The following is a 72089-nucleotide window of genomic DNA, read 5'->3' as shown; positions in this document are numbered from 1 at the left end:
ATTCAATGTGTTTCTGGTCATCTTAATATTTGTAAGAAGCGCAAACTGGATTTTGCCTTCAAATAATTCCGTACGTACGAAAACTAAATATTTTAGGAAATAAAATGAAATTTAAACTAGTACAAATATTAGAACGATCAGAAACGCGTTTAATATACAGCCACTAATATTTTATGCAGAAAAATATATTTGATAAGTAATTACAATCGTTAAAGTCTTTGTTATTCGATAATATCTTAAAAATTGCAGCAAACTCAGGAATGTCTCTTTAAAATTGTGAATGCCTGCAAGAAGAAACCTTAACAATCGTTTCGGGCGTAGAAGTTCAATTAATGTGCGCCTTGCCCTATTCACCATCAGACATTTAACAAATTCAAAAAATGCGACGCCAGTCGAAATTTTATATATATATATTTCTTTATAGCACGGCAATATTCACGGATAATGAATTAAAGGGCAAAATAAGAAAGAAACGAGAAGAAACGAGAAAACTGATTTCCTCGGGAGAAAAAAAACAAAAACAAAAACCCAGCAGACTACATGTACGAGCAAAACTAGGGACACCATGGCCACATTTTTTATGGCGTCATATTTTTTTATACGCCCATCTATAACGGGTCATATTATGGTATGGCGTTTTCCGTCCGTCCGTCTGTTAACGTTTTCTTGTCCGGACCATATCTTGCATACAGATGCACACAGGACAATCAAATCTCACATGTAGGAACAACTGGGGATGGCAGTGTGTCACGTACTATTACTAGGTCAATGTGACCTTCTGTTCAGGGTATACTGCACATAACAGTAAATCCTTGTCCGGACCATATCTTGCATACATGACCATCAAACCTCTAATCGTTCTAATATTTGTACTAAGTTAAATTTCATTTTATTTCCTAAAGTATTTTTTTACGAAATTATTTGAACACAAAATCCAGTTTGGGATTCTTACAAATATTAAGACGATCAGAAACACATTGCATATACAGACACTGATATTCTAAACAAGAAAATATATTTATCATGTAAGTTTAATCGTAGAAATATTTTATTAGTCAGAAACATCTTACAATGCAGCAAATTCAGGAATGTCCCTTTAATATAATTTGTTAATTATAAACTTTATAACAACCTAAATATAATTCCAAATATAATATGAAGTTTGAGTGTCATTAGTAAGTATGTATCAAAATTAATTATAATGATCTGGGTATGGGAAAAAGCAAATCATCTCCAAACCTGTGTGTAAATGATGTCCACAGTAGGAGATGTGAAAATTTGTTGGACTTTTTTTTTATCATGTACTGTTACAGATCAAGTTTGACTTTCACGGCGATTTACCCATTTGTGACGAAGTTATGGCGCCTGAACTTAGTAGATTTGAAAATTCTCATGGGCACGGTATGGGACGTGTATTGCTTTAGCAGTACTCTCAAAATGCTTGTATATCTATCTATCTATCTATATTTATATATACAGAGAGAGAGAGAAAGAGAGAGAGAGAGAGAGAGAGAGAGATATTATTACACAAGTTTGTGTCATGAATCACTTTCACTTTGGCAATTTGCAAAACATTACAAATCACAGTACAATTCACACGCGAGTGTAATATATATATTTTTTTATTATCCACAGTATCCACAATTTTAGTTTTATGAATAACAAGCTAGGGCCATGTCAACAAATCTAAGACTGGTGAAGGCGCATTAAGTTATGAATACGAATTACCAAGCTCAGCTTTTTTGCACCTTTCTGCCATTTGATTGAACATACCATCTAATAGCAGAATAAGTGTCGCCACAAATAACAGATATTACAAAGCAGGGAGTTATTTTAGTTTAATCATAGAATATAAGACCTAAAAAAAGTGTTTCAGGTTTCATCCTTAAAAACATGTATGGACATCCAGATTATTCTGTATAAGAGGTTTATTTTATACACAATGAATCATTGATTGTTTACTCTTATTTTGTAACTTAAAGTAAAAATCAGTTTTGTTTAGTCACTTTAACGCACATTGTATGCTTCATTCTTGTACCATTATTTCAGATTTTTCAATGCTTTACCATTATGTTGTAATATTAACTATCCAACGAAGCGTGGCACATGTTTTAACAGTAATAGCAAGTAACTACATGCATGTATGTAAATGCTACTGGTTGTGTAATGAACATTTCTCATCCTATTGGTATCAGCATTGCATTTAAAGGAACATTCTTGAGATTGCTGCATTGTAAGATGTTTCTGACTAATAAAATATTTCTACGATTAAACTTACATATTAAATATAGTTTCTTGTTTAGAATATTAGTGTGTATATCCAGTGTGTTTGTAAGAAGCCCACACTAGATTTTGTCTTCAAATAATTTCATACGTACGAAAAAAACAAATATATTTTAGGAAATAAAATGAAATTTAACCTAATACAAATATTAGAACGATCAGAAACACGTTTAATATACAGCCACTAATATTTTATGTAGTAGAATACATTTGATACATGTAATTACAATCGTTAAAAATTCTCTGTTAGTCGATAAAATCTTTAAAAATGCAGCAAACTCTGGAATGTCCCTTTAACATTCTAAACATGTATTATTGAAATGCCACCTAATCAAGTTGTCCCATCCTATTGGTATCTTTACAATAAAGATGTGCATTACACAACACTGCAAATATATTTTAATGAAAAGTCACTTTTTACCTTATTAGTATTTGTTAGAATGTGATCTGTATCAAAACTGGTGAAACTGGTCATCAGTTCATAACAATAATATTAATATACATTCAACTAAATTTTGTTGTGACCTGTTGAAACGCTCTTCTCTCTGAAAGTGCATTCATATTATGCTGTCAGCAATATATTGAATTGATAAAACCAGAATTAAAAAATGCTTATTCACAAATGTCTTCTTTTTTTCGTTTTTTTAAAAACAAATTGTCAAGAGAAATGTAGTCATCAATGATGATTTCTTTGATGATACTGTGGCAGATGCGGAAAGTGGAATAAAATTATTTTTGAGAAAAAAGGTACACATTTCTTCAGTGCCTTGTGTCTTGGCTCCGAATGAAATGTAAAAAGAAGAGAAACCTAAATCAATCTGCACATAGGAGTATTTGCAAAAGTTTATTATCACATTTTACCAAGTAAAATATTAAAGGGACATACCCTAGCTTTTAAACACTAAGGCATATTTTGGACTATTATAGCCGTTTTTGATGACTGAAATCATACTTTACTTAGATTTTATGGCTTAGATTATTAGTATCCGTACATTAGGAGTGTTTTTGGTCATCCTGGTGTTTTTAATATCACAAAATGCATTTCTCATATTTTTAAAAACACGCGTGCGTCTGAGAAGTTACAGTTATGGAGTCGAGTTTTAGTCTATTTTTAGAGGGTATTTCAACATTTCAAAGTCACAGACTCATGTTTCACTCATGTGTAACTTTATCCACATGTGATACAGGTTTGTAGATTAAATAAACTTAATGTTAATTTTTACGGGTTGAAACTAGGGTCTGTCCCTTTAACTTGTTACAGCATTGCGATGGGGATCGTATCTAGGCCTAATTGTACTCATGACAATCAGCAATCACCATGACCAGGTTTTTTCTGGGTTTTTTGTCTTTTACAACTGATGTCTGGTATGATTTGTTTTACAAGTAAAAATAGGATTTGGTTCTGTCTTTAGTTAGTCGTGATATGATTAGACCTAAACAAAAGTATGTATTTCTAAGGAGTGTCAAATTGTTTTATTTTTCTTTACATATTTTTAAAACTTATTTTTAAATTAACAAATTTTTTTTCTTTAATATTATAGTTAGAAAAGCATGGGAAAAAATAACTGAATTAATAACAATTTAAATTTTATGTATTAAATTTAAAAAAATAAAAATTTAAAATAAATTTTTTATGTAACTGAAATGGACCTTACATTATGTAGTGTTCATATAACAATAATTAAATTTTCTTTGCGTCTATAAACTTTACGGCAATCTGATTGGTCCAGAGGTGCTTTTTCCCCCCCGTTCATATCTCGATGAACCCAAAACAATTACGCCACGCCTCCCCCCCCCCCCCCCCCCGACTCGCACTACTTTAGTGCAACAAGCCGGATTATTCTGGCAATCATATTTAGATATTTTGAAGAAAACACACGTGAAAGCTACAAAACATGTATACGATAAATTGATGGAAAATGCTATAGCAGAGTAAACATGGATCTATACGCATTTATTAAAAAAAAAGCAGCAACAAAAAAAAACCTCTTCGCTAATGACATGAGACTGTCGTTGGCCAAAGAAATCATGTAGGAAACTTCACGTTCTGTAACTTACTTCTAAGCGATGTTCAACAGCTGTTGGCGAAAATTAAACGGATCCACCGACAGCATAAATGTTAGACACGTTCCCTTCATTCACTTTCATAAAATATAAACTAAACACGAATAGGACAATTCCTTCCAATATAGGCCTAACTAAATGATCCGTAAAAATGCACAGCAGCTAGAGGAAATGACGTCATTTACAAAAAATCACCTGATTCAAATAATAGTGAATGAACGTTCGCATTCTTACGCGACATAAGTATCAATGAAGTTTACACGAACAATACTACAGACATATTTAAAGCTAAACAAAATAAATTCAGTTATATATTGTTAAAGTATGCATATAAATTTAATTTAAGATTTTACTGCAATTATATTTTGGTTCATGCAAGTATGAACCGAAAAAACGATGTGCACACTTTCGTATGACCCTCTACGCGGGATCATACAGTGTGCAAATAATTTGTTCGGTTCATACTTGCATGAACCAAAAAATAATTGCGGTCAATTCTTAATTAAGTATTAAAAAAAACAATTATAGCTAAAAAATGAATTTAAACGGTCATAATATAATATAATATAGTAGGATACATGTGTATTTATTCAAATATATTCAATTATTGTATTTTTTTTACAAATACATTCCTAAAAGAGGTAGAGAAATTGTCAGTTGTATAAATGTTCCAGAAGAAGATCAAAAGGCTGCTGAGGATGTGTCGGTATGATTAATTAAACATTGCTAGACATTGAAAACATTTCTCATTATTATTTCCATACACTGCTTTCCTGACATTTTACTATATAAAGCTCTCATTGGTTTTAAAAGTAAATGTGTTTAAATAATTGAAAACTTTAAAAGTAAAATTTTACACCAGATTTAATTGACAATTCATTAAAGGGACATTCCCGAGTTTGCTGCAATATTTAAGATGTTATCGACTAACAGACTTTTTAACGATTGTAATTACATATCAAATATATTTTTCTACATAAAATATTAGTGGCTGTAAATTAAACATGTTTCTAATCGTTCTAATATTTGTACTAGGTTAAATTTCATTTTATTTCCTAAAATTATTTGAAGATAAAATCCAGTTTGGGCTTCTTACAAATATTAAGACGACCAGAAACACATTGAATATCAAGACACTAATATTCCAAACAAGAAAATATAGTTAATATATAAGTTTAATCGTAGAAATACTTTATTAGTCGGAAACATTTTACAATGGAGCAAACTCAGGAATGTCTCTTTAAGTAACATGAGATTTTCAGTATGTAATGAAATTAGTCACTCAAGTAATTTTTAAATAAAATACAGTAGTTCAAAACTGCTATATTTAATTTCATGATTTGTCATTAAATATTTTTTGGCATCGCACTTGTGACCACTGGCTATTAAGAAATTGGGGAAAATGTTTCTTTTATTCTATTTAATGTTTGTGTTAATGTTTAACTTTGTGTTTTCAGATGGTTATATTATAGACCTGTCGGTCTCTCTATTTTGACATTAGTGTCTGTTTTCAGATGGTTATATTATAGACCCGTCGGTCTCTCTATTTTGACATTAGTGTCTTTTTTCAGATGGTTATATTATAGACCCGTCGGTCTCTCTATTTTGACATTAGTGTCTGTTTTCAGATGGTTATATTATAGACCCGTCGGTCTCTCTATTTTGACATTAGTGTCTGTTTTCAGATGATTATATTATAGACCCGTCGGTCTCTATTTTGACATTAGTGTCTGTTTTCAGATGGTTATATTATAGACCCGTCGGTCTCTCTATTTTGACATTAGTGTCTGTTTTCAGATGGTTATATTATAGACCTGTCAGTCTCTCTATTTTGACATTAGTGTCAAATTGCATTAATAATAACTAGCAGAAAATTGTTTTTAGTATAATATATTCTTCAAGTGTTCAGTTAAATACATTATCATTAGCCTATTTTTCCTAATTTAAACTTTAAAAAATTAGTCAAAATTAACATGTTGACTGCTGCTTATTTAATGAACTGTACTGCAAAACAATTTGTATGTTATTTACTTATGCATTTAATTCTAATGTTAGTACTGAAAGAATCCTCTTACGGCAATTTAAAATACTGGTGTTTCAAACGGGGGAAACACTCATGGAGTACAGAAATCAAAACCAAATGGTTTTGTCGATGTATTCAAAAATAATTTAACATTTGTTAGCACAACATTGTCATCATTCTTTAAGCAGTGGCATTGGCAGCATGTTGATAGTGATCTATTGACTTTCAATGAAGACTATCCATACAACAGGTTTTTAAAAAAATCATATTTTATAAATATTTATGCATAATAACTTTATATGTAGGTTTTACAAAAATACTTTATTTCCTTGTGGTAGTGTATGTAATGTTTCTCTTACAACTTTGTGTAGCCAGGGTTGGTAGCGGTCTTTAAATTCCTTGAAGCTACTGAATGTGCACTACCTTGATTGTTTTAGTCGCCTAGTGTGCGGTGAATGTCCTTCAACAGTTGTCATGGATGGTGTTGCTTTGGGCTTAAGAAAAACCTTCATGCCATGGAGGAACCATCTTCAAGCAAAAACTAATACCACTGTACTGACTCAAAGGTAGTCTGCTTTTATGTTTGATTAAAGATACTTTTTGCAGTATCCTGTTATTTCACAACTGAATTTCCATTACATTTATTGTAATATTACGTCATCCCATAGCAACGGGAGTTTGTTCAATTTCTCGATGAGTGTAACAATTACGTTGTCAGGGAACATCATATCTGATGACATTTTAAATTGGTAATATATGTTACTGAGCGTTATTGTTTTAAACAAAGAAATCAAATTAAAAATAAATGTGAACGTTAAATGTTATTAGTAAGTATGTTTCAAATTTAATTATAAGTATTGTCTGTTATTTCCTTTACGTTCATCTGGGTATGAACAACAACAACAACAAAAATACTCCGATTCAGTTTGCGGATGATTTGTTTTTCGTTCATACCCAAATGAACGTAAACTAAATTATGGACAATCCTTGCAACACAAATTTCAGTGTTCGAGCTGATTATCAGTGTATACCCAGGGCTTCTGGAATGTTTATAAAATCCACTAGCCATGGGATCACTGAATTTATAAATTTATTAGCCACCATTAAAGGGACATTCCTGAGTTTGCTGCACTATAAGATGTTTCCGACTATTAAAATATTTCTACGATTAAACTTACACATTAAATATATTTTCTTGTTTAGAATATCTGTGTTTGCATATTCAATGTGTTTCTGGTCGTCTTAATATTTGTAAGAAGCTCAAACTGAATTTGTCTTCAAATAATTTCGTACGTACGAAAAAACATTTTAGGAAATAAAATGAAATTTAACCTAGTACAAATATTAGAATGATCAGAAACACGTTTAATATACAGCCACTAATATTTTATGCAGGAAAATATATTTGATATATAATTACAATCGTTAAAACGTTTCTGTTAGTCGATAGCATCTTAAAAAGTGCAGCAAACTCAGGAATGTCCCTTTAAAAATTCACTAGCCTATATTACTAAGTAATAGTAATAATCAGATATGCCACCTAAAGAGGGCCCCTGCGCGTACTGTAACCTCATCGTGGTGCAGGGGTGTAACATTCTCTTTGAGAATGGCCAGTACAGCACAAATCCCCTTGTTTTCTTCGAGATACAATTGTAATTTTGAGTTAAAGTCAGTATCTATCTGTGATATTTGTATTTTTGCACAGTTCTTATTTAAATCTTGATTTTTTTTTTTAATTGATGTTGATCATCACTTTGTTTGTTTGCATTACCATAGATTGACACCCAATAGCCAATGTATTTTTCGTGCTGGGGTGTCGTTAAACATTCATACATTCATTCCTAAAGCCCCCTGCGTGTGCATTAACCTCAACGTGGTGCAGGGGTGAACATTATTTTATAGAATGGCCAATAAATACACAACTCCTCGTATGAGGCGCCTTGTTTGCCGTCAGGTGCGTCCCGTGAAGTGGATGATGGGATCCTGGTGGTTGAGTTATGGTTAATGTCTGCAACCGAGTATATTGCCATTGACTATACACCACTTTGGCCCGGAGTTCATGTAGACGGGAGGTCAAGAATGGCCCGACCTGATCAATCGGCTGGTCACGCCATGCTCTTGAGCAAACAACCTTTGTTTTGTTTATACAGTCGAGAACAAACATCGTTTGCTTTACCGTTTGTATGTGTTGCTCTTGAAGCGGTGGCTAGGGTCAATTGGGTGATTTATTGTTTGTTTATTGCCCAAGTATATCAACCATGTATCCCTGGCATGGCTGTCTGCTGGTTATCCGCAGCACCATGTTCCCTTGTTGGACTCGGTGGTGGGTGGGCGCAATGGTTGATGAACCTTTCATCCTTTAAATATGGAGAAACCAAAAATTCAAATACCAAATTCTGATGGGACCCTGAAAAGGGTCCACACCGAACTTTCGGACGAGGAGTCCATGAAAGCAAAGTATACTGTGAAGAAATCCAAAGTGATTTCTTCACAAAATTGACCAAAGTTCTACTGATGATGGGGCCTTAACAAATTATCCCTGTTTGCCATTCAAAAGGTAATTATTGGCTTGGCTGGTGAGCCAAAATCCGTAAAAAAAAAAAAAAAAAAAAAAAAAAGGGCTGTTGGTTGAATGTTCAACTGACAAGCATTCAACTTGCCTCCTCAAGTCGACAGTTTTTTGTTTAACGACACCCCAGCACAAAAATACAAATCAGCTATTGGATGTCACAAATGGTAAGTATATGAAAATATTATTTATACATATTTATGTAAAACCACAGTGTAAGGAGCTGTGGGGATAAGTATAATGCAATACATAAAATCGAGGTAAATAAACCTTAAAACTGTATAGAAGTCAAAATGTTTCACAAACTTTACAATTAATTCTGGATGGAATTTAAAAGACTCCAAAACATCTCTGTTGCCAAATATACCATTTTTCGTCGGCTTGAGATGATCACACTCCACCAAAATGTGCCGCACAGTCCGTGTACACTGACAGTGTTCACACTGAGGAGGAGGGTCCTTCTTTAAAATAAATGAATGCGTCAAATATGTATGGCCGATGCGGGCACGGCACAAGACCACTTCATCCCAGGACTGCCTTGACAGAATGAAGCTTATTCGCAACCGCACCGTCCCAATCATCTTGCCAAGTCGAAAAGATATATTGGTTAATATGAAATTTAAAATCACTGTAGGGGACACCAACATGGACACGGGACAAGTTCAAAGCAAACTTGGCAGCAACATCTGCGAGGTATAACAGCAGTCAAAAAACGGCCTTCAGCTTCAACACTTCTCGCGAGATCCAGTGTGATTTTAATCAAAGGATCATTCACTGATTGATTGAAGTAGAACTCTTTAGTGTTGAAAAACGCGTTTCCAAAAATTTGAAATCTAGCAGAATTTAAAATTTTCAAAATCCATATTTGTGATATTTTTTTATTAGCCATTATTGTTTTAATTGTGTAGCGATGTCAGAAACTTGCGTAGCCTAGAGATATTGAACAATATAATTTGATATTATTTGTTTTTTAAATCATAAACATGGACGGAAAAGCAAAAACTCGACAAGACTTGGCAGCAACATCTGCCTTTTCGTTACCCTTAATGCCAGCATAACTGGGTACCCAACAAAATATAACATCTTTATTGGCAATTGATAAAAAGATACACTTTCGCATCACCATCCCAACGGATGCTCCAATTTCATGGACTGCAGAGCTTGGAGACACGAAAGTGAGTCTGTAGAAAATAATATACTTGGATGCACATGAATCCTTAATCTGTTCCAGAGCTTTAACGATTGCCCAAATTTCACCAGTAAAGATTGATGCTGAATCGGGCAATCTCATGGAAATTATTGCGTTTGATGGAAAAACTGTAGCACAAGCCACAGAATTCCCATCCCGTGATCCGTCTGTGTAAACAGGAATGTAATCACAGTACTGCTCTTGGATTTCCATGAAATGTTGTTTATAAATAACTGCATCTGTGCGATCTTTTTTTTTAGATCGAATACAATTTTTGGTGGTTTGATACACCAAGGTGTCAAAATAAAATATGAAGGCGTTTCCAAAATGTCTGTTAAATCAATGTTGGAAACTGCTTAATGCGAAGACCAAGTGTTCGAATCGCATTCGGTTTCGCATCAAATAACTGACAGGATGCTACCTTGAGGCACACCCATCTCTTGGGAGTGAGAATCGGATAACGTAGATCCCACTCGTACCTTGAAAGACCTATTCTCTAAGAAATGTGAGATAAAGTCAGGCATACGGCCTTTTAAGCCCATGCCATGCAGGTCTTTCAAAATCCCATACTTCCACGTGGTATCATAAGCTTTCTCGAGGTCAAAAAAGACCGATACCAAATGCTCGTTATGCATAAAAGCATCCCTACAAAACGTTTCAAATCTAACAAGATGATCAACCGTGCTACGTCTAGTCCTGAACCCACATTGCACGTTAGTAAGCAATTTGTGGGACTCAAGATACCAGGCAAGTCTACGGTTGATCATTCTTTCCATGGTTTTACAAATGCAACTTGTCAAAGCAATAGGGCGATAACTGGTAGGATGGGTTGGATCCTTACCAGGCTTAGGAATAGGAATGACAATGGCTTTTCTCCAATCAGAAGGAAAGTCACCCGAAATCCAGATTTTGTTAAAGATATTTAATAGAACCATTAAGGTAAGTGTTTTAAGAGTTGATAATGTATTTCATCTGGTCCTACCTAAGTATCATGGGCTCTACGTAGAGCGTCCTGCAACTCCTCCAAAGAGAAGTGCCTGTTGTATACTTCAGCATTTTCAGATGAAAAGTAGTGAAATAAATACATTTGTTGTAATCTGATTGCTTGTCTGCATTTCCCAGCGTTGATCTGTTGTAGGCTGGTTGTGATCATTGAAAGAACAGTAATATGTTCTTGTATTTCCTACTGTAATCAAAAATGAATGAATGAATGAATGTTTAACGACACCCCAGCACGAAAAATACATCGGCTATTGGGTGTCAAACTATGGCAATGCAAATAAATAAAGTGATGATCAACATCAATATACAAATTCAAGACAAACAAAAACAGTGTAAAGAACTGTTGAAAAACACAAATATCACAGAATGTTACGGATACTGAATTCTACTCAAAACGTCAATTTTGTGCTGTATTGGCCATTCTCAAAGAGAATGTTACACCCCTGCACCACGATGAGGTTACAGCACACGCAGGGGCTACTGTAATCACTTACGTGTCCAGTCATTGATGCAGATATGTTCAACTATTTTTGGTTTCCTAGATCAAATGTTCAATTAAGCTTTTACTTCCATTAGTTATTTATAATTTTTTAAAGACGAGAGTCTTTATGAACAACCGTGCAACAAGATTGCTACTTCAGAAAGATGCTAAAAATGGTCTTGGAAATGAAGAATTTCAGAAATTGAAAGATCAAATAGCTGAATACCAACCTTCTTTAAATAGTTTGATAAACAATTTACTACAAAATTCACAACTAAAGTGTCCTGATGTTTATAAAGATCTCTTGTTGGCTTTATCATCTAATTATCCAGTTTGTGCTCTCATTTACTACAATGAAAAAAATATTTGATACCGTATATTAATTAAGTTAACTAATAGTACTGTAATTTCATCCGTCGACGCTGCATTACTACCGATAGAAGCAGAAGTTCCATTAGAATTATCTTCGTTCTTAGGGATATTCCCGTCTATATTTAACATCATGTGACAAAACAAGCAGATAAACTGTCAAACGTCAACGAGCAGAGCTGCAACATGATGGAAGCAAGCAAACCAAAGCGTGAACCGAACTGGACTGAAGATGAAAGATGGAGTCTTTGTTAGTTTGGTGGACAACAAAAAATGTATTATCAGAGGGAAGTTTGGAGCAGGAATCACACACACAAAGCAAAGGAGGAGGCATGGGTGACCTATTCGTCTGCGTCGCCCTCCAATCCCTATTATGGCAGCCATTTTGTCCGAGATAAGACTTATTAACCCAACTTAAAAGAGTCCTTAATATGATTCGTAATTTTTTCTCAATTCTAAGCGCAATCGGAGACAATTCTTACATTTAAAAGAAATTATTAGGGATTCTAAGAATTATTTTTAAAATCTTATATTTAAGAGTAATTCTTAGGAATTCTGAGAATGTTCTTACTTTTAAGAATTCTTAAGCATTTGAGAATCTTTATAAATACCGGCCCAGATCTCATCTACAGAAAGAGAATTGGCTTTGAGTCGCTCGTTTCCTTTTCACTCACTTTTCAGTTGTTTTCGTTTTGCTTAAATATATCTTAAAATGTTGTGTTTTAAAAACTTTACAATTAACATTGGATGGAATTTAAACGATTCCTACCGGCCTCGGTGGCGTCGTGGTAGGCCATCGGTCTACAGGCTGGTAGGTACTGGGTTCGGATCCCACTCGAGGCATGGGATTTTTAATCCAGATGCCGACTCCAAACCCTGAGTGAGTGCTCCGCAAGGCTCAATGGGTAGGTGTAAACCACTTGCACCGACCAGTGATCCATAACTGGTTCAACAAAGGCCATGGTTTGTGCTATCCTGCCTGTGGGAAGCGCAAATAAAAGATCCCTTGCTGCCTGTCGTAACAAGAGTAGCCTATGTGGCGACAGCGGGTTTCCTCTAAAAAAAAACAGATAAAAAATCAATGTGCTCTAGTGTCGTCGTTAAATAAAACAAACTTTACTACTTTTTTTTAAAACGATTCCAAAACATTTCTGTTGCCAAATATATCATTTCTTGTCGGCTTGAGATTATCTGGCAATCTTGTCTGGTTCATACTCCGAGTCATCTTTTGCATGAATACCTAATAAATGATCAACGATTAAAGGGACATTCCTGAGTTTGCTGCATTGTAAGATCTTTCCGACTAATAAAATATTTCTACGATTAAACTTACATATTAAATATATTTTCTTGTTTAGAATATCAGTGTCTGTATATTCAATATGTTTCCGGTCGTCTTCATTTGTGTAAGAAGCCCAAACTGGATTATGTCTTAAAATATTTTCGTACGTACGAGAAAAACAATATTTTAGGAAATAAAATGAAATTTAACCTAGTACAAGTATTAGAACGATCAGAAACACGTTTAATATACAGCCACTAATATTTTATGCAGACAAATATATTTGATATGTAATTACAATCGTTAAAAAGTCTCTGTTACTCGATAACATCTTACAAATTGCAGCAAACTCAGGAATGTCCCTTTAAATGGGCAAGAAAAAGAATTAATCCATAATAATATATAATTTAGGGTCCCTTTTTTAATGCTCAAATATGTATAGCCGATGCGGGCACGGCATAAAACCCCTTCATCCTTCTTGCACTGCCTTTAGGATGACTGCCACTCTCCCAGGGCTCGCTTAACAGAATGAGACTCGTTCGCAACCGCACCGTCCCAATCATCTTCCAAGTCGAACATCATGTTTTCGAACAACTTATTTATACGCTATTTTCCACGTGCATACTGAAGGTGTGACGTCAACATAGCAGATTGACAAGAAGGTGTCATCGTTCGCTACAAAAATGTCACTATAAAACTTCCTTGTGTAGAATAGAATAGAATGAATGAATGTTTAACGACACCCCAGCACGAAAAATACATCGGCTATTGGGTGTCAAACTATGGTAATGCAAATAAATAAAGTGATGATCAACATCAATATAAAAATTCAAAGTTTAAACAAAAACAGTGTAAAGAACTGTGCAAAAATACAAATACAAATATCACAGAATTTTACGGACACCGAATTTTACTCTAAACTTAAATTTGTGCTGTATTGGCCATTCTCAAAGAGAATGTTACAGCACGCGCAGGGGTCCTTGTGTAAGTATGACAATTAATTTATTGAAAAGTAATGTTAATTAATCACTGTCCAAGTTTTGGGTACATACCATCATGTAAATACAAACGTAGCACTTTTCTGCATCGTCTATATCTGCACTCGATGTGCCGTCTGCTTTGTTTATACCCATATTGAATACGTCATTCACTGTAAAGGGAAATAAATCTGATTCTTTTAGAAAAATATGGAAGCCTGTTTAGACCATTTCTTGTTAATGTCTGCGAGAGTTTACAATATTCCTTTTCTGAAGATAAGTGTTCCTTTTTCTTTTCTTTTTTTCTTCCTCGGCCTCGGTGGCGTCGTGGTTAGGCCATCAGTCTACAGGCTGGTAGGTACTGGGTTCGGATCCCAGTCGAGACATGGGATTTTTAATCCAGATACCGACTCCAAACCCTGAGTGAGTGCTCCGCAAGGCTCAATGGGTAGGTGTAAACCACTTGCACCGACCAGTGATCCATAACTGGTTCAACGGGTTTCCTCTAAAAACAGTCACAATGACCATATGTTTGACGTCCAATAGCCGATGATAAGATAAAAAATCAATGTGCTCTAGCGGCGTCGTTAAATAAAACAAACTTTTTTTTCTTTTTCTTTTTTAGACTACTCTCACACTGAGATATCCGGATACCGTCAATACACCCAAGAACATCTAAGGCATATTCTGCTGTAATAAACGATCGCATATTCATCCGTAAGGCTGAAAAAAGGTTTTCAGTCCCAGTTGCAATACTGTATGACCGCTGTAGAGGGAGGATTGACGTGTCATGTCGCAAATCTGGACCTCAAACCTTTTTATCTAATTGTTTCAAGTTCGGAAAGTTATCTTTTGCCTGTTAAAATCAGCATACCATACATAAACATTCTTGTGCTGCTACCCCATAACTAGGTTTATTTATAGAAACTATCACGTGTTCGAAAACATATGACGTAATTTCCTCACAGTATATCCAGACACAATGTCGGAAAAATGTTTTTGCTGCAAGCTGTATTGTGTTTAAAGGGACATTCCTGAGTTTGCTGCAATTTTTAAGATGTTGTCAACTAACAGATACTTTCTAACGAATGTAATTGCATATCAAATATATTTTTCTGCATAAAATAGTAGTGGCTGTATATTAAACGTGTTTCTGATCGTTATAATATTTATACTAGGTTAAATTTAATTTTATTTCCTAAAATATTGCTTTTTCGTACGTACGAAATTATTTGAAGACAAAATCCAGTTTGGGCTTCTTACAAATATTAAGACGACCAGAAACACATTGAATATACAGACATTGATATTCTAAACAAGAAAATATATTTAATATGTAAGTTTAATCTGACAATGCAGAACTCAGGAATGTCCCTTTAACATCTATAATTCTGTCTGTTTCGTGGATTATATTCTAATCAACAGATAAGAAAGATTATTTAGCTTTTAATTCACAATTAATCACAGAAATTTGCAATATTTGCTTATCTGTTGAAAAACATGTTATGGGAGGATATACTGGTTAATATGATATTTAAAATCACTGTAAGGGACACCAACACGAAGAATGAATGACTGTTTAACGACACATCGGCTATTGGGTGTCGCAAAAGGTAAGTATATTAAAATATTATTGATATAATTATGTACAACCAGTGTACGGAGCTGTGGGGGAAAGTATATTTTTGCCCACTGGACTGATTTAGCCAGCTTTTGCACAGTGCTAGATAAATCTGTCTGACCCGAGGGCTAGACGATGTCTACATACGCGTGACGTCTCATGTTTTACGATTGACGTAACATCTCGTGGTTTACAAAATTCTGTTTGCTATTTCATGTTGTATTATTGTTCCGAAAATATTTAAACAAATTAATCTTTTCAACTTTATATATATTGTTAAAGTGCTGTGCCAGACCATACACTAACATTTCAAATTCCACAATTAAATGCTTTCTTAATTCATTGCAATAATATTTTACACCGATATAAAAATCAATAATTACTCAAATGCCCCATAAAAGTATTAAAACATCACTCCCGTAGAACACTGCCGGAAACGACCGAGTAAAATTCTCGGTAAAAACATTTGCCTGTAAATAGCCGTGAAGTCACGAAGAGAACGCGCTTCACAGAAACCTACCACGAGATGACTTCCAGCGCAAGCGAAAGTGATCATGCGATTCTTCTTTCGATGATGAATAGTGTAGTAATGACGACTGGACTAATAATTGTGCAACACAACACATAATGCCTTATCAGTTTGAACCTGGAACATCTTCCGACGAACCATCGGCCTGACAGATGACGAAAATGGTCGTGGAGACAGCTTACGACTAATTTACAACTTTTATTCTTGTTTTGTTCTTTAGCTTTTCGTGCGAATTATTTTGCTACACTGTATGTTCTAATACTTGTGATGTAGTAGAAAAGACGATAAATAACTCTTGAATTCTACGAGTCAAGTGGACCCGATATCGGTAATTTTAAGAAATAAACAAAAACGACTTTTAGTCCGTCCCATCCCTCTATGAAAATGTTGTTTTTTTGTGTGAATAATTTCAGTTTAGTTTGACGTAAAAAAAAGTAAAAGTGTTTTGGAAATAACAAAACAATACTATTTTTTGTGTGCAGTTGTGAAAACAGTCTGCTCAGAAATAAATAACTTATTTTAATTTTAAGAAATAAACAAAAACGACTTTTAGTCCGTCCCATCCATCCATGAAGATGTTTTTGTGTGTGAATAATTTCAGTTTAGTTTGACATAAAAAAAAGTAAAAGTGTTTTGGAAATAATAAAACAATACTATTTTTTTGTGTGCAGTTGTGAAAACAGTCTGCTCAGAAATAAATAACTTATAGCACATTCCATAGTATGAAAAAAAAGGTTTTCTCTGTGGGAAAGTATAGTCAAATTAATTTAATGTATTTATAGTCTGTTTTACAGGGAACGCCTTTTTTTTATACTATGGAATTTACCAGTCATATATTTCTGAGCCGATTGTTTTCTAAGATGCATACAAAAGTAGCTTTTTTTTTCTTTTTTCTTTTTTACAAAAAACCCCTATATTTTTGTAGGATGGGACGGCCTGGGCTATAGATACTTACTTGTTTGTACTTTATTGTTTTAATGTTCTCGAACGGTAAAGAAAAATCTCACAAATGAACGAGATGCAAACGACAACAAATCGGATCTCAATGATTGCACGAACCGTGCATGAAAAAAAACAACTGACCGGAGTTGAAAGCATAACGCAATTTGGGACATTGACGATATGCACCCCAAGGTCGTTTCGGTGTGGATGGCGTCGGCTTGTTGTCATTTGTTTTGTGTCGCAGAAAAATTCTTGGTACGGCATCTTTTTTTAAAAGCCATAACACATGGTATTCCCATATATCGCCTACGCCGACAAGCCAGTTCGGACGAATCGAAACTAAAGTGTCTGCTGTCGCAACGGTCTCCGGCATTTTCTTCCTGTCCAGTATTGTCACGTTGTTTTAATCAAATTCACACACAGCTTTCTCACAGCAACATTACTAGGAAATGCGTGAAGACTAAATTTATCGGCTTTTGTATTGCTACAGCCGCCAACAACACGCCGTTTAACCATAATAAACACAAAAGAAGCAATGAACAATGGCGCCGACTATCGAAAGGAGTTCCCTTCGTGACGTCACGGATCAAATCTTACGGAAATTCCCGAAACGAATTCAGCTGGTTCTGTTTTTCAGGGGAATATTTTTAAATATACCGGTATATAATTTTGATTGATATAGCTCAATACATCATACATCTGGAACAGCACTTTAAGTTGTTACATTTTTATGTCGTTGCATAAGGTGGACTATTTTTCCGCGTGTAATTAAATGATGTTGTAGGTGAAATGTTTACGAATCGTTCTACAATAAACAAACCGTACGTAGCTTACACAATAAGTAGCCAGCGGTCTGTTGTATTATGTACGTGATGGTTGTGCAATGTGTGTGTGTGTGTGTGTGTGTTTATTTCTCTTGTAATTTTATGTTTTAATGCCAAGTTATTCCAGATTTGGTACAAATATGTTTTACATTATAGTTGCAGATGATGGAATAGATGATCCTGATTACGCTCCTGGTGCCAATGACAGTATTGATAGCACGGATTGACTTCTCAGGGCTGCAGATAGATCGACGTTGGTTGATGAAGAGTCTGCCAGTGGAAATCGACCACGGAAAAGAAAGTCTAACTCTTATAACTGAAAAAGGGTCACTCGTAAGAAAAACAGACTTTCTGGAAAATCATATATAAATTTTCAACTACAGAAATGGAGATGGAGATTTCACAAAAGACGGAAGGGGTTGACTGCAGATGTAAAAAAGAAATGTTTTTAAAATATTGGCAAAGAATCTCGAGAAAGACTGTTTAAGGATTACTGCAAGCTAAAATATGATAGGCACAATATGCTTTTCTCTTTAGCTGCATGCATCGATCTCCAGTTCTGCGACGCTACACAAGTAATCCGGAAACCAAAAGATCATGCTCTTTCTACTACTTTTTGAAAGTGAACGGTATAGATAAGAATGTGTGCAAAGTTGCATTCTGTAGCATTTTAGGTATTACACGCCACCAAGTTGAATATCTCCAAAGTAAAATGAAACACGGAAATACCACACCTGGTCAATCTGGTAGAGGCCGCCATGACTCCAAACCAAACAGGTCTGCTGAAGACGATCTTCAGGAAATAAGAGACCACATCAATTCCATCCCCAAATATGTGAGCAATACTCCCGACAGAAAACCCCAGAAAAAGGTATGTCAGTCCCGAACTAAACTTAAGTCAGCTTTACAATCACTATAAGGCTGCCTTTCCATTGGCCCGGTTTTACCCGCGCGGCTAGCACGTTTCCACTGATGCGTTCTTAGTAAGACACGGTTCCTTCCATGTGACGTCATTAATTAATTAAGCGGCCATTTTTTTCTATTTTGTTTGATACTATAAATTAAAATATGTCATTATTAAATGAGAAAGAAGCATTAGTAATCAAACTTTTAAGGAAAAAACAACATTTGATCAAATCGAGATTTGAATTGTTATTAAGGAGACGAGAACTAACACCCGTGAAAAGAACACACAGATTTTGGGAGCATGAGATATTAAGGAGTTTGGAACAGGGTGCTTTTTTCAATCTAGTGCGGGAGCGTCAGTTTGATAAAGACAAATTTCATCAATATTTTCGTATGTCTCCCGAGAAGCTGGAGTATGTTTTGGGATTTGTGGGTCCACTTATAACTAAAATGACCGTTCTTCGTGAGCCTCTTTCAGCCAAGAAAAGGCTGGCGATCTGCATCAGGTATTATAGTCTTTAGTGATGTCATGCAGGGCTTAATACTAAACAGCCCACACTCTTAATAATATTATATATCGTTTTATCGGAAACGGCAATACAACAATTAATTAATACATTGTATAATAATACAATGCCATACAATGCCACATGGAACCTATCATCTTAGATTGTTGCCTTCACAGGCCCGTAGGCAAGGGTGGGCAAAAGGTATCGAGCAAGCCACCGCGTCGTGAAAATGACTTTAAAAACATCACAGTTTACCTCCTAAAATAACAATAATTTGTTTGCGATTTAAGGTCTTTTTATTCGTTAAAAAAAATTCACGGATACCGCTGCAGAATCCTGGCTACGGGCCTGCATGGTTGTTACCGATAAAACGTATACATACTGTTATTCTAGACACTACTACTAACAAAATGACAAACACTGACAACTATTTACATTTTTATTTTTACCCCTCCCTTACTTTTAGCATGAGATTAATTTAGCAAAAGGCACAATGGCACAATATTCTAATCACTTCACACACAGAAGAAACAATAAATTCCAATGATCGAAATCAAACAAGAGTCGGGGGGCCCTACAAATAGCGGTCCCTCACATATTCAAGATATCAATACAAGGAATCATCAAAGAGAAAGAAGAAAGAAAGAAATGCTTTATTCAACAACGCACTCAACACATTTTATTTACGGTTATATGGCGTCAGACATATGGTTAAGGACCACACAGATTTTGAGAGGAAACCAGCTGTTGCCACTTCATGGGCTACTCTTTCCGATTAGCAGCAAGGGATCTTTTATTTTTTGCGCTTCCCACAGGCAGGATAGCACAAACCATGGCCTTTGTTGAACCAGTTATGGATCACTGGTCGGTGCAAGTGGTTTACACCTACCCAATGAGCCTTGGAGTCGGTATCTGGATTAAAAACCCCATGCCTCGACTGGGATCCGAACCTAGTACCTACCAGCCTGTAGACCGATGGCCTAACCACGACGCCACCGAGGCCGATTCATCAAAGAGAGACCTTGCATACATAAATATATAATGAGTATTTTGATTCATTTATTCATTATATATATTCATTGACCTTGCAATCATGTCAAAAGCACTTCTATCAGTTGTGACGGAACATGCTCTTAATTTGTTTTCGCCTGTGGCGATATTAATTGTTAGAGGGCCGTGTGCAGTTCCAATATGCACTTAAGCCCAGGTGGGCACGATGTTACGTAATACCTCCGCTGCGCGACGGTGGTCGAGCTGTTCCAATACACACCCAGCCCAGCTGTGGAGGCCATGTCGCCAGTAGTTACGTAATAACTCCGGTAGTGCTGTTTATGACCAGGGGATTACTCGCGGAATGGCGACAAGCCAGTCTGGTATTCTAAGAGAAAAATGCGTCTCTGGGAGTTGGGGAAATATCTCATGATACGTGAGGTACCGCGATATTCGGATTTTTATGATAAATAGCTAGGGTTTTAGAGATATCGGGGAGAAACATGTTGGAAGGCTTCCAGGGATCGCTGTCCGTCCGGACTGGTAAATATTTTATTTCTGCTCTGTGTATAACCTTGATGTGATTGATGTACTTTAAATATTTTAGGCGTGTTAAATAAAACAAACTTTACTTTTTTTTAAATATTTTAATACTGTATTATATCAATATTATTTAGACGGTGCTGCCGGTCATCTGACGCAGTAAACTGTAGGCTCACTGTTCTATATATATAAAGCTTAACCAGTCATCCTAGAGGACCTAGGTAAAGTGTAGGTTATTGTCTTTATTGTGATAGGTACCAGTATTAATTCTGTGTTACAAGGTTACTGAATGAGTAGTTAAGGGTTAATTAAAAATTAACCAGTTAGAAATAGAGTTGTAATTCCTTTATTAATTAAGTTCCCCTGGCAGCGTTTCTCAATTATCACACGTGTGGGTGTTGTGTCACGGTGAAGTGATTACAATATTGTGTAAACTAGACACCTAGAGATTAACTAATTAAGTGATCTGTTCTGGGTTGTTATTATTTGTTGTTGTTAAATAACTACTGCGGCAGTACATTTGTCAGCGTAGTATTAATACAGATTCCAAAGTGTATTGTGTTTTGTTGTGTTTTCTAGTGAACTAAACGTGCTATAATAATATATACTTTATACAAGATCTTATCTCTGACGAGCCACGCGGGTTTTTTTAACTGCCCGTTACAGAGAGATCTAATAGATATACAGTTAGGAGAGATATTTGGATAATCGTGTTTCATTCAGTTACGGGTATTGTAGGATCCCCGTGACATCAGTTTTTGTATTTACTGGGTGCTGTTGTTGTGAGTGTTGACTTGGTGTTTGTAGTTGTGTCAGTGTCTGCGTGTTCTGTGTGTTGTCTGTGTGGTTCATGTGAAAATTTTGGGTTTGCGAGTAGTGCCCGGGCATGAGTGCGGGTGTGTATGTTGCGTTGATCATAGCTGTCCCAGTGTTGGCGCCCATGACGGGCATGCCAGCCTGATCCCTCCTCGCTTGCATATACAAGTCCCACACCTGGTTCTCCATCCACAGTTGGGTGTTTGCAGACATCATTCGAACCCGTCGAGAAATCATCACGAAGAAGTCATCTTCAGGTGTTCTGGCCTCGGTGTTTGCCGTCACCGTTCGTATTTCTTCATCAGTGGAGTTCATCTGTTTGGTCATTTCCATAAGCAAAACATCTAACTTATCAATTGTTTCCGATTGACTCTTTTTCTTTCTCCTGGATGTTGAGGAGATGGAGCTCACACATGATAATGTGGATGGGGTAGGTGCTGTGATGCTGGTGGCCTTCATTCTCTTGGGCATTAGACTACTGAAAACAGAAATTTAAACATTAGTGTTGTGGCTATAATATATTTATTAAATGCTAAATTACATGTTGCTGACTTTTCTGATTCCCTTGCTATTTATTTATAAATGTATTTGTATTTCTATGTCAGATTCTTGGCCACCGGGGAAACATATACATCTCTTGCTACTCAGTACCGTGTGGGTTTGACAACCGTATCGAAAGTAGTACCTGAGGTGTGTTCTGCCAGCCATTTGGCAGACCTTGCAGCCAGTTGTTATGAGCATGCCACAGACCTCGACAGACTGGGTGGAGATCGCTGCAAACTTCGAGAAGAGGTGGAACTACCCGCATTGCATTGGAGCTGTCGATGGAAAACATGTAGTCATACGCGCACCATAGAGTGGATCCCTATTTTACAATTACAAGGGTACATTTTCAGTGGTTCTGATGGCCTTGGTCGATGCCTCGTACAAGTTTATATGTGTTGATATTGGTTCATATGGGAAGCAATCAGATGCAGGCATATTCTCCCATTCACAGCTAGGCCAAGCATTTTTGCCTCCTAATGCTCTCAACCTGCCAGATGATGCTCCTATTAAAGGAGCTGAAGAGTTTGGTCCCGTCCCTTATGTTGTGGTGGGAGATGAAGCGTGTCCATTGCAGCGACATATCATGCGACCCTATCCTGGATGAAACTGCACTGAGGAGAAACAAGCCTATAATTATAGGCACTCAAGAGCACGAAGGATGGTAGAGTGTGCCTTTGGAATTTTTGCAGCTAGATGGCGTGTGTATCACACCAAAATGGCAGTGTTACCGGAGACAGTTAATTCTATTATCCAAGCCTCAATAATCTTGCACAATATTCAAAAAGAATCAACCCCTGCACTGGCTACACAATTGATTGATGGTCAACAACCAACTGATTTAGATTGCTTAGAGGGTTTACGTTCCCTTGGCACTCGGGGAACTACTGAAGCAACCAACATCAGGGACACACTGAAAGAATACTTTGCAACATATCCACTGCCATGGCAGGCCGATTATATTAAGAGAGGATTCCGTGATTAAAGATATATGTCTTACCTCAATGCAGACTCTAAGTCAGAATGCTCTTCATCAGACGTGGGCAATATAGGACTAATATCTTCTTCATCACCATCCGCTTCTTCTTCCTCACTGAAGAGAGGCTCTGATTGCCTCTGCGGCAGATTGCTGACTGTGCTGTAAATCAAAGTATTGATATTACACAGTTATTTGACATTGTTATATGTGAATCAGTTGCATCCAGAAGCAAGCAGACTTTTAAATAAACAAATTAAATATACTGATAGAAAGAAATATTGGATCACACCAACAATAACAGCAAAGAGTGACTGCAAGCAAAACCCTCATCTATAGTATTAAGCAAGTTATCACTGTTACTGACATTCAATCTCACATTAATAACATTCAATCTCACATTAATGACATTCAATCTCACATTACTGACATTCAATCTCACATTACTGACATTCAGTCTCACATTACATATTTGTACTTTACAGACATTACGACGCTAAACAGTGAGTGCAGTTTGCTCTACAATACCAAGTGTTCCCTTATTTCTTTCTCTTAGTATATATTTCTAAATGTATTATAAAATTAAATTACATGTTGCTGGTTTTACATGTTTAATTTTTAAAGTTAAAGTATGCATATTGTTCTTATTATTATTACATTATGATTGCGCCAATTAACACAAACTTGCCAGGGATTCAGTGAGCATGCACTTACCTACGATCAGCAATGTATGGGTCAAGGAATGATAACTGATCGTAGAACATAATTTTCGTCACCTTGGACGCACAGGATCCGCTCTTTTTAGTTTCAAGAAGACGTTTGTTTTTCTTGTAAGCATCTCTTTTGTTCCTCCATTTTCTTCGCAGAATGTCACCTGTAACGACAATAAAAATATTAAAAACAATTTTTATTTCAAGCAGTATACATGTATTTTGTTCATGAGCTGATTGGATGAGTATGACAATTGGAAATTATGTTATTGCAACTACAATAGTGACTAATACAACAGCAATAGTTTGTAAATGCATGTTTGTAATGCATGTTTGTATAGCAATATTTACAAATTCCTTTTCATATATATATATATAATTCAATATTGCGGATTTTGTTTTTTTATATAATAAAAATGTTGCTGAAAATTATGCTACGCATGTTCAGGCCCGTAGGAACGAAATCTGAAGTGTGTTTTGACAAAACTGGTACATTTTCCCACCATGGGGGGGGGGGGGGGGGGGGGAACGACTCCACCCGACCCCTCACGGTTCCTACGGCCAGAAATAGTAATTGTGACAGAATCTTTTCAACATCTTCATTATATACAGCCCACTGGAGCCATATTGAGAGTGGTCAGGCCTAAAAAATTAATTTTGTTTAAAGGAAGGTTCGATTTTGCCCAAAACAAATGAGTCGAGCTGCCGAAGGGATCGATATCTCGGGGAGGGACCCGGGGTATGCTCCCTTTAAATATGGTTAATTTAGATACTCGGAGATGAGTTTCTCGAACAATGTAGTGTTTTTGCTGCTATTCTGTTTGAAACAGTTTGTGCGATGAAATTGTTGCAATTTTATCATTTATATATATATATATATATATATATATATATATATATATATACATGTATATATATATTTTTTTAATTATTCATTTATATATGATTTAATGGGAAATTCATTGCAAGCGAAGAAACAACAAAAGTAATGTACGTCTAGATTTTAGATGCATTGAACTAAGTGCGTGAATTTCGTATCCACCCCTTCAATGGATATGAGCCTACCCCTGTCACGTGTACCAGACCGCCCTATATTTAGGCAATCATTTTAAAACAAATTTACATCAGAATAAATACCCAAAGCAGTTGTTCCCCTTTGATTGGGAATTTTGAAAAACTTTATAATGATAAACATTCAGATCGATTTTATTCGGGCCAAATGACTGTAGATGTATGTATAAGGGCTGGAACATTTTACGTATTATTATTATTACTATGATTATTATTATTACCCTTTCCTATTTACTGTATTGTGTTTACTAGAATGGATTCGTTTTACGTCCATGTTTTTGAGGGAGGAGGAGGTTATTTTGAGGCCGAAATTACTTGCTGAATACTCCCCATCTCTCTTTCCACACTAACCCCTCCAAAATTAAATGTTGATCTGGCACGTGTGAGGTCATGTGACTCGCACCGAATGTTTATCCATCTTCCTCCATTTTAAGTTAATTTGTCAAGTTGGACCCGATATCGGTCATTTTAAGGAATAAACAAAAACGATTTTGTAACATGAATGATCTTAAGGGTTGCCTAGATGTACTTTGCAACTTTGTGTGATGGTTGTGTTTATAAACTTTCTATGCGTGTATAACAGGCTCGTAGGAACGACTTTGGGGGGGAGGAGGGGAGGGGGGGAGGGGGGGAGGGGGGGGGGGGGGGAGGGGAGGGGAGGGGGAGGGGGGGGGGAGCACTGACGGATCGAGTACAAACTATATCAGATGTTACAATAACATTAATGTGTGGGGAAAAAAAAGGCTCACAATTGGGAGGGGCACGTGCCCCCGCCTCCCCCTCCACCGTTCCTACGGGCCTGTATAATAGCAGCATAATATTAAATTATTATTATTATTATTATTATTATTGCACCTGTCATGTCTTGGACGTTGAATTTTCTTGCGATCTTCGTCCAGCAATTGTTAGTCCAGGGGCCCGTTTCACAAAAGTTCGTACGAACAGTTTTACTCTTAAGAGATAAGGTACGAACAAAATGCGTTTCACGAAAATAAATTTTCTTAACTTACGAAAAAAATTGTTCGTAAGTCTAAGATAACCCCAGCGTTCTCTTAATAAGTTTATTTTCTTCGTAAAAATGGCCGCCATAATTTATCAAGCGTTGATTGCACGACAAATTCGGAGAGAAAGAATATTCAGAGACAGATCGTATTTGTTAGAGACACTGCAAGACAGTGATTACATTCCAAGATATCGATTTCCTCGGACAACAGTATTACAACTGACCGATTTGATAAGAGAGGACATCGTGAGACCGAGTTGCAGAAGTCACCCCATTCAACCACACATTCAGGTAGGAAACGCTGCCGGTGAAATATGAAACTGTTACCTTTGAAAAATTATATATATTTATCTCCCTTAGATTATACGGTGCTGTTAAAATTGTGCGCTTTGTAATATTTAGTAACCACATTTGTACTTGAATTCAGTGATTTTTTCAAATGTACTTGTAACGAAAGATACTACAAATGTATCACTCCTAACTATTTCTATAATCAGTCATCAAAGTTTATCAGTGAATTATAAGCATTTTTTAACAGCAATTTACAATGAAAATAATAAAATTATATATTTCAAATATTGGTGGCAACATTTACATAACTTAATTGTGTGTGTGTGTGTGTGTGCGTTTGTGTGTTAATTTTTAAATGTGAAGTAATTTGGTTTACTGCAGTATGTTGCGGTAGTAATATATATTATTGAAAACGAGAGAAAACAAATACTGATGTGAAATGCACATAATGAGTAATAAATTATTATTTAAAATCAACACAAGTTCCATTCATACTGAAATTCATAGACACTAAAGAGTCCAACACACAATCAGTATTAAACTGATATAAAGTAAGAAAGTGGCCTGTACAATTTTAATATCTTGCACAACATTTACATTTTCTGTAATAAACTTTTTGTTTCTTACAATACGCACACACACATACACACATACACACATACACACTGACTTCATGCATATTTCTGTACATAATGGAACTATCCTGTATGAAATGCCTTCATATATTGTCTGTATGTTATCATGTTATGAACATGTGTGTATGCACACACGTGATTATATCAAGGTCACAAAATTAATTAGTGTTAATTCTAATTAAAAATTACTTTTCAGGTGATGGTTACTTTAAGATATTTAGCTAAAGGAGATTTCTTGTCTGAAGTTGCAGACGTACATGGCATATCAAAGTCATCAGCATCCAGATGCATAAACAGTGTATGTGATGCTATGTGTCACAGACTTAATAATATACACTTCCCACGTAACAATGCTGAAGTGAGAGAAGTAAAAGAGAAGTTTTACTCGTTGGCATCCTTTCCAAATGTAATTGGTGCCATAGATGGTACATTAATACCAATTCAAGGTATGACAGGAACTGATGAAAATCTGTACGTTTGTCGCAAAGGGTTCCATGCTTTAAACATCATGGCAGTGGCTGATGCAAAAATGAGGTAAATAAAAACATAATGCATTAATTGAAATGCAACACCTATTACTTAAGTGGGTTTATCTAAAATTTTAACAATGAAAACAAAATACTATTTTTATAATATAAACATGAACAAATACTTGAAAGATTTGTAAAAGCCAATAAATCCACAACATAATGTATGATACAATGTTACACTCATTCAACATAATTATATTAAGGTTATGTGATACATGGTTTTAAGCCCAACATTATTTGGTATTATTGAGTATGAAATGAATAATATTGCACAGAACTTCAATATGAATAACTTAAAATGTGACATATATGTAAGGTTAAGTGTAAGGAAATTATAATGTATTGTTCCCACAGATTCATCAATATAAATACAAGATTCCCTGGTGCATCTCATGATGTATATATTTTAATGAGTTCCAACATTCACCGAATGATGGAGAACTTGCCAGGAGGGTGGCTTGTTGGTGATTCTGGATATCCCTTGAAAACATGGCTGATGACACCCCTCATTCATCCAACAAGTCACAAAGAAATATCATACAACAGGGCACATTGCAAAACAAGAGTCGTCATTGAAAGGGCATTTGGTGTCTTAAAATCCAGATTCAGGTGAAATGTTTCCCTTACAACTGCATTGCATTCATCATTTGAATCATTAACTTTTAATATTATTGTAAAAATGAAAACACAGTTTCCCCATGTTTGAAAGTCCATTGGTAATTGTGTATTAATTTTAAGGAATTAGTACCTTCATTTGAATAGTAATAAATTACATTAGTAAATTATTTTAACCACATCATGATTAATTAAAAAACCCCGACTAAAACATGAAAAAAACACAAGAATGTAGTATTTTGATCATCTTTAAATAAAATTCATGTCAATAAATATATATTATGATTATGCTGATGAAATATTTAATACTTTTACTTAGTATTATGGTGTTATTGGAATTATTACATAATATAACATTGCAATTAATGTCATTACACACATAACAAAGACATGTGAAAAAATAAATGCACACATGCACATGTAAACATGCACTCACATACAGAAACACATATAAACATGAAACTCCAAAATGAAATTGAAGTAATTAAACATATGTAATAATGTCTGTTTTCAGATGTATCCATAAAAGTGGTGGAGCATTACCATTTTCGCCGAAAAAATGCTCACGAATAATTGAAACCTTCCGTCTGCATAATAAAGCAATAAATGAAAACATTCCTTTGCTACATGGTGGACATATACTGCAAATAAACAACAACCACATTTGCAGAAATGTTCCTGACAGACAAGCACAAACAATTCGCCAGCAACTAATTGCAAGATTTTAAAAGCATAAAGCCAAATATGAAGATGCATCATAAATTGATTGTATTGCATTACTTTGGTGCAAATTCAAATTCTGTTAACTTTAATGATTCACATTAGTTCATGGTACATATTTCAAATTTGTTTCTGTTTAAATTTTAAATTCACAAACCTACCACCTCATTCTACAAGTATATAAATGACATTTTATGATTTATACATAACATAAACTACTGTTGTATGCTATGGCAATCATTTATATGTGAATATGTATTCAAAATGTTCAATGATATGATTGGTGATACAGAAAATGGGCGAGCGTTTTCTTAAATGTTTTTCAATTGATTTGAGTGAGTTCGAAATTTCACACAATATTGTTCAATTTTTGTTTGTTCTAATTGGTATGATTTTTTTCATTGATACCTCTTCTCATTTTCAATTTCTCCTCTCTTCAATTTCAAATTGTCCTCACAGAATCTTCATTATCTGAAAAAGTAATTTTGCAACCTTGTAATGTATTCTTTAATACTACAGTAATGAATTACAAGTGTTTATGACTTTTGCATGAATATCAAAAGCTTGAATAAGCATAAAATAAGCAACATCAAAAATTGACATTTTATATTGAATATTGAAATATATTAATATATGACATACAGTTAATGTTGCAATGGTAAGTTAGCCATTGATTTCATCTTCTAATACACTATATACTTGGAAATGAAGAATTGTGAAATTCAAGCAACAAATAGAAAGGACTACTTGATTCAAGCTCTATTACAATTTCTGAAGGCATGTAATGATATATAAAATATAATAATAAACTGTATGTCATTCCTTTATCATAATTATACGTTTAATAACATACCCATTGTCCTTTTATTCTTTTTTGAAATATGTGGAACCGCTTGAAATCAAAATGTGGAAATTTATTTCATATATATACTGTTGTTGGGTGTCTCCTGTATCTATATATGTAATAATCAATATCATTAATTGCAATACACAAGTATGCAATGGACATTATAATTATAATCATTACCAATTCATAAAATAAGAAATTAAGTGACTTTTATATATTTGTAATAAAATGTCAAATTGACATGACATATCACATTATTAAATGTATGTTGCATACATCCCGAATTATATATGTATACAAGAATATGTATATAAACATTACACATGATAACATGTGTCATATGAAAAATTGTAGTACCTGTATCTATATATTGTTATAATCAATAATCATTAATTGCAATACACAAGTTTGCAATGGACATTATACTTATAAATCATTACCAACGTTCATAAATAAGAAAATTAAGTGACTTTTCTATATATTTGTAAAACGGTAAAATGTAATTGACATGACATATCACTGTAAAGTATGCAACAAATTCTCATGTATTATATTTGAAAACCAAATAATTTACCTAATGCATTATCTTTCATAGCTGGGCCCGGATTCACAATGTACACTGTTGTTTCTATATATAAAAGTAATGATAAAAATATTAATGTTAATAATGTAACAGTGTACACAATCAATCAAAAACGACAATTATTATCACTGATAAATATTAACTAATGAATTAAGAATAGTCATTATAATATACTTGACAATATACTAATGACTGAAACAAAATGATGATGACAATGATATGCTAATATTGAATGATAATAATACAATAATGACAAAATAATTAACAATGATATCAATATTTATATCATAATGACAGTATATCAATATATATATCAATAATAGTTATATCATAATCATAATAATAAGTATCATAATAATAATAATAATAGTCAGTATTAGTAATATAAAAACATAACAAAAGCAATAACAACATTGTACAACATGGTATCAATTACCTTCCACACTGTCATTGTTGTTGATGTCTGATGGAACAGCTGCAAAGAAATTAATGTAATAAATGAGTACAATATGTTTTTTGGTGTTAATATCATTAGTCAGTCTATGAATTAAGTGATTTTGTTGTTATTATTACTATTAATATGACTGTGTGTTCAAAATACCAATGATGCATCATTTGCAGCTAGTGTTATACAAAAATCCAAAATGACTGCTATGCAATAAATTGATGTAAAAGATTATTATCTTTATTTTTTAATTGTCATGAAAATTGACTGAAGGTAAAGTATAACAAACAATTACACAAATTTGTGACAAGTAATGATACCTTGCACTGATGGAACACTTTCTTCACTTGTATCGACAGCACCAGGAATTCCTGATATTGCGGTTGGTGAAAGTGTCTGTAAAATCTGTAAAATGACATTTTGAAGACACTAATAGTACTAATTTTGTACACAAGTGTGTAAATATCTGTCTTCATTTCTTTCTCCATATGTCTGTCTGTCTTTCTGTCTATCTCTCTCTTTCTTTCTATGTCTTCTTATCTTTATCTTTATATATCTAACATTGATATATAGGTACGTATATATTTATATGTGTGTGTGTATATGTATGTGTATGTATGTGTGTATATGTGAGTTTGTGTATGCACATGTATCTGCATATTTATTTGTAATAACACTCACTGACAACTCCCATTGCTTAAATATGACTTCCAATGGTGGTCCACCACCAGTTTCTCTCATTGATTTCAATCGATTGCTCTCTTTCTTTTTAACAATGCTTAAGCTGTCGTGCCATTTTTTTTTAACTTCTTCTACAGACCTTCCTGCAGTACTGACAGCGTTGATCCTAAGGAAAGAAAAATTCATTAAAATTTCTAAATTTTAAGAACATTAAAAAAGTAAGACATGAAATATTTCAATATGATTTATTGTATTTCACTGTATACCTGAATAACACATCTAATTTGTGTGTATTTGTCACTGAAATCCATATCACACCATATCCATTCATTGCATATGCATACATGCCTGTCTATGTCTGTATGCGTGTGTGTATGAAAGAGAGATACAGAGTGGGTATGTATAGATACAGAGAGTGAGAGAGAAAAGAGAAAGAAATTGAGTTTAATTCAATCTTGTATGTACTTTAAGTTATAAATATAGTTATAATACAAATGTTTGTAATCAGTTTGTAAAAAAAAGTAAAGTTTGTTTTATTTAACGACGCCGCTAGAGCACATTGATTTTTTATCTTATCATCGGCTATTGGACGTCAAACATATGGTCATTCTGACTGTTTTTAGAGGAAACCCGCTGTCGCCACATAGGCTACTCTTTTTACGACAGGCAGCAAGGGATCTTTTATTTGCGCTTCCCACAGGCAGGATAGCACAAACCATGGCCTTTGTTGAACCAGTTATGGATCACTGGTCGGTGCAAGTGGTTTACACCTACCCATTGAGCCTTGCGGAGCACTCACTCAGGGTTTGGAGTCGGTATCTCGATTAAAAATCCCATGCCTCGACTGGGATCCGAACCCAGTACCTACCAGCCTGTAGACCGATGGCCTGCCACGACGCCACCGAGGCCGGTATAATCAGTTTGTAATCAGTTGCTCGAGAATAATAATTAGGAGTAGAAAAAACACATATACAAAAATGTATATATATATATAAATTTAAATGCGGACACTTCTACTAGTTAGGCGCGGATACCATGGGGGGTGCTGGGAATGCACACCCTCCCCCATCAAGATGTCAAGTGCCCTTTTTTCAGAAATAGGTGCCCCTCTATTTCTTAATTTTATATTAAAAAATATACCTGCAACATTTAAAAAAAAAAAATTTAGTATTTAAAAAAACCAAAATATTATTTTTTAATTAATTAATTTATTTATTATTTTAATTTTATTTATTATTATTTTTATTTTATTTTCAATTTTTTTTTTTTTTTTTTTTTTTTTTTGCTCTCTCACATTTTGTCAAGCAGACATATAAGCTACTCCTACTGCCCTTTTTGTCCAACACTCCCTCCTTACAAAAATCCTGCACCCACCCATGGCCCTGCATATGACTGCATTTACTTACTTTTCTGTTATTTTCATCCATACACTCTGTTTCTTTTCATGGGTTAATGAGGAAAAAAATTTCCCTCTGATAATGTTAATGTCGCACACCACAGCGTCTGCTAACACTTCCAATTCATTTTCATTCCAGTTGGCCTTCCTCTTTTTCGTTTCCATTGCCATGTCTGCTGTCATTTAGCTTTACTGACGTAACACAGCGGCATAATTGCAGACGTCAAGTAGAACGTGCAAAAAATATGCGTTCAACATTAACGATCGATACTAACGTTTTTGAATAGTTCTTACACGCTTTATTCAGTAGATAGAGTATGCTACAAAGTGTTAACAAAAAGTTACTGACAAAACACTACTACCGGAAGTTTACGTTGTCATGAATTATTTTATCTCATCTATATAAGAGTCATAAAAATAAAAAATTCGTAAATTAAGAAGTTCTTAAGATAACAATTTTCTTACGAACACTTTCGTGAAACGCACCGTTTTTATTCGTAAGTTTTTTATCTTTTTTTCTAAAGTTTTTTTCTTACGAAGTTTTTGAAACGGGCCCCAGATCTGGTCCTTATATTGACTTAAAGATTGGTCATAAATGCCTGGGTTTTCTCTTACCAAATAGATTAAAGTTTCCATTTGCTCGTGGATGAACTTTGGCTCGCCCATTGCATGAAAAATGCTTTAAAAAAACACAACCTAGGCTACTCTGAAAAGTTGAAAATTATCAAATGACGCTGTAAAACACATAAGGGTGGGGAATGGGTAATCGTGGGTAATACCCCCACAATGACGTCATTTATGGATTCCCCATGCGGTTCGAGCCGCACGGCTAGAACAAAATCGATACATGATCGACCTTTTTGGGCCGCACGGCGAACAACCGGGTCAATGGAAAGACGTCAATGCAAATCAACGCATTTGATTTTTACCGCTTAGCGGCAGAAATAGCCGCGCGGGTAAAACCGGACCAATGGAAAGGCAGCCTAAGAAGGCACGTGAGGCAAAAGGAAAGACAGCCCTGAAAGAATGGAAGTACAGGGATGTCTTTAATCACGAGTTCAATTTAGGATTCGGGGAACCAAGGTCTGACACCTGTAGAACGTGTGACAGTTATAAATTTAAGATATCCGATATGGGCAACACAGATGAAATTTGAAACGGGAGTGGGAAAAGCACCTTAGGCATGCAAAAAAGAAATTTTTTCACGCTTAAAGAGGACCGAGCAGCAGCAAAAGCTAATGACGTCCACACGAGTGATTACCTTTGACCTTTAGCAGGCTTTACCAACACTTTACATTACAACTGGTATTGCATTTTACAAGCGTCGGTTGTGGACATACAATACAGGTATTCACGACTGCTCTACTGCAAATGGCTATATATGTGTTTGGTCCGAAGATGTTGCATCAAGAGGTGCGAGTGAGATTGGTTCATGTCTTCTGAAATATTTTGATTCTGTTGATATCCCTCAAAGGCGCCTGACAACATATCCTTGCTTTATGGTGGCATCTATCAGAGAAGGTCGTTTTGATCAAATTGAAAATAAATTCAAAGTATCTGGCCATTCCTTCTTGCCATCTGATGCCGATTTCAGTCACATTGAGAAAGAAAAACGCCGACGCAACCATGTATACCTGCCAACTGACTGGCACTATGTTATCATAAAAACTAGGAAAAAGAAACCATTTACTGTATTTCCTATGGACAGGAACATGATCTTTGATTTCGAAAAGCTTCCCCACAAACTCGTGTTTAAGAAAAAAACCGCTGATGGTCAAAAGGTCGAGTTCATCAACATCAGATGGCTTTGACTCTCAAGAGAATATCGAAACCAGTACGAATTCAGGTACACCACTATCCGATATGAAGGGGTGGAAGGTCGTACAGCTTACCAAGGTCCGAGAAACGCTTGATGAGTCTCCCTTCACTTTTGTTCCTCGATACCAAGGTCCGAGAAAAATCAAGGCAGCCAAACTGCGTGATTTGGTGGCTCATTGCGATCTCATCCCTATAACAGCAAAAGGATTCTATAAAAGCCTGAAAGCTGATGACGATAATGAAAATGATGAAGTACTTGATTAGGAATGATATAACAAAAATAATTAAGACTATGATAATTTTCATTAAACATTTAATTGGTTATGACTGGATTTATAAAGACTTAATTATTACGCACAAGCATGCATAATATGACTATATCTAGCCACAAGTCCAGAAAATAGTTTATGTTTCATTTTGAATAAAAATAAATGGGTTAATTGTTATAAATATCGTTGTATTTTCAATGTTTGTCATAACCAGGTAACTCCATCACAAAATACTTATTTTGTCAAAATGGCCGCGACGTGGGTTACCGGGTTCTTGCACGCAGGTCTTCAATTAATGTTTTGTTACTGTAATTAAAGGGACATTCCCGAGTTTGCTGCATTGCAAAATGTTTCCGACTAATAAAATATTTCTACGATTAAACTTACACATTAAATATATTTTCTTGTTTAGAATATCAGTGTCTGTATATTCAATGTGTTTATGGTCGTCTTGATATTTGTAAGAAGGCCAAACTGGATTTTGTCTTCAAATAATATCATACGTACGAAAAAAGAATATTTTAGGAAATAAAATGAAATTTAACATAGTACAAATATTAGAATGATCAGAAACACGTTTAATATATGGCCACTAATATTTTATGCTGACAAATATAAAATGTAATTACAATTGTTACAAAGTCTGTTAGTCGATAACATCTTAAAAATTGCAGCAAACTCAGGAATGTCCCTTTAAATGGTCAAGAACCATAATCAATCTCCTTTGTGAAGTATAGATTATAAGACTCTTTCATATTATTTGGGAGTGGATAGGGAAATCCCACCCGAGGGGCATTAAATCAGATGAAAACCCTCGGCAAGTCTCGGGTGTTCACCTGATTTAGTGACCCTCAGGTGGGATTTCCCTATCCACCCTCAAACAATATGAAAGTCTTTTTTTTTTCTCATTCCCTTTAGACGAAACCCAGTAAAAATGCATTTAAAATTGAAGATGGAAGCCATTGTTTAAAATAATATTTTCTTCATGTTTTATATTATATTAACATAAAAACTTTTTTTCTTTTTTTTTAATTCTCTATACATTAAAAAGGCAAACTACGTTTGCGCATAAAATTTAGCCACAACACTTAAAATGCTTCAGTAATTTTGTTTTCAAGAGATAAATAAATAAATAAGCGTCCATAGACTGTAAATCGTCCATCCGTAGTTTCACGACTATGGCTAGCCAGTGTGTATACATTTCACAAAATAGTCCTCTTAACGTAGGCCTACATTAAAAAATTATTTTACGAATAAATTTCGATTTTCTTTTGGATGGGGCGTCACCTGAATAAACAACATTACGAAAAAGAACATAACACCAGTTAACGAAATTAACTGTTATTAGTTTTGTAATTAATAATCAATCCGGTCCATTCAGTGTAGGCCATGCGATGTCAATTTTTCTAGGTCAATCGCTGTCGGAATCATAATGCCGTCGTTTAACAGGTGGTTGATTTGTGTTGATGTTGTTCATGTAAGGACCAGCAAAGATGGATTCATATTTGCTGCTAGAGTTACTTTTGATTGCTGTGGGAAGTGCAGGCCGAAGGTCGACGTGGTCCGGTTGTGCGCGCGATATTTGTAACTGTTGTTCCTGTGGCCACATGGCTTTATTTCCCTGTTCCGTGGTGATAGTCTGACAGAGAGAGAGAGAGAGAGAGAGAGAGAGAGAGAGAGAGAGAGAGAGAGAGAGAGAGAGAGAGAGAGAGAGAGAGAGAGAGAGAGAGAGAGAGAGAGAGAGAGAGAGGGGGGGGGGAATGAAGAAGAGAGAGAGAGAGAGAGAGAGAGAGAGAGAGAGAGAGAGAGAGAGAGAGAGAGAGCGAGAGAGCATCTTTCAGCTGTTGAATTGAATTATGGGTACGGTCCATAATTCTGAGAAAAATAACGGCTATTTAGAGAGCAGAGGTGTGACGTATTATTTTGAGTCACGTGACGGGCATTCCCCGAATAACCGCAGTGCATTTTCTCATTAGTAGCACATACCACGACCTTTGCTATACCAGTCGTGGTGCACATACATAAATGAGAAATATCCCAATGGGCCCACCGACTTGGATCGATCCTAGACCTACCACGCGTCCAACCGATTGTTTTACCACTGGGCTACGGCCCGGCCTAGACATCAAGGGCCATTCAAATATTACGTAACTTTGTCATTTTCATTATTTTCCAGTTTAACTGAAATTATAACTAGGGAGTTTATTCATCTGTTATGTTTATTTCATTTACATTATAAGGTCTTAAAGGGACACACCCTAGTTACGGCTATTTGTTAACCATTACGGCGTTGTTTTTCGCTATTAAACCCCATTTTTTCACAAATAAAATTGCACTTTACTTACATTTTATTATTTAGAATACACATTTCCATTCACCTGAAGTGCTTTTTGGTAATCCTGATGTTTGTAAAACCACGAAATGCATTTTTTTAGCATTTTTTCACAAGACGTTCTGTCGAGAAAAAACCGTTAAGCAAGCGAGGTCCAATCTATTTTTGGAGGGGATATTTCCATTTCGATGTCACAGACCTTGGTATATCACGTGACCGTTATCATTTTGGTTCGATTTGTTTTCTCGTGCACGGTTCGCGCAATCAACATCCGATTTTTTGTTGTTCATTTGTGAGATTTTTCTTCACAGTTCGTGAACATTTTCAGTAACAATAAAGTTCAGACAAGTAAGTGTCTCAATACAAAACGTTACAAACCCTTAAAACCAATACGATATCTGGAGAGGGGATACAACCAGGACAGAACAGTTGGAACATGTCCAGGAGAGGTGAAACGAACGCACCCCAAGTCTGTGAAATTTGTCGTGACGTAGGCATTGTTGTGCTTCGAGCGACATCTACCGGTGACATCAGAATACTAACTTTCAAAATTATTTCAAGCAATTGGGACATGGGCTTTTCACTCCATTTGATAAAAACGTGATCTAAGTGTGTTTTATTTTCGCTGGATGGAACTAGGGTGTGCGGCTTTAAAATACAACAAGGCTCTACAACTATGTTCTATCTATAAGTATTGGCTATTCTCTAAATGAGAGTTTTAGTCCTGCTTAATGCTTACTCAACTTTAGAGGAAATAGAGTGTAAACTGAATCAGTCAAAATCTGTACTGGTAGGTATATCATTGTAGTATGTCATGTGTGTTTGACCCCTACGTTCAAAGGCACATAAATGACATTGTATGTTGCGCAATTATTGTATCACTGAATCGCAGTGATTAGTATGCTGTCAGTACCGCGGTATACCGTGGTACATTACAAAAAACAACAATATACCGCGGTACGGTTTTTTTCGCGGTACCCAACCCTAGATGTAGCCCAGTGGTAAAGCGCTCGAATGGCGCGATCCTCGTCGGTGGGCCCATTGGGTAATTTCTCGTTCCAGCCAGTGCATCACGACTGGTATATCAAAGTATGTGGGATGGTGCATATAAAGGATCCCTTGCAATTATCTGAAAACTATAATGGGTTTCCTCTCTAACGCTATATAGAAACAGCCCAATGGTCTGTGTCGCTGTCTCTCTCTCTCGGTGGGCCCATTGGGCTATGTGCTAACCTGTGTGGGATGGTACATATAAAGATCCCTTGCTAGTAATGGAAAATGTAGCGGGTTTCCTCTCTAAGACTATCAGAATTACCAAATGTTGGACATCCAATAGCCGATGATTAATAAATCAATGTGCTCTAGTGGTGTCGTTAACCTAAATAAACTTGTGTATGAGGTAGGCTTACAGCATTGAAATGTATTCGTTTCGGGGTGGTGGAGCGCTCTCTCTCTCTCTCTGTGTCTATATATCTCTCTCTACATGTCTGTCGCTGTCTCTTTGTCATATTAGAAAACCAAATAGCGTTCTCATATATCGTTAAACAAGCATTTCCTTCTGTTTCCATGGTTTGTTACTTCAGGACTGTGTTTTAATTTAACTATTGAATTTTTATATTGATGTTGATCATAATTTTTTTTAGCATTTTCCATAGTGTGACACCCAATAGCCGATGTATTGTTCATGCTGGAGTGTCGTTAAACATTCATTCATTCATTCATTCGTTACTTCAGGCATCGCGGTAAACGGGGAATGTGAACAGGTTTATTTAGCATATCAACTCTGGAACTGCGATGGGCAAATAGCAACGAACAGTGGGACTACGGACGACTTCAATAAAGAACAGTGCGAGTAAGTTCTTCCAAACGAGCTACACTCGGCTTACTAATCTTCCCAAACTATACGTAGCTCACTTCTTTACTTTTTGGCGGACTGTCCAAAATTGCGCCTAATTTCCTTCTGTAAAATGCGCACCAATTCTCTTTGGCTTAACCCTACGAGACTTCCATAGCACCATACCACCCTCCGTCTGTTACCGGCCCCGGTCGGACTGCTGGTGCTCCCTTGCACCTGTCAGTGCAGGCGGTTCCCCCTCCACCCCACTCCTGTCCTGAACGGAGAAGCCGACCGAGGCCGGTGTCTGTGCACGACAGGCGTGCGCTGCAACAGCTTGTTCTGAATGTGCACGTTAAACACTACCTGACCTGACCAGTTCTTCCAAGGACTAATCACAGGACACCGATGGTAGCCCAACCGCCACAGCCTCCATAGAGGGAAGGTTCCAACAAGGAGCTACCTTTCTATTAATCAAGTCAAATCAACCAATTAGCTCCATTTTCAATTTCGATGAACCGCTCTAAGTTATGCGTCAAAATTACCTTCAAGAAATGTTCTGTTTGACTTTAATCCTACGGGACATTTGCAAATTCAATAGCACTAAAACAAACCCCGTTACCGACCCTGGTCGGGCTGCTTGTGCTCCCTTGCACATGCCAGCGTGGGCGACCCCCTCTAAGAAACCCACCTCCAAACCCTTTCATGTCCTGGACGGAGGAGCCGGCGAAAATCGACACCTGCGCCAATGACAGGCGTCTACTACAACGGCTTGTTCTGAATGTGAACGTTTTATAAACCTCAGACCTGACCTGACCCGACTTACACAAATATGTTTTACACACTGTCTCAACCCTGTCAGTTATCCCATTGGGCTAGTTCTCGTTCCAGCCAGTGCCGTGGTATGTGCTATCCTGTGTGTGGGATGGTTCATATAAAAGATCCCTTGCTACTTAATAAATCAATGTGGTGTCATTAAAAAAAAACTTTAACAGAAGAGGCGGGACGTAGCCCAGCGGTAAAGTGCTCGCCTTATGCGCGGTCGGTCTGGGATCGATTCATGTCGCTGGGCCCATTGGGCTATTTTTCGTTTCAGCCAGTCGACCACGACTGGTATATAAAAGGCCGTGGTATGAGCTATCCTGTCTGTGGGGTGGTGTATATAAAAGGCCGTGGTATGAGCTATCCTGTCTGTGGGGTGGTGTATATAAAAGGCCGTGGTATGAGCTATCCTGTCTGTGGGGTGGTGTATATAAAAGATCCCTCGTTAGTAATGGAAAAATGTAGAGGGCTTCCTCTATGACTATGAATATAAAATTACAAATGTTCGACATCCACTAGCCGATGAATATAAAATTACAAATGTTCGACATCCACTAGCCGATGAATAAAAATTCAATAGGCTTTAGTGGTGTCCTTATACGCAACATACTTTAACTTTTAACTCTTAACATTAGAAGACATAATATTTTTTATAGTCGCAATCATTTAGCCTAAAACGGACTCCCACAAATGAATGAAGACCCCCTCCCTGCACCATTTCACGAACATTTGTAATAATAATACATACATACATACCTACCTACCTACCTACCTACCTACCTACCTACCTACCTACCTACCTACCTACCTATCTATCTATCTATCCTATTCTATCCTATCCTATCCTATCCATCCATCCATCCCCATATCCATATCCTATCCTAATATATCTATATATATATATATATATATATATAATCTATCTAGATTTAATTGTATTTTGATACATATTTTTCCGATTTGTGACAAAATGCAGGTAAAAACTAATTTGCTTGAAACCTATTTTAGGTATTTTCATGGAATAATATATCTTCTTCACACAAAAGAAACTAAATATACAATTTTTTTTTTTTATCACTACGTAACTCCGATAGGTGTCCCTTTAAAATTACAGAAAATGAAACATTGTTACAGGATTTCCCGCCAAAAACTGACATGTGAACTGCATGTAGTTGAGGAAAGAAAGAAAGGTTTTATTTAACAACGCACTCAACACATTTTATTTACGGTTATATGGCGTTAGACATATGGTTAAGGACCACACAGATTTTGAGAGGAAACCCGCTGTCGCCACTACATGGGCTACTCTTTGCGATTAGCAGCAAGGGGTCTTTTATCTGCGCTTCCCACAGGCAGGATAGCACAAACCATGGCCTTTGTTGAACCAGTTATGATTTTTTCATATCCACTGATTTAACCCTTTGTAGTCCGCCACTTTATCTTGATTTCTCCTGGAAAGTTTGTCCAGACCCTTGTGGTAGTGACCACTTTCCAATTATTTTGGAGAATGATGGACCTCCATCACTTGAAAGGGTTCAGAGATGGAAGTTGACACGGGCAAACTAGGATCAATTTCGGCATCTATGCAGCACTCGACTGCAAGAAACTGCCATGATCACATGTCTTTGTTCACCTCCATCTTGAAATATATTGCAGAGGAAACTATTCCTAAGACTTCGGCAGTACCGAAGCGTTTCAATAAACCATGGTTCAATGAGACATGCAAAGATGCAATCAAAGAGCGAACCAGGACTCTCGAGAGGTTCAAACGCGAACCTACCGGGAATAACCTGAATATTTATCGCATTGCTCGGGCAACCCCTGCGCGTGCTGTAACCTCACCGTGGTGCAGGGGTGTAACATTTTCTATGAGAATGGCCAATACAGCACAAAATTGAAGTTTTGAGTAAAATTCAGTATCCGTAAAATTGTGTGATATTTGTGTTTTTGCACAGTTCTTTACACTGTTCTTTACGCTGTTTTTGTTTAAACTTGAATTTTTATATTGATGTTGATCATCACTTTATTTATTTGCATTACCATAGTTTGACACCCAATAGCCGATGTATTTTTCGTGCTGGGGTGTCGTTAAACATTCATTCATTCATGCTCGGGCAAAGGCTCGTAAAGCTATCAGCAAAGGCTCGTAAAGCTATCAGCAAAGGCTCGTAAAGCTATCAGACAGAGTAAGAATTCATCTTGGAGAAATTATGTCTCTAAGTTGAGTTCTCAAACATCTGTGAAATCTGTCTGGAATAGGATACGTAAAATCAAGGGAAAAGAATCCAATAATACAGTTCGCCAAGTGTCTGTCAACGACTCGGATGTGACGTCTAATCGTGACATTGCCAATGCATTAGCAGACACTTTTTCTCACAACTCTTCTTCTTTCAGTACAGATGCTTTTACATCTGTCAGAAATAAAGCTGAAAGGCAACCTCAAGCCGACGAGAAATTATATATTTGGGAACAGAAATGTTTTGGAACCTTTTAAATTCCATCCAGAATTAATTGTAAAGTTTTTAAAACACTTCTATACAAAGTTTTAAAATTTACTTACCTCGATTTCATGTATTGTATTATAATTCCGCCCCCCCCCCCCCCCCCCCCCCCCCCCCAGTTCCTCACTGCGGTTTTACATAAATATCTATAAATAATATTTTTCATATACTTAAAACTTTTGACACCCAATAGCCGATGTGTATTTTTTTGTGCTGGGGTGTCGTTAAACATTCATTCATTCCAAGCAGTTGTTGGAGTGATTGCCAATCTAATTAAAATTAGCTCCACTATTACATGTGGATCTAACACCAGCCAGTTGGAGCTCATGTCCACCAATCAAAACCTTACTTGGAGAATCCTGCCACTGATTAAAAATAATTTGAAAACATTCCGAATTATCCTGAGGGTATACGACATGTTTCGTGTGAATTACGAATGCCTTAAAACATGTTTTATTTTATAAAATAAATAATTTGTAATGTAAAACTGAACACTGATTTAGTTTGTTTTTATTTTTATAAATAAATAAATAATTTTTAATATAAAATTGAAGACTGATAACCCACCCCGTACGTATTGGTATGGTTCGCTGTACTGCGGCCACTAAAATAGACTCGCCCGATATTTTTAGAATTTGTATGCTCCCAAATAACGTTACAAAAGGCGAAGTGCGATTGGTCAATATTTAAATTATTATTTACAGACGAAATGTTACCTGGACATTGGGGACTACGCAGTGTTGTTAGTTTTAAATCACTGGCAGGATTCTGCAAGTAAGGTTTTGATTGGTGGACATGAGCTCCAACTGGCTGGTGTTAGATCCACATGTAATAGTGGAGCTAATTTTAATTAGATTGAGTGATTGCATGCTTTGTGCAAGAAACAAAATACTCGGGAGAAATCCTGTCCAGTGTTAACCATAAAAGGCCAGACATTCACTCGCAAATCATTGCCACTCTGTGCAGCGTCCAGAAGTCAGAAAAACACCATTAGTGAACTGTTTGATGCAATTTCATCATGCCACGCCTCAGTGAAAATGACAGATGGCAAGTCATAGGGATGCTTGAATCTGGGACCTCACACGTCAATTCAACATACAGAAACACAATATGGCACTTACGGCAACGATATCAACAAAACAGCAGGTCAGGGACCGTCCTCGTAGCGGCCGACCACCTGTGACAACCCCTCGTCAAGACGTATGGCTGATCCTTCCTCAGATCTGGAATGACATTCCCAGGAACTTTCTCCAGCGTTTAATGGCCCCAATGAGGTCCTTCTTTAAAATAAATGAATGCGTCGAATATGTATGGTACGGCATAAGACTACTTCATCCTTCCTGCATCGCCTGTAAGATGACTGCCACTCTCCCAGGACTGCCTTGACAGAATGAAGCTTATTCGCAACCGCACCGTCCCAATCGTCTTGCGAAATCGAAAAGATATATTGGTTAAAATGAAATTTAAAATCACTGTAGGGGACACCAACATGGACACGGGGCAAGTTTAAAGCAGACTTGGCAGCAACATCTGCCTTTAGTTACCCATAATGCCAACATGGCTGGGTACCCAACAAAATATAACATCTTTATTGGCAATAGATAAAAAGACACACTTTCGTATCACCATCCCAACTAAGGGATGCTCCAATTTCATGTACTGTAGACCTTGAAGACACGAAAGTGAGTCTGTAAAAATAATATACTTGGATACACATGAATCCTTAATCTGTTCCAGGGCTTTAATGATTGCCCAAATTTCAGCAGTAAAGATTGATGCTGAATCGGGCAATCTCATGGAAATTATTGCGTCTGATGGAAAAAACTAGCACAAGCCACAGACTTCCCATCCCGTGATCCGTCTGTGTAAACAGGAATGTAATCACAATACCTCTCTTGGATTTCCATGAAATGTTGTTTATAAATAACTGCATCTGTGCGATCTTTTTTTAGATGCACAAGATCGAACACAATTTTTGGTGGTTTGATACACCAAGGTGGCAAAATAAAATATGAAGGCGTTTCCAAAATGTCTGCTAAATCAATGTTGCAAACTGATAAAAACGGCTTAATGCGAAGACCAAATGTTCGAATCGTATCAAATAACTTCATATATTTATTATCAAACACCGCATTGTGTGCAGGATGTTTTGGCTTTGATTTAATCTTTGTAGCATACTGCAGAGAAAGCTTTGCACGTCTAGCACCCAAACTAGGTTCGTTTGCATCGACGTACAAGCTCTCCACAGGAGATGTTTTGAAAGCACCAAGACAAAGCCTAAGTCCCTGGTTGTGTATAGGATCTAGCATTTGCAAGTAAGACTTACGTGCTGACCCATACACAATGCACCCATAATCAAATTTAGACCGAACTAAAGATCTATAAAGTCGGAGCATAACCTTTCGATCTGCTCCCCATTCAGTCTTGCCAATAACTTTTAAGATATCGATGGCCTTTAAGCCCTTCTTTTTCACATACTGTAAATGAGGAACAAAACATAGCCTCCTGTCAAAAATAATCCCCAGATATTTGGTCTCCTCCACAACTGGAACCGGATTTTTGTCCAGACACAGCTGAGAATCTAAATGGTGATCTCTTTTCTGGCAGATATGCATACAAAAAAAAAGAAAAGAAGTTTGTTTTATTTAACGACGCCGCTAGAGCACATTGATTTTTTATCTTATCATCGGCTATTGGACGTCAAATATATGGTCATTCTGACACTGTTTTTAGAGGAAACCCGCTGTCGCCACATAGGCTACTCTTTTTACGACAGGCAGCAAGGGATCTTTTATTTGCGCTTCCCACAGGCAGGATAGCACAAACCATGGCCTTTGTTGAACCAGTTATGGATCACTGGTCGGTGCAAGTGGTTTACACCTACCCACTGAGCCTTACGGAGCACTCACTCAGGGTTTGGAGTCGGTATCTCGATTAAAAATCCCATGCCTCGACTGGGATCCGAACCCAGTACCTACCAGCCTGTAGACCGATGGCCTGCCACGACGCCACCGAGGCCGGTTGATATGCATACAGACGGTTTTTGACTTTGAGAATCGAAATCCATTGTCAGTTGCCCATTGCTGAAGTTTATTCAAACAAAGCTGCAACTGACGTTCAATGATACCCATACTGGACGATCTGTAGCAAATCTGAAAATCGTCGACATATAAAGAGCTATCAACGCCAGGTTTTAAACACTGGGTGATGCTGTTAATTTTCACGGAAAATAAAGTTACTGACAGGATGCTACCTTGAGGCACACCCATCTCTTGGGAATGAGAATCGGATAACGTAGATCCCACTCGTACCTTGAAAGACCTATTCTGTAAGAAATTTGAGATAAAGTCAGGCATACGGCCTGTTAGGCCCATGCCATGGAGGTCTTTCAAAATCCCATACTTCCACGTGGTATCATAAGCTTTCTCGAGGTAAAAAAAAGACCGATACCAAATGCTGGTTATGGATAAAAGCATCCCTACAAAACGTTTCAAATCTAACAAGATGATCAACTGTGCTACGTCTAGTCCTGAACCCACATTGCATGCTAGTAAGCAATGTGTGGGACTCCAGATACCAGACAAGTCTACGGTTGATCATTCTTTCCATGGTTTTACAAATGCAACTTGTCAAAGCAATAGGGCGATAACTGGTAGGATTTGTTGGATCCTTGCCAGGCTTAGGAATAGGAATGACAATGGCTTTTCTCCAATCAGAAGGAAAGTCACCCGAAATCCAGATTTTGTTAAAGATATTTAACAGAACCATTAAGGATGATTCAGGTAAGTGTTTTAAGAGATAATGTATTTCATCTGGTCCTACCGAAGTATCATGGGCTCTACGTAGAGCGTCCTGCAACTCCTCCAAAGAGAAGTGCCTGTTGTATACTTCAACATTTTCAGATGAAAAGTTAATAGGTTGCTTTTCAGCTTTATTTCTGACAGACGTAAAAGCATCTGTACTGAAAGAAGAAGAAGAAGAGTTATGGGAGAAACTGTCTGCCAATGCATTGGCAATGTCACGATGAGACGTAACATCCGTGTCATTGACAGACAAATGGCGAACTGTATTATTGGATTCTTTTCCCTTGATTTTACGTATCCTATTCCAGACAGATTTCACAGATGTTTGAGAAGTCAACTTGGAGACATAATTTCTCCAAGATGATTTCTTACTCTGTCTGATAGTTTTACGAGCCTTTGCCCGAGCAATGCGATAACTATTCAAGTTATCCCCGGTAGGTTCGCGTTTGAACCTCTCGAGGGTCCTGTTTCGCTCTTTGATTGCTTCTTTGCACGTCTCATTGAACCGCTTCGGTACTGCCGAAGTCTTAGGAATAGTTTCCTCTGCAATATCTTTCAAGATGGAGATAAACAAAGACATGGGATCATCGGCACCAGTCATGGCAGTTTGTTGCAGTCGAGTGCTGCATAGATGCCGAAATTGATCCCAGTTTGCCCCTGTCAACCTCCATCTCTGAACTCTTTCAAGTGATGGAGGTCCATCATTCTCCAAAATAACTGGAAAGTGGTCACTACCACAAGGGTCTGGACAAACTTTCCATGAGAAATCAAGACAAAGTGATGGACTACAAAGGGTTAAATCAATGGATGTAAAAGAACCACTTGCAGGATGAAAGTATGTATGACTTTTATCATTAAGTAATATTAAGTCATTTTTGAGAATTAAGTCTTCTAATTGTTTACCTCTAGTGTTTATGTCATCGCATCCCCACACAGTGTGGTGTGCATTAAAATCTCCCATGATAATAAAGGGAGTAGGGAGTTGATCAAGAAGACCTTGAAAGTCCCTAGTATTAAAATTGTAATTGTTTCGAGGGGGTAAATAAACTGAACAGAGAGTAATAGTTTTATGAGCCGTGACCTTTACGGCCACAGCTTGTAAAGTCGACTTTAATATGACTTCACTCTGGGGAATGTTTTCATTTACAATAATGGAAACGCCCCCAGACGCTCTGTTTTCACTCTGTTGACATTTATGGTAGAGATTAAATCCTCTGATGTTAATACTGTCAGTATCCTTCAGGAAAGTTTCCTGAAGACACACTGCAAGAGGATTATACTTTTGAATTAGAAGACTTAATTCATCAAAATTGGGCCTAAGCCCACGACAGTTCCACTGGATAACTTTATTTTCCATCGGGAGGAAGTATGGGTTTTATCTTTGGCTTTGCTGGTGGTCTTTGTGATCGGCAATGATCTGGAGATGAAATCTCCATATCATCATCACCGATATCAGCCAAAGTATCATACATATTGCTGATCGGGACCGAACGTAATTCGATCTTTTTCAGCCTACCAGACAGTACTTCTGTAGCTTTCTTTGGAGATTTCTTTGTGTCATTGCCTGTCTTAGGGAGACTAGTGCTCGACCTATTTGGTGGATTTTTAAAATCCAATGACACTTGAGTTTCAATTTCCTTTTTCTGGGGTGTGATTTTTTGTTTTTGTGCTGCTTTTTGCACCTGTTTTTGCGTCTTCTCAATATCAGACAGTTTCTTGTACTTGGCTTCATCACAATGCCAAATGAGGTCTGTGTTGAATGCAACACTTTTAGTGGCAACTTTGGCAGCAGCTGGATATGACTTGTCACCGACTGTAGGTGTTGCTGTCTCCACCAACCTCCTGGCATCCAGTTTATTTTGTACCTTCACCTGTTGAACTCTTTTTTCCAGCTTCCACCGCGGACACTCTCGCGAGTATGCACAGTGGTTGCCCTTGCAGTTGAGACAAAGTGTATCGTTCTTACATGTCTTGCTGTCATGGTCAAATAGACCACAACGAGCGCATGTAAGTTTTCCACGACATGTGTTCTGACCATGGCCAAACCGCTGGCATTTGAAGCAACGCAAGGGGTTTGGAATAAAGGGTTCAACAGGAATATCAAGGTAACCGGCTTTGACAGATTGAGGTAGGGTAGGGACGTTAAAGGTGAGGATACAAGTATTCGTCGGTAACAAGTCATTGTTTCGACGAACCTTTATCCTCCTCACAGCAGTAACTCCTTGTGTATGTAAATTTTGGCATATTTCTTCCTCGCTAACACCTTCCAAATCTCTGCATCTGATAACTCCCTTTGACGAATTAAGGGAGGAATGCACAGTTACCTTAATTGGTACGTTGCAAAAAAACTGTCGACTTGAGAAGACAAGTAGAATGCCTTTCGGTTAAACATTCAACCAAAAGGCCAGTCTTAATTTTTTTGACAGATTTTGGCTCGCCAGCCAAGCCAACAATTGCCTTTTGAATGGCAAAGGGTGAAAGTTTATTCAAGGCTCAGTCATCAGTGGAACTGATGACGAGAAACCTTGGCCAGTGTTGTGAAGAAATCACTTTGGATTTCTTCACACTAGTTTTCGATTTCATGGACTCCTCGTCGGAAGACAAGAAGTCCGAAACTTCGGTGTGGACCCTTTTAAGGGTCCCATCTGTATTTGGTATAATTTTTGGTTGATCCATATTAGATTTGAAAAAATGTTCATCAACCATGCCCCCACCCACCACCGGGTCCAACAAGGGGACATGGTGCTGCGGATAACCAGCAGACAGCCATGCCAGGGATACATGGTTGATATACTTGGGCATTAAGAAAACAAAATCACCCAGTTGACCCTAGCTACCGCCCCAAGAGCAACAAATACATATGGTATATAAAACAATGTTTGCTCTTGACTAAATGTAAACAAAACAAAGATTGTATGCTCTCGAGCTTGGCGTCATATAGCAAAAACCTGAGACGGAAATGTTCTCAATTTTGGAGTGAAAATAAATGCTTATATAATGTATGTTTGCAATGGTGTATGTTGTTAGTGCCAACGAGAACCCATTCTATGGGCAATCTTCGCTTGAAGTTGGGCAATCTTCGCTTGAAGTTGGGCAGTTTAACATGGGTTTCAATGGCAGATGACATCTGTGTAGTGAGACCATAATGTAAAACATGAAATTACTGTTTATCCCAAAATATATAAGTTTAGCAAGTCAAAATGAAAATGTACTAGTGTAGCATCCTTATAAAAGGTAATTACATCGATGTGGATTTCAGCCAAGTGTATGGGGGCCCTATTTGGGTAAATATTGCAAACATGTCAATTATATTTATTTTTATTATTTTTGTTTGTCTTTTCATTTTTTAGGGTTGTGTGTGTCAAAATGTATATTCTAGTGTTCTTACATGTAATAAATAAATTGATCTGAGTGTCTAACAGAGTTTCTCACTGTAAAAGGTCAAAATTCAAGGTCACAAGGTCAATATCCAAATTCACCCTAATTTCTGTGATTTTGTGCATAATTAATTTTTTCGAATGTAGTCATAGTGACAAACAGTTTTGATGGTATTGTGAATATATAACATAGTATTCTACTATGAAAGTAGAATTTGTATGTGCCATTAATAATATGTGGATCTTCATGCTGAAATATACAGAAAACCCCCAGGATTTCAACACTTCATTATGAAACAATTGTTGCCCATAGCAACAATTGATGGAAACTAATATTTTTAATGAACTAACTAGATAATTAGCTTCTTTGTATGTTCCCCATATCAGAACTACCAACAAGGTCATACATTACCATATAGTGGCTGCTTGTTTGATGACCATCTATTGTGTGGATGACCAAGGAGTAACAATGTGATATGAAGTTTTATTGGATGGTATGGTGCATCTATCTTTTGGACCGGCGTCGTGGCAGGCCATCGGTCTACAGGCTGGTAGGTACTGGGTTCGGATCCCAGTCGAGGCATGGGATTTCTAATCCAGATACCGACTCCAAACCCTGAGTGAGTGCTTCGCAAGGCTCAATGGGTAGGTGTATACCACTTGCACCGACCAGTGATCCATAACTGGTTCAACAAAGGCCATGGTTTGTGCTATCCTACCTGTGGGAAGCGCAAATAAAAGATCCCTTGCTGCCTATCGGAAGAGTAGCCCATGTAGTGGCGACAGCGAGTTTCCTCTCAAAATCTGTGTGGTCCTGAACCATATGTCTGACGCCATATAACCGTAAATAAAATGTGTTGAGTGCGTCGTTAAATAAAACACTTCTTTCTTTCTATCTTTTGGTGTATTGGTTAGTGTTCATAAGTTACACGGCTCTAGTATAGCTTTTCATGGTGTAAATGACCCAAATTATCAAACTGACGTCAAACAAAGTTTGACAAAATCGGTCACTAGACTTTAAGGTCTCACTACACAGATCACTTCCGGGTGACAGTTCATTGATCACGGTCCACTATAGTTCCTAATTGGGACATATGTTATGGTTCACATATTCACTTCTAGGAAATGGTGAAGAATTAAAACAACATGCATGTTTAATGGTAAGCCTTCTGGCTGTATTTTGCCCATGTTATTTTGTAATATTGTGCATCGATCTTTTGGGACATGGGTATATAGCGCAAGTGACAGCCGGAGTGAATCGGTTAATGAACCACCTGTTCGGACCGGTACTACAGCCAGATGCGGTCATATAGCAAAAAACTGAGACGGAAATGTTCTCAATTTTGGAGTGAAAATAAATGCTTATATAATGTATGTTTGCAATGGTGTATGTTGTTAGTGCCAACGAGAACCCATTCTATGGGCAATCTTCGCTTGAAGTTGGGCAGTTTAACATGGGTTTCAATGGCAGATGACATCTGTGTAGTGAGACCTTAGTTTAATTTCAATTTCATTGCCTATAATTAGCATATTCATTGTCTAGGGGCGGCTTAGTGTTAAAAAAATAGTGGCAGCATGCCCCCGAACCTCCCTAGAACTCTCGCGCCTTCGGCACCCATGATATAAATTTAGTTCCACCCAATATCCTCGCAATTATAGCTGGCTACGGGCCTGCAGAACCATATAATGTAATTAAAGAACTGTATTTCTTCTGATAATTATAACAGTTCACATATCAATATTCATTAAAATTAGTAATCTCCACAGCAGTGGCCATAATGTTAGAGGTGTTGCAATTAAAAAAAGATATTACAACGGGGTATACATATTTAATTGCTGTGACGACACTGGTTTCTGATACACTGGTATATATAGAGGTTATTACCAGAGTGTTTTTCGGTATTGTCAATATCATATATTAGGAATAAAAATTGTATTGTGCGAACATAATACATTATTTTTTATTCCTAATATATATTGACGATATCGAAATACACGAGGGTAATAATCTCTTTATCATATAAGCTCAAGCTTAATACAACGTGTTTTTGTAAACTGTACACGCAACTTTAATTCCAGTCCGCCATTACTAGATATTCAAATGACGTAAGAATATGTGGCGCGGTGTATTTTTGAATGGAAATGACGTCAAAATCGAATGACGTCATTTCGGATGTCCTTACATCAAAATAAAGTTACCGGGTATGCCTAACGTTTTTTGTTTTCTGAACGCTGGACAGCTTTCAGTGTCAAATTGCCATTGAAATGTTTTTATTTGATGACTGAATGCATACGTCAATCATGGAATGTCACCCAAGTACGTTTGCTTAAATGTCAATAAACCTAGTGCAGAGACCTCCACTAATTTACATCTAATTTGCAAAGATATCACATACTTTGATTGCACTGAAAATGTAAGATAATACAGATACGATTTCATTCGCTACATGGGGCGATCAAAACAATTCGGACATATGTGAACAACCCTATTGAAAACAATGGTTAGCGATTTTTGCCGTATCCGTATCCATGTGAACATAGCTTTAGGCCGATGCAATCACGGCACAAGACTACTTCATCCTTCCTGCACCGCCTGTAGGATGACTGCCACTCTCACGGGACTGCCTTGACAGAATGAAGCTTGTTTGCAACCGCACCGTCCCAATCATATTGCAAAGTCGAAAAAATATATTGGTTAATATGAAATTTAAAATCACTGTGGGGATACAAACATGGACACGGGGCAACATCTGCGAGGTATAACAGCAGTCAAAAAACGGTCTTTAGCCTCAACATCTCTCGCGAGATCCAGTGTGATTTTAATCAAAGGATCATTCATTGAAGTAGAACTCTTTAGTGTTGAAAAACGCGTTTCCAAACATTTGAAATCTAGCAGAATTTAAAATTTTCAAAATCCATATTTGTTATATTTTTTTATTAGCCACTATTGTTTTAAAATTGTGTAGCGATGTCAGAAACTTGTGTAGACTAGCGATTTTGAACAATATAATTTGATATAATTTGGGTTTTTTTAAATCATAAAAATGGACGGAAAAGCAAAAACTCAACAAGATGGCGTACCAGAGTAAGAGACATTTAATATTCGTTTAAACAAATATTTAAGTATAGATACATGTGTATGTTGAAATCTCAGATGTTTGTTATTTTGAATTTATTTTTAAAACATTTGTGCGTGTTTGTTTTTTAATTATTATTATTATTTGCTCTTTTTTTTTTTTTAAACTTCGATTATCACACCTTTGTGGTACTTTATTAACCCGGTTAATAGTGGCATGCATATTTGCAAGGTCTCTAGGTAATGTGTTGCTGTGGATGGGTTATTTGCTTACAAGCCAACAAGACCCGTGTACTTCATTATATACAAGGAATTGAAGCTATTTTAAAAAAACAATTGAGTAAAATAATGGTTAATAGGATCTTTCGTCCTCACTACAATTTTAGGGACTGAATGAATGTTTAACGACACGTTAGGGATTTTAACTGTATTGTAGCATATACCAATAATAATTTTTTTATTATTTTGGTTGCAAGTTTTGAATCAGTGTTTGTTTTTTTAGTTGTACAGTATGGCTAGATTGCCATAACTGTAGCCTCGATTCGAAGTTTGCTGGGTTGCCTGTAGTCAATCATAGTTTTTATTATGTACAGGTGCGCTTACATCTGAGGAAGAAAATGGTGTTCTGTGGTGATTCTTGGATTGGCGTGAGTTTTTATATGTATTTATTAGTCTCCTACCTGTCTAATTTGGTCATTTCGTACCATTGTAAAAAAGTTAGTTCGTATTCTAGTCATTTCGTACCAGTATAGAGGGTTCCGCGATGTGCTAAAAATAGCAATATTACCCATATGTCTGTGCGGCCGGCCATTGTGGAAGGTAAACAATAGCGTTTCATTGTTGTATACAAATACGAGCTTCGCAGTTAGATTTATAACTTAACTCCTTTTAAAAAAAAATATATATATATATATTATTATTATTTTGATACACTGGATAAGACGGCAAAGAGAAGATATGGGGAAAAAACTGGATACATTGGGAAGCAGAATTCGTACAAAATTGCCAGTGGGAAATGGCTTCAGGACCCCGTTTTATCCGTTATTTATGTATGCAGATCTGATAAATTACTTGATTTTTAACCAAGCCCTATTTATATCCTGAAGGACTTCCTGAATTATAAAGGTTTTGATGCATATGGCCGTTTTATGTGTGGTTGGGTGACGGATGTTGATGTTTACATCAATGATTCAGTCCATGTGATACGTGCAAGGACTTGGTTTGATTTTTGAAGTCTACGACCGATAGGGGTTGCCGAATCTAGACAGACACTTTAACTTGGTATTGTATTCGGGGCGGGATTTAGCTCAGTCGGTTAAGTGGTCGCTTGAGGTGCTTGCATCGCTGGAAGAAATCTCCAAAGAAAGCTACAGAAGTACTGTCTGGTAGGCTGAAAAAGATCGAATTACGTTCGGTCCCGATCAGCAATATGTATGATACTTTGGCTGATATCGGTGATGATGATATGGAGATTTCATCTCCAGATCATTGCCGATCACAAAGACCAAAAACCAGCAAAGCCAAAGATAAAACCCATACTTCCTCCCGATGGAAAATAAAGTTATCCAATGGAACTGTCGTGGGCTTAGAAGACTTAATAATTTTGATGAATTAAGTCTTCTAATTCAAAAGTATAATCCTCTTACAGTGTGTCTTCAGGAAACTTTCCTGAAGGATACTGACAGTATTAACATCAGAGGATTTAATCTCTACCATAAATGTCAACAGGATACTGACAGTATTAACATGAGAGGATTTAATCTCTACCATAAATGTCAACAGAGTGAAAACAGAGCGTCTTGGGGCGTTTCCATTATTGTAAATGAAAACATTCCCCAGAGTGAAGTCATATTAAAGTCGACTTTACAAGCTGTGGCCGTAAAGGTCACGGCTCTTAAAACTATTACTCTCTGTTCAGTTTATTTACCCCCTCGAAACAATTACAGTTAGGGACTTTCAAGGTCACTAGGGACTTTCAAGGTCTTCTTGATCTACTCCCTTTATTATCATGCACACCACACTTTGTGGGGATGCGATGACATAAACACTAGAGGGTAAACAATTAGAAGACTTAATTCTCAAAAATGACTTAATATTACTTAATGAGAGACATGCAAGACATGCAAAGATGCAATCAAAGAGCGAAACAGGACCCTCGAGAGGTTCAAACGCGAACTTACCGGGGATAACCTGAATAGTTATCGCATTGCTCGGGCAAAGGCTCGTAAAACTATCAGACAGAGTAAGAAATCATCTTGGAGAAATTATGTCTCCAAGTTGACTTCTCAAACATCTGTGAAATCTGTCTGGAATAGGATACGTAAAATCAAGGGAAAAGAATCCAATAATACAGTTCGCCATTTGTCTGTCAATGACACGGATGTTACGTCTCATCGTGACATTGCCAATGCATTGGCAGACAGTTTCTCCCATAACTCTTCTTCTTCTTCTTTCAGTACAGATGCTTTTACGTCAGTCAGAAATAAAGCTGAAAAGCAACTATTAACTGTTGAAGTATACAACAGGCACTTCTCTTTGGAGGACGCCCTACGTAGAGCCCATGATACTTCGGTAGGACCAGATGAAATACATTATCAACTCTTAAAACACTTAACTGAATCATCCTTAATGGTTCTATTAAATATCTTTAACAATATCTGGATTTCGGGTGACTTTCCTTCTGATTGGAGAAAAGACATTGTCATTCCTATTCCTAAGCCTGGTAAGGATCCAACAAATCCTACCAGTTATCGCCCTATTGCTTTGACAAGTTGCATTTGTAAAACCATGGAAAGAATGATCAACCGTGGACTTGTCTGGTATCTTGAGTCCCACAAATTGCTTACTAACGTGCAATGTGGGTTCAGGCCTAAAGACACGGTCGATCATCTTGTTAGATTGGAAACGTTTTGTAGGGATGCTTTTTATCCATAACCAGCATTTGGTATCGGTCTTTTTTGACCTCGAGAAAGCTTATGATGGGATTTTGAAAGACCTCCATGGCATGATCTCAAATTTCTTACAGAATAGGTCTTTCAAGGTACGAGTGGGATCTACGTTATCCGATGCTCACTCCCAAGAGATGGGTGTGCCTCAAGGTAGCATCCTGTCAGTAACTTTATTTTCCGTGAAAATTAACAGCATCACCCAGTGTTTAAAACCTGGCGTTGATAGATCGTTATATGTGGACGATTTTCAGATTTGCTACAGGTCGTCCAGTATGAGTATTATTGAACGTCAGTTGCAGCTTTGTTTGAATAAACTTCAACAATGGCCAACTGACAATGGATTTCGAATCTCAAAGTCAAAAACCGTCTGTATGGATATCTGCCAGAAAAGAGGTCACCATTTAGATCCTCAGCTGTTTCTGGACAAAATTCTAGTTCCAGTTGTGGAGGAGACCAAATTTCTGGAGGTTAGTTTTGACAGGAGGCTATCTTTTGTTCCTCATTTACAGTATGTGAAAAAGAAGGGCTTGAAGGCTTGTTTACACAGACGGATCACGGGATGGGAATTCTGTAGCTTGTGCTACAGTTTTTCCCATGAGATTGCACGATTCAGCATCAATCATTAAAGCCCTGGAACAGATTAAGGAGTCATGTGCATCCAAATATATTATTTTTACACTCACTTTCGTGTCTCCAACCTCTACAGTACATGAAATTGGAGCACCCCTTAGTTGGAATGGTGATACGAACGTGTGTCTTTTTATCAATTACCAGTAAAGATGTTATAATTTATTGCCAGTCATGTCGGCATTAGGGGTAACGAAAAGGCAGATGTTGCTGCCAAGTCTGCTTTGAACATGCCCCGTGTCCCCTACAGTGATTTTAAATTTCATATAAAGCAATATATCTTTTCGACTTGGCAAGACGATTGGGACAGTGCGGTTGCGAACAAGCTTCATTCTGTCAAAGCAGTCCTGGAAGAGTGGCAGTCATCCTACAGGCGATGCAAGAAGGATGAAGTAGTCTTGTGCCGTGCCCGCATCGGCCATGCGTCATTTATTTTAAAGAAGGACCCTCCCCCTCTGTGTGAACATTGTCCGTGTACACTGACTGTGCGTCACATTTTGGTGGAGTGTGATCATCTCAAGCCGACGAGAAATGATATATTTGGCAACAGAAATGTTTTGGAATCTTTTAAATTCCACCCAGAATTAATTGTAAAGTTTTTAAAACACTTTGACTTCTATAGAAAGTTTTAAAATGTACTCACTTTGACTTCTATACCAAGTTTTAAAATGTAGTTACCTTGATTTTATGTATTGTATTATACTTTTTTCCCCACAGCTCCTTACACTGTGGTTTTACATGAATATATATAAATAATATTTCCATATACTTACCATTTGTGACACCCAATAGCCGATATGTATTTTTGTGCTGGGGTGTCGTTAAACAAACATTCATTCATTCGTACACTTTTTTTTAAAATGAAAAATGTCGATCCATTGATGCGCGAATCGGCGGACACATTCAAATTTTGCGTGTGCGGCTAGCTCTGCTCTCCTGCCTTCACAGTAACAGTGTGGCAAATCTAAGTCACAAACAACGAAGTAACGTCATTGTTTAGACTGAAATCGGTTGTATTGAGCATCATGTGAATGACATTCATGACATATTTGAAAAAAATCCTGATTTGGAAAAGCCAGTGTTATCATTCATCACAGATGGAGGTCCTGACTGGACCCCCAAGTCCAACTGTAATGCACGTTTTCTTGGCAGACATTGGAGGGACTTAACGGGACATTCCTGAGTTTGCTGCACTTTTTAAGATGTTATTAACTAACAGACTTTTTAACGATTGTAATTACATATCAAATATATTTTTTTGCTTAAAATATTAGTGGCTGTATACTGAACGTGTTTCTGATCGTTCTTATATTTGTACTAGGTTAAATTTCATCTTATTTCCTAAAATATTGTTTTTTCGTACGTACGAAATTATTTGAAGACAAAATCCAGTTTGGGGCTTCTTACAAATATTAAGACGACCAGCAACACATTGAATATACAGATACTGATATTCTAAACAAGAAAATATATTTAATATGTAAGTTTAATCGTAGAAATATTTTATTAGTCGGAAACAATGCAGAAAAATCAGGAATGTCCCTTTAAAACTAGATTTATTGCTTTGTGTTTGTAATGCCCTAGGACTCTCGCGCTATAATTCCATGAGCACTTTTGGTCTCCCTGCTCCCGTTGGCTAGCTGGAATGAATGAATGTTTAAAGGGACATTCCTGAGTTTGTTAGTGCAGAGACTTTTTAACGACTGTAATTAACGTGTTTCTGATCGTTCTAATACAGGTGATGTGCCACTTCCGGACCACCTGTAGTTACCGATCAGTCTGTCGGTATATTCAATTTTTAGTCATTTCTATGTAAATTTCATTAAACAAATATTCTAACAAACAGATAATACATGTTTCTTGAAATTGTACGTAAAATAACTATAACAGTATATAGTCTTGGTTTTATTTTGGACGGCGATACATAACCACTATTAAAACTTTACACGAGCAGACGACATGAAAAAAAGAAGACGTTTAAAAAGAGAGATGAAGTTTTTGATGTTTTTCTTTTTATATCCTTTGAAATTTTATAGTACCAGTAGGGGAAACATATATAGATTGTGCATGACTAGTTTTATGAAAAATGATGCTGCAAACGACTTAATGTAACTCCTCAAAGGGGACACACTTGATACGCCAGTTGCGGATCACTCACAAAACGGAAGTATTTACGTTGTAACTGCCGCTAGATGGGGCGATGAACGCAGGGTTTATCTCAAGACTCAAAAACGTTGAACACGGTGGAATTTTTTTCTCCCACTTTTTCCCGCTTCCTTTATAACAATAATGATGATGATGATAATTATTATTATTATTATTATACCTCTCTTGATTCGTCATTTTAACCACTAGTTCAGAATAATTCGACTCTGTATGTCTCGGGGCCCATGTCATAGTAGCCCTAAACTTCGTCCCATGGTCAGTCATCCTCCATGAAATATTATATTAATCGTTGTAGTTCCACCTATTTTTCTTGTCTGCAGTGTATATAATGTAAAGACACGTATTTTATAAACTGAAACTACGATTTTAAGTGTTCGTCCACTTGTCTCTCACGTTATATTTGTAGGCCTACATGTAATTAGCCATTCGTACAAATACCAGCCGCAGTCATTCACAAATATGGCTAATATAAATAAAATGTAGTTTTTTAAAATTCCATTTTCGTTTAATTCGGGCAAAAATCAGTCTGCAAAAATAGGAGCCCGTATGACCTGTTAGATCGCCAGTCTAGAATCGCTAAAATCGCTGCACACGTGTCTTGTATTTGCCCCATAAGACTATTCAGTAATGTTGCCCGCCCCCCTCAGTGTGAGAGCCGTCCACCCCATTGCTTGCTTGATTTAAAAAAAAAAAAGAAGTTTACTGTACAAAGAAAACAATCGGCCCAAGTTTCGCATACTCGACTGCTGACTTTGGGTGAGAGGAGGAAGGGGTCCTCTATTTGGTTTTGTCAACGAAGTGAAAATATAATTCGGCTTAATTATAATTCGCATTTAAACAGTCTGTACCACTATAGGGTGGATTATTTATTTCAGTGGAATTTTTGTTTTACACAATCGCATTCTGATGCAGGAGAGTCAGTCGGCCACTGATCTGTGTATTCACACGGTCAATCTGAGCTAGCTCTAGCCTTTAGACCGTCGTTGAAAATAATTCTGTATTCAGGAGTAGATCCAGGAATTATTTTGCGGAGGATGGGAGACTAACCAGAAAAGGGCAAATGGAACAACACGTCAAAAATAATAATTAATAATCCACTTTTGTGACTGTTTAGTGTGTGTCACTATATTAATATTTATAATTATTAACAAGGGGTCTAACCGTCCTGCTTCAAAATTATTTGCTTAATTTTAATATTTAAACGGGCGGATTCTATCCGGCTAAAAAAAAAACCCACCCCCACCACGTAGATAACCTGTACAATTTATAATTTCAAATTATAAACATTTACATATTGTTTCGGGACCCCCCCCCTCCCTCCCCCACCTAAAGTATAATCCGCCCCTGTCTTATGATAAATACTAAACAGTCCCAAAGTTGATATTTTGCTGATATGTCATTTCTTTCAATTTTCAAGCCTTTGTTCCTTTCACAAAGAAAATGTGACTTTTAAAATTCATCAATATAATAATAATAATAATAATAATAATAATAATGTTATTATTATTATTGATATATACGATAATAAATGAAAACAATTATTTATTATTAGTAATATACTAGAATGCCAGAAATCAAATATAATTCAACTTGTTGAAAGTACAAAACGAAAATAATAAGGATCCCGCACCTTTACTTTTGACACACGCCCCGTATATCTGACGTCATGGGACGCCATCGTTGATTTTCAATCGATTTTAGAAATTGCTAATTAGGGGCGTAATCAGGGTGGGTGGGAACCCTATGGATTTGCAAATGACCATAAAATATGTCCGGCAGGATCCACGAACGTGCTGAAAGTGCTAACATGTTGGAAATAGTGTTTTTGAAGGCGTAAGCCTCTATTTTTCGAAAGTGAGAAGTTGCGCAGCACCCTCCCGAAGAATCGAGAAATCTTCCTTACTGACATGTCTTGAGATTTATTTTAACGGACATTCTTGGGTTTGCTGCAAATTTTAGGAAATTATCGACTGACGTACGAAATTATTTGAAGACTAAATCCAGTTTGCGCTTCTTACAAATATTAAGACGACCAGAAACACATTGAATATACAGACACTGATGTTCTAAACAAGAAAATATATTTAATATGTAAGTTTAATCGTAGAAATATTTTATTAGTAGGAAACATCTTACAATGCAGCAAACTACGGAATGTCCCTTTAATACATAGGGGCCCAGTTGCCTTTTGTATTCGCTTTTTATATAGGCTAAAAGCCTCTACTTGAAGTTTTGGCGATTCTAAAAAAACGTTTTGTTTAATTATAATTTTAGTATTATTGTTGTTACAGCTATAAAGGTTGATGTAGTGGCCCTTGAAAGGGCCGCTGGCGGCATTTCCTCGAGTGTTGCTGATCGTTGTGTCGGGGGACCAGCGACACCAGTGGTAGGTGAGATAGGCGTTATCAGCATCAGTCGTTACGAAGCAAACTGTCCAGCAAAGCTCGCGCCAAAAGTGGCGATCCTTGGGTGGTTCCTTGACTTCATCGATCAAATCGAAATTTAAAAATCTTGATGGACGCGGAACGGGGTCGACCGGCTTCGACGAAACCTCCGGGACTGGATCAATTCGATTGTTCCGACTGAAGTTGCGCAGCACCCTCCCGAAGAATCGAGAAATCTTCCTTACTGACATGTCTTGAGATTTATTTTAACGGACATTCTTGGGTTTGCTGCAAATTTTAGGAAATTATCGACTGACGTACGAAATTATTTGAAGACTAAATCCAGTTTGCGCTTCTTACAAATATTAAGACGACCAGAAACACATTGAATATACAGACACTGATGTTCTAAACAAGAAAATATATTTAATATGTAAGTTTAATCGTAGAAATATTTTATTAGTAGGAAACATCTTACAATGCAGCAAACTACGGAATGTCCCTTTAATACATAGGGGCCCAGTTGCCTTTTGTATTCGCTTTTTATATAGGCTAAAAGCCTCTACTTGAAGTTTTGGCGATTCTAAAAAAACGTTTTGTTTAATTATAATTTTAGTATTATTGTTGTTACAGCTATAAAGGTTGATGTAGTGGCCCTTGAAAGGGCCGCTGGCGGCATTTCCTCGAGTGTTGCTGATCGTTGTGTCGGGGGACCAGCGACACCAGTGGTAGGTGAGATAGGCGTTATCAGCATCAGTCGTTACGAAGCAAACTGTCCAGCAAAGCTCGCGCCAAAAGTGGCGATCCTTGGGTGGTTCCTTGACTTCATCGATCAAATCGAAATTTAAAAATCTTGATGGACGCGGAACGGGGTCGACCGGCTTCGACGAAACCTCCGGGACTGGATCAATTCGATTGTTCCGACTGAAGTTGCGCAGCACCCTCCCGAAGAATCGAGAAATCTTCCTTACTGACATGTCTTGAGATTTATTTTAACGGACATTCTTGGGTTTGCTGCAAATTTTAGGAAATTATCGACTGACGTACGAAATTATTTGAAGACTAAATCCAGTTTGCGCTTCTTACAAATATTAAGACGACCAGAAACACATTGAATATACAGACACTGATGTTCTAAACAAGAAAATATATTTAATATGTAAGTTTAATCGTAGAAATATTTTATTAGTAGGAAACATCTTACAATGCAGCAAACTACGGAATGTCCCTTTAATACATAGGGGCCCAGTTGCCTTTTGTATTCGCTTTTTATATAGGCTAAAAGCCTCTACTTGAAGTTTTGGCGATTCTAAAAAAACGTTTTGTTTAATTATAATTTTAGTATTATTGTTGTTACAGCTATAAAGGTTGATGTAGTGGCCCTTGAAAGGGCCGCTGGCGGCATTTCCTCGAGTGTTGCTGATCGTTGTGTCGGGGGACCAGCGACACCAGTGGTAGGTGAGATAGGCGTTATCAGCATCAGTCGTTACGAAGCAAACTGTCCAGCAAAGCTCGCGCCAAAAGTGGCGATCCTTGGGTGGTTCCTTGACTTCATCGATCAAATCGAAATTTAAAAATCTTGATGGACGCGGAACGGGGTCGACCGGCTTCGACGAAACCTCCGGGACTGGATCAATTCGATTGTTCCGACTGAAGTTGCGCAGCACCCTCCCGAAGAATCGAGAAATCTTCCTTACTGACATGTCTTGAGATTTATTTTAACGGACATTCTTGGGTTTGCTGCAAATTTTAGGAAATTATCGACTGACGTACGAAATTATTTGAAGACTAAATCCAGTTTGCGCTTCTTACAAATATTAAGACGACCAGAAACACATTGAATATACAGACACTGATGTTCTAAACAAGAAAATATATTTAATATGTAAGTTTAATCGTAGAAATATTTTATTAGTAGGAAACATCTTACAATGCAGCAAACTACGGAATGTCCCTTTAATACATAGGGGCCCAGTTGCCTTTTGTATTCGCTTTTTATATAGGCTAAAAGCCTCTACTTGAAGTTTTGGCGATTCTAAAAAAACGTTTTGTTTAATTATAATTTTAGTATTATTGTTGTTACAGCTATAAAGGTTGATGTAGTGGCCCTTGAAAGGGCCGCTGGCGGCATTTCCTCGAGTGTTGCTGATCGTTGTGTCGGGGGACCAGCGACACCAGTGGTAGGTGAGATAGGCGTTATCAGCATCAGTCGTTACGAAGCAAACTGTCCAGCAAAGCTCGCGCCAAAAGTGGCGATCCTTGGGTGGTTCCTTGACTTCATCGATCAAATCGAAATTTAAAAATCTTGATGGACGCGGAACGGGGTCGACCGGCTTCGACGAAACCTCCGGGACTGGATCAATTCGATTGTTCCGACTGAAGTTGCGCAGCACCCTCCCGAAGAATCGAGAAATCTTCCTTACTGACATGTCTTGAGATTTATTTTAACGGACATTCTTGGGTTTGCTGCAAATTTTAGGAAATTATCGACTGACGTACGAAATTATTTGAAGACTAAATCCAGTTTGCGCTTCTTACAAATATTAAGACGACCAGAAACACATTGAATATACAGACACTGATGTTCTAAACAAGAAAATATATTTAATATGTAAGTTTAATCGTAGAAATATTTTATTAGTAGGAAAAACATCTTACAATGCAGCAAACTACGGAATGTCCCTTTAATACATAGGGGCCCAGTTGCCTTTTGTATTCGCTTTTTATATAGGCTAAAAGCCTCTACTTGAAGTTTTGGCGATTCTAAAAAAACGTTTTGTTTAATTATAATTTTAGTATTATTGTTGTTACAGCTATAAAGGTTGATGTAGTGGCCCTTGAAAGGGCCGCTGGCGGCATTTCCTCGAGTGTTGCTGATCGTTGTGTCGGGGGACCAGCGACACCAGTGGTAGGTGAGATAGGCGTTATCAGCATCAGTCGTTACGAAGCAAACTGTCCAGCAAAGCTCGCGCCAAAAGTGGCGATCCTTGGGTGGTTCCTTGACTTCATCGATCAAATCGAAATTTAAAAATCTTGATGGACGCGGAACGGGGTCGACCGGCTTCGACGAAACCTCCGGGACTGGATCAATTCGATTGTTCCGACTGAAGTTGCGCAGCACCCTCCCGAAGAATCGAGAAATCTTCCTTACTGACATGTCTTGAGATTTATTTTAACGGACATTCTTGGGTTTGCTGCAAATTTTAGGAAATTATCGACTGACGTACGAAATTATTTGAAGACTAAATCCAGTTTGCGCTTCTTACAAATATTAAGACGACCAGAAACACATTGAATATACAGACACTGATGTTCTAAACAAGAAAATATATTTAATATGTAAGTTTAATCGTAGAAATATTTTATTAGTAGGAAACATCTTACAATGCAGCAAACTACGGAATGTCCCTTTAATACATAGGGGCCCAGTTGCCTTTTGTATTCGCTTTTTATATAGGCTAAAAGCCTCTACTTGAAGTTTTGGCGATTCTAAAAAAACGTTTTGTTTAATTATAATTTTAGTATTATTGTTGTTACAGCTATAAAGGTTGATGTAGTGGCCCTTGAAAGGGCCGCTGGCGGCATTTCCTCGAGTGTTGCTGATCGTTGTGTCGGGGGACCAGCGACACCAGTGGTAGGTGAGATAGGCGTTATCAGCATCAGTCGTTACGAAGCAAACTGTCCAGCAAAGCTCGCGCCAAAAGTGGCGATCCTTGGGTGGTTCCTTGACTTCATCGATCAAATCGAAATTTAAAAATCTTGATGGACGCGGAACGGGGTCGACCGGCTTCGACGAAACCTCCGGGACTGGATCAATTCGATTGTTCCGACTGAAGTTGCGCAGCACCCTCCCGAAGAATCGAGAAATCTTCCTTACTGACATGTCTTGAGATTTATTTTAACGGACATTCTTGGGTTTGCTGCAAATTTTAGGAAATTATCGACTGACGTACGAAATTATTTGAAGACTAAATCCAGTTTGCGCTTCTTACAAATATTAAGACGACCAGAAACACATTGAATATACAGACACTGATGTTCTAAACAAGAAAATATATTTAATATGTAAGTTTAATCGTAGAAATATTTTATTAGTAGGAAACATCTTACAATGCAGCAAACTACGGAATGTCCCTTTAATACATAGGGGCCCAGTTGCCTTTTGTATTCGCTTTTTATATAGGCTAAAAGCCTCTACTTGAAGTTTTGGCGATTCTAAAAAAACGTTTTGTTTAATTATAATTTTAGTATTATTGTTGTTACAGCTATAAAGGTTGATGTAGTGGCCCTTGAAAGGGCCGCTGGCGGCATTTCCTCGAGTGTTGCTGATCGTTGTGTCGGGGGACCAGCGACACCAGTGGTAGGTGAGATAGGCGTTATCAGCATCAGTCGTTACGAAGCAAACTGTCCAGCAAAGCTCGCGCCAAAAGTGGCGATCCTTGGGTGGTTCCTTGACTTCATCGATCAAATCGAAATTTAAAAATCTTGATGGACGCGGAACGGGGTCGACCGGCTTCGACGAAACCTCCGGGACTGGATCAATTCGATTGTTCCGACTGAAGTTGCGCAGCACCCTCCCGAAGAATCGAGAAATCTTCCTTACTGACATGTCTTGAGATTTATTTTAACGGACATTCTTGGGTTTGCTGCAAATTTTAGGAAATTATCGACTGACGTACGAAATTATTTGAAGACTAAATCCAGTTTGCGCTTCTTACAAATATTAAGACGACCAGAAACACATTGAATATACAGACACTGATGTTCTAAACAAGAAAATATATTTAATATGTAAGTTTAATCGTAGAAATATTTTATTAGTAGGAAACATCTTACAATGCAGCAAACTACGGAATGTCCCTTTAATACATAGGGGCCCAGTTGCCTTTTGTATTCGCTTTTTATATAGGCTAAAAGCCTCTACTTGAAGTTTTGGCGATTCTAAAAAAACGTTTTGTTTAATTATAATTTTAGTATTATTGTTGTTACAGCTATAAAGGTTGATGTAGTGGCCCTTGAAAGGGCCGCTGGCGGCATTTCCTCGAGTGTTGCTGATCGTTGTGTCGGGGGACCAGCGACACCAGTGGTAGGTGAGATAGGCGTTATCAGCATCAGTCGTTACGAAGCAAACTGTCCAGCAAAGCTCGCGCCAAAAGTGGCGATCCTTGGTGGTTCCTTGACTTCATCGATCAAATCGAAATTTAAAAATCTTGATGGACGCGGAACGGGGTCGACCGGCTTCGACGAAACCTCCGGGACTGGATCAATTCGATTGTTCCGACTGAAGTTGCGCAGCACCCTCCCGAAGAATCGAGAAATCTTCCTTACTGACATGTCTTGAGATTTATTTTAACGGACATTCTTGGGTTTGCTGCAAATTTTAGGAAATTATCGACTGACGTACGAAATTATTTGAAGACTAAATCCAGTTTGCGCTTCTTACAAATATTAAGACGACCAGAAACACATTGAATATACAGACACTGATGTTCTAAACAAGAAAATATATTTAATATGTAAGTTTAATCGTAGAAATATTTTATTAGTAGGAAACATCTTACAATGCAGCAAACTACGGAATGTCCCTTTAATACATAGGGGCCCAGTTGCCTTTTGTATTCGCTTTTTATATAGGCTAAAAGCCTCTACTTGAAGTTTTGGCGATTCTAAAAAAACGTTTTGTTTAATTATAATTTTAGTATTATTGTTGTTACAGCTATAAAGGTTGATGTAGTGGCCCTTGAAAGGGCCGCTGGCGGCATTTCCTCGAGTGTTGCTGATCGTTGTGTCGGGGGACCAGCGACACCAGTGGTAGGTGAGATAGGCGTTATCAGCATCAGTCGTTACGAAGCAAACTGTCCAGCAAAGCTCGCGCCAAAAGTGGCGATCCTTGGGTGGTTCCTTGACTTCATCGATCAAATCGAAATTTAAAAATCTTGATGGACGCGGAACGGGGTCGACCGGCTTCGACGAAACCTCCGGGACTGGATCAATTCGATTGTTCCGACTGAAGTTGCGCAGCACCCTCCCGAAGAATCGAGAAATCTTCCTTACTGACATGTCTTGAGATTTATTTTAACGGACATTCTTGGGTTTGCTGCAAATTTTAGGAAATTATCGACTGACGTACGAAATTATTTGAAGACTAAATCCAGTTTGCGCTTCTTACAAATATTAAGACGACCAGAAACACATTGAATATACAGACACTGATGTTCTAAACAAGAAAATATATTTAATATGTAAGTTTAATCGTAGAAATATTTTATTAGTAGGAAACATCTTACAATGCAGCAAACTACGGAATGTCCCTTTAATACATAGGGGCCCAGTTGCCTTTTGTATTCGCTTTTTATATAGGCTAAAAGCCTCTACTTGAAGTTTTGGCGATTCTAAAAAAACGTTTTGTTTAATTATAATTTTAGTATTATTGTTGTTACAGCTATAAAGGTTGATGTAGTGGCCCTTGAAAGGGCCGCTGGCGGCATTTCCTCGAGTGTTGCTGATCGTTGTGTCGGGGGACCAGCGACACCAGTGGTAGGTGAGATAGGCGTTATCAGCATCAGTCGTTACGAAGCAAACTGTCCAGCAAAGCTCGCGCCAAAAGTGGCGATCCTTGGGTGGTTCCTTGACTTCATCGATCAAATCGAAATTTAAAAATCTTGATGGACGCGGAACGGGGTCGACCGGCTTCGACGAAACCTCCGGGACTGGATCAATTCGATTGTTCCGACTGAAGTTGCGCAGCACCCTCCCGAAGAATCGAGAAATCTTCCTTACTGACATGTCTTGAGATTTATTTTAACGGACATTCTTGGGTTTGCTGCAAATTTTAGGAAATTATCGACTGACGTACGAAATTATTTGAAGACTAAATCCAGTTTGCGCTTCTTACAAATATTAAGACGACCAGAAACACATTGAATATACAGACACTGATGTTCTAAACAAGAAAATATATTTAATATGTAAGTTTAATCGTAGAAATATTTTATTAGTAGGAAACATCTTACAATGCAGCAAACTACGGAATGTCCCTTTAATACATAGGGGCCCAGTTGCCTTTTGTATTCGCTTTTTATATAGGCTAAAAGCCTCTACTTGAAGTTTTGGCGATTCTAAAAAAACGTTTTGTTTAATTATAATTTTAGTATTATTGTTGTTACAGCTATAAAGGTTGATGTAGTGGCCCTTGAAAGGGCCGCTGGCGGCATTTCCTCGAGTGTTGCTGATCGTTGTGTCGGGGGACCAGCGACACCAGTGGTAGGTGAGATAGGCGTTATCAGCATCAGTCGTTACGAAGCAAACTGTCCAGCAAAGCTCGCGCCAAAAGTGGCGATCCTTGGGTGGTTCCTTGACTTCATCGATCAAATCGAAATTTAAAAATCTTGATGGACGCGGAACGGGGTCGACCGGCTTCGACGAAACCTCCGGGACTGGATCAATTCGATTGTTCCGACTGAAGTTGCGCAGCACCCTCCCGAAGAATCGAGAAATCTTCCTTACTGACATGTCTTGAGATTTATTTTAACGGACATTCTTGGGTTTGCTGCAAATTTTAGGAAATTATCGACTGACGTACGAAATTATTTGAAGACTAAATCCAGTTTGCGCTTCTTACAAATATTAAGACGACCAGAAACACATTGAATATACAGACACTGATGTTCTAAACAAGAAAATATATTTAATATGTAAGTTTAATCGTAGAAATATTTTATTAGTAGGAAACATCTTACAATGCAGCAAACTACGGAATGTCCCTTTAATACATAGGGGCCCAGTTGCCTTTTGTATTCGCTTTTTATATAGGCTAAAAGCCTCTACTTGAAGTTTTGGCGATTCTAAAAAAACGTTTTGTTTAATTATAATTTTAGTATTATTGTTGTTACAGCTATAAAGGTTGATGTAGTGGCCCTTGAAAGGGCCGCTGGCGGCATTTCCTCGAGTGTTGCTGATCGTTGTGTCGGGGGACCAGCGACACCAGTGGTAGGTGAGATAGGCGTTATCAGCATCAGTCGTTACGAAGCAAACTGTCCAGCAAAGCTCGCGCCAAAAGTGGCGATCCTTGGGTGGTTCCTTGACTTCATCGATCAAATCGAAATTTAAAAATCTTGATGGACGCGGAACGGGGTCGACCGGCTTCGACGAAACCTCCGGGACTGGATCAATTCGATTGTTCCGACTGAAGTTGCGCAGCACCCTCCCGAAGAATCGAGAAATCTTCCTTACTGACATGTCTTGAGATTTATTTTAACGGACATTCTTGGGTTTGCTGCAAATTTTAGGAAATTATCGACTGACGTACGAAATTATTTGAAGACTAAATCCAGTTTGCGCTTCTTACAAATATTAAGACGACCAGAAACACATTGAATATACAGACACTGATGTTCTAAACAAGAAAATATATTTAATATGTAAGTTTAATCGTAGAAATATTTTATTAGTAGGAAACATCTTACAATGCAGCAAACTACGGAATGTCCCTTTAATACATAGGGGCCCAGTTGCCTTTTGTATTCGCTTTTTATATAGGCTAAAAGCCTCTACTTGAAGTTTTGGCGATTCTAAAAAAACGTTTTGTTTAATTATAATTTTAGTATTATTGTTGTTACAGCTATAAAGGTTGATGTAGTGGCCCTTGAAAGGGCCGCTGGCGGCATTTCCTCGAGTGTTGCTGATCGTTGTGTCGGGGGACCAGCGACACCAGTGGTAGGTGAGATAGGCGTTATCAGCATCAGTCGTTACGAAGCAAACTGTCCAGCAAAGCTCGCGCCAAAAGTGGCGATCCTTGGGTGGTTCCTTGACTTCATCGATCAAATCGAAATTTAAAAATCTTGATGGACGCGGAACGGGGTCGACCGGCTTCGACGAAACCTCCGGGACTGGATCAATTCGATTGTTCCGACTGAAGTTGCGCAGCACCCTCCCGAAGAATCGAGAAATCTTCCTTACTGACATGTCTTGAGATTTATTTTAACGGACATTCTTGGGTTTGCTGCAAATTTTAGGAAATTATCGACTGACGTACGAAATTATTTGAAGACTAAATCCAGTTTGCGCTTCTTACAAATATTAAGACGACCAGAAACACATTGAATATACAGACACTGATGTTCTAAACAAGAAAATATATTTAATATGTAAGTTTAATCGTAGAAATATTTTATTAGTAGGAAACATCTTACAATGCAGCAAACTACGGAATGTCCCTTTAATACATAGGGGCCCAGTTGCCTTTTGTATTCGCTTTTTATATAGGCTAAAAGCCTCTACTTGAAGTTTTGGCGATTCTAAAAAAACGTTTTGTTTAATTATAATTTTAGTATTATTGTTGTTACAGCTATAAAGGTTGATGTAGTGGCCCTTGAAAGGGCCGCTGGCGGCATTTCCTCGAGTGTTGCTGATCGTTGTGTCGGGGGACCAGCGACACCAGTGGTAGGTGAGATAGGCGTTATCAGCATCAGTCGTTACGAAGCAAACTGTCCAGCAAAGCTCGCGCCAAAAGTGGCGATCCTTGGGTGGTTCCTTGACTTCATCGATCAAATCGAAATTTAAAAATCTTGATGGACGCGGAACGGGGTCGACCGGCTTCGACGAAACCTCCGGGACTGGATCAATTCGATTGTTCCGACTGAAGTTGCGCAGCACCCTCCCGAAGAATCGAGAAATCTTCCTTACTGACATGTCTTGAGATTTATTTTAACGGACATTCTTGGGTTTGCTGCAAATTTTAGGAAATTATCGACTGACGTACGAAATTATTTGAAGACTAAATCCAGTTTGCGCTTCTTACAAATATTAAGACGACCAGAAACACATTGAATATACAGACACTGATGTTCTAAACAAGAAAATATATTTAATATGTAAGTTTAATCGTAGAAATATTTTATTAGTAGGAAACATCTTACAATGCAGCAAACTACGGAATGTCCCTTTAATACATAGGGGCCCAGTTGCCTTTTGTATTCGCTTTTTATATAGGCTAAAAGCCTCTACTTGAAGTTTTGGCGATTCTAAAAAAACGTTTTGTTTAATTATAATTTTAGTATTATTGTTGTTACAGCTATAAAGGTTGATGTAGTGGCCCTTGAAAGGGCCGCTGGCGGCATTTCCTCGAGTGTTGCTGATCGTTGTGTCGGGGGACCAGCGACACCAGTGGTAGGTGAGATAGGCGTTATCAGCATCAGTCGTTACGAAGCAAACTGTCCAGCAAAGCTCGCGCCAAAAGTGGCGATCCTTGGGTGGTTCCTTGACTTCATCGATCAAATCGAAATTTAAAAATCTTGATGGACGCGGAACGGGGTCGACCGGCTTCGACGAAACCTCCGGGACTGGATCAATTCGATTGTTCCGACTGAAGTTGCGCAGCACCCTCCCGAAGAATCGAGAAATCTTCCTTACTGACATGTCTTGAGATTTATTTTAACGGACATTCTTGGGTTTGCTGCAAATTTTAGGAAATTATCGACTGACGTACGAAATTATTTGAAGACTAAATCCAGTTTGCGCTTCTTACAAATATTAAGACGACCAGAAACACATTGAATATACAGACACTGATGTTCTAAACAAGAAAATATATTTAATATGTAAGTTTAATCGTAGAAATATTTTATTAGTAGGAAACATCTTACAATGCAGCAAACTACGGAATGTCCCTTTAATACATAGGGGCCCAGTTGCCTTTTGTATTCGCTTTTTATATAGGCTAAAAGCCTCTACTTGAAGTTTTGGCGATTCTAAAAAAACGTTTTGTTTAATTATAATTTTAGTATTATTGTTGTTACAGCTATAAAGGTTGATGTAGTGGCCCTTGAAAGGGCCGCTGGCGGCATTTCCTCGAGTGTTGCTGATCGTTGTGTCGGGGGACCAGCGACACCAGTGGTAGGTGAGATAGGCGTTATCAGCATCAGTCGTTACGAAGCAAACTGTCCAGCAAAGCTCGCGCCAAAAGTGGCGATCCTTGGGTGGTTCCTTGACTTCATCGATCAAATCGAAATTTAAAAATCTTGATGGACGCGGAACGGGGTCGACCGGCTTCGACGAAACCTCCGGGACTGGATCAATTCGATTGTTCCGACTGAAGTTGCGCAGCACCCTCCCGAAGAATCGAGAAATCTTCCTTACTGACATGTCTTGAGATTTATTTTAACGGACA

The 72089-nt window shown here is 37.3% G+C and overlaps 3 protein-coding genes across 5 annotated transcripts; 1 reads left to right on the top strand and 2 right to left on the bottom strand.

The window, feature by feature from the left end:
• Positions 1-21730: 21730 nt before the first annotated feature.
• On the bottom strand, positions 21731-26543 carry LOC121390400. Of its 3 annotated transcripts, XM_041522201.1 has the most exons (5): positions 26075-26520; positions 24153-24312; positions 23463-23600; positions 22605-22737; positions 22280-22397 (listed from the first exon to the last, which is right to left on the bottom strand). In XM_041522201.1, the coding sequence occupies exons 1-5, from the start codon at positions 26079-26081 to the stop codon at positions 22395-22397; spliced, it is 441 nt and encodes a 146-aa protein (XP_041378135.1). In that variant the 5' UTR covers positions 26082-26520; the 3' UTR covers positions 22280-22394. The 3 variants fall into 3 exon arrangements, with proteins under 3 accessions (XP_041378134.1, XP_041378133.1, XP_041378135.1); XM_041522200.1 differs by lacking the exon at positions 22605-22737 and having other exon boundaries at positions 21731-22397; positions 24215-24312; positions 26447-26543; XM_041522199.1 differs by lacking the exon at positions 22605-22737 and having other exon boundaries at positions 21731-22397.
• Positions 26544-26911: 368 nt separating this feature from the next.
• LOC121390540 (putative nuclease HARBI1) lies at positions 26912-29068 on the top strand. Its single transcript, XM_041522374.1, has 3 exons — positions 26912-27682; positions 28033-28287; positions 28808-29068. The coding sequence occupies exons 1-3, from the start codon at positions 27348-27350 to the stop codon at positions 29019-29021; spliced, it is 804 nt and encodes a 267-aa protein (XP_041378308.1). The 5' UTR covers positions 26912-27347; the 3' UTR covers positions 29022-29068.
• A 387-nt stretch (positions 29069-29455) lies between these two features.
• LOC121390320 (nuclear apoptosis-inducing factor 1-like) lies at positions 29456-33261 on the bottom strand. The gene is made up of 5 exons (XM_041522106.1): positions 32976-33261; positions 31570-31735; positions 31209-31293; positions 30880-30918; positions 29456-29484 (listed from the first exon to the last, which is right to left on the bottom strand). The coding sequence occupies exons 1-5, from the start codon at positions 33146-33148 to the stop codon at positions 29456-29458; spliced, it is 492 nt and encodes a 163-aa protein (XP_041378040.1). The 5' UTR covers positions 33149-33261.
• Between the last annotated feature and the right edge of the window lie 38828 nt (positions 33262-72089).

This window comes from Gigantopelta aegis, chromosome 15 (assembly GCF_016097555.1).
Source record: "Gigantopelta aegis isolate Gae_Host chromosome 15, Gae_host_genome, whole genome shotgun sequence".
In the NCBI taxonomy this organism is placed as follows: Eukaryota; Metazoa; Mollusca; class Gastropoda; order Neomphalida; family Peltospiridae; genus Gigantopelta; species Gigantopelta aegis.
Note: the sequence above shows the minus strand (reverse complement) of the source record. Positions and strands in the feature narration are given on the sequence as shown.

Bases quoted from the DNA above. Each gene is read 5' to 3' on its own strand.
- LOC121390540 (XM_041522374.1), top strand. From the start codon at position 27,348: ATGGTTACTTTAAGATATTTAGCTAAAGGAGATTTCTTGTCTGAAGTT. The intron at 27,683-28,032 runs GTAAATAAAAAC...TTGTTCCCACAG, and splicing joins GTGGCTGATGCAAAAATGAG to ATTCATCAATATAAATACAA. The intron at 28,288-28,807 runs GTGAAATGTTTC...GTCTGTTTTCAG, and splicing joins GTCTTAAAATCCAGATTCAG to ATGTATCCATAAAAGTGGTG.
- LOC121390320 (XM_041522106.1), bottom strand. From the start codon at position 33,148: ATGACAGCAGACATGGCAATGGAAACGAAAAAGAGGAAGGCCAACTGG. The intron at 31,294-31,569 runs GTGAGTGTTATT...GTCATTTTACAG, and splicing joins TTAAGCAATGGGAGTTGTCA to ATTTTACAGACACTTTCACC. The intron at 29,485-30,879 runs GTAATTGATACC...TTACTTTTTCAG, and splicing joins CAACAATGACAGTGTGGAAG to ATAATGAAGATTCTGTGAGG.
- LOC121390400 (XM_041522199.1), bottom strand. The intron at 23,601-24,152 runs GTAAGTGCATGC...TTTGATTTACAG, and splicing joins CCATACATTGCTGATCGTAG to CACAGTCAGCAATCTGCCGC. The intron at 22,398-23,462 runs GTAAGACATATA...TTCTGTTTTCAG, and splicing joins GACTTAGAGTCTGCATTGAG to TAGTCTAATGCCCAAGAGAA.